General features: G+C 34.9%; 1 long non-coding RNA gene across 1 annotated transcript; it reads right to left on the bottom strand.

Annotated features, from left to right (window-relative positions):
* Nucleotides 1-43,680: 43,680 nt before the first annotated feature.
* Nucleotides 43,681-64,679, bottom strand: LOC110309926 (uncharacterized). The gene is made up of 3 exons (XR_002379766.1): nt 64,596-64,679; nt 48,127-48,191; nt 43,681-44,056 (listed from the first exon to the last, which is right to left on the bottom strand). It is a non-coding gene; the product is annotated as an uncharacterized LOC110309926 (long non-coding RNA).
* Nucleotides 64,680-72,089: the final 7,410 nt, after the last annotated feature.

The following is a 72,089-nucleotide window of genomic DNA, read 5'->3' as shown; positions in this document are numbered from 1 at the left end:
TTCATTTCCTCTTCTGAGTTCAAAAATAAATATAATCAGGTACTTGGGAGTATCTTCCCTTGGTTAATATAAATTATCCATAAAGGTTTTGGCAGCCAATGTTTGCATGGAACAGTGAGAGATATGATATTTTTAATATTATATAGCATTACCTTAAAACAGTGTCTCAGTCATATACAACTTCAATTTGTTACCCTTAAAATACTTTTTCTTTGCTACTTTTAATTTAATCTAGTTGAATTACTTCAATTAATGCAACTTCTACTGGATTGTTGATATAATCAATTGACAAGACACCATAATCAGATAGAATTAACAATTAATTTGTAAGCAGATTCTGCATGTTACCTTAGTGTAAACTAATAAAATTACTCAGGTTTTATGTTGAGGAGCATGTCCCTTGGGAGTAACTGGAATACTTATTTGTCTATAAAAAAATGTAAAACTTTTATTTTATTTTGCTTTGTTAATGTGAAGATTCCATTTTTCACTAATTGAAATTTTCTTATAAATTCACAGTGGAACAATAAGGTTCCTTTATTAGCCAATCAAGTAAAATACTTGGGGAATAACTTTCAAAGAATTTAACATTCAAGAACTATAAAATGAAACCATGCTAACACTGTAAGTGAGCACAATGCTGGTTACTTAGAGACCTTTGTTTTTTACTAGATAAATTGTGTCTTTCAGCACTGAGTATAAAAAAATATATATTTACGGCATCATGTTTTTATTTAGTATTAGATTTGCTGTTGAGTAAAATTTTCAATATATATCTACAAATTCTTGATTTTTTTATCATCAATATTTAAATGTTATCTGGCATATAAGTTCAATTTGTGGGCTTTATTAGTCACAATCTTAAAATTATCTTCAGAGAGATAGATAGATACATACATATAAATTTTAAATTATATAATTATGTATCCACAGTTTACATGTTTATTAGTCAAATTTTTAAATCTTAATTTCTTTCTCACTCATTTCTTTTCAAAATTTTAAAATAAAATATATTTCTTGTCTAAAATTAGTCCATACTTGCATATATATATTGGCCATATATTTTGCAAAGCTGAATGTGTATTCATTGTAATAATATGACTTATGTATAAACATACTTAGAGACCTATGTTTCTTATTTTTTTTTCTAAATAAATTGTGTCTTTCTGCAATGAGTATAAAAAAATTATTCAATTTTCCACATAATGTATTCTAATATAAATTTTCCCCACTCCTCCAGGTCCTTACCACTTCCTGACCTATCCACCTTTAATATCTTTCTAAAACAAACAAACAAACAAACAAATAATAACATCAACCAAACTGAAAACTAATAAAAATCAAAGCAAGCTGTGGAGAGCCGTGCAGCGAACAATCGACATTATAAGATGGCCCTGGCCTCCGCTGTGCCTAAATAGTAAACAAGCCTTGTACGCAGGTGCGAGAGTGAACTCACGCCTAGTCATTGCCCATCTCGGGGTGTAGTAATGGGGTGATTGGCGAGCAACGAATCAGGAGCTGAAACGCCATGGGTGAGGGCTATATAAGCAATGCCATTTTCCGGGGTCTGGGTCTTCCCTCTTGAAGAAGCAATAAAGCTTTTGCTGCAGAAGAATCCAGTTGTCCGAGTGTGTTCTTGCCAGCGAGAACGATAGCTCAGGACAGCAAGCCAAGAACAACAACAAAAAAATTCCTCCGAATAAAATTACAACAAAAATTAACAAAACTCCCTACAAAAGTAAAATAACATAAACCAAGCAAAAACACAAAAACAGAACAAAGCAAAAGCCTGTGCCCAGTGCCTACTCTGCATGCAGTTGCTATGGCTAGGAATGCCCCTTTGGAGATTTTCTTTTTTCCTTTTCCAGCCAGCATTCATTGCAAATCACTTCTTAGTTAGGGGCTAGAAATTTTGGCAACTCCCCTGTCTTGGTGCTCCAATTCATCTGTTCTAAACTTCTGCAGGCCGTATGTATGATGGCTCCACAGCCTCTGGGATTTCATTATCTGGAAGATGCTGTTTCCTTGGAGTCATCAACTTTCTCTGACTGTGTAATCATTCTAGTCCTCCTTCCACATAGATCCCTGAATCTTGAATGGAGAAGCTTGAGAAAGAAAACCCATTCATGTCTGAATGCTTCTGTCTGTCACATTCTGTACATTGTCAATCTGTGGTCAGTTTTCTAGAAGTCAATTTACTGCTATGTCAAGTTATTTTAAAAATAAAGTCATCTGCTTAACTTTATTTGGACAAATGAAGAGTCCAAAATTCAGAGGGTAAAGTTAACTTTTCCAAGCTCATATAAATTTTAAACACTTCTTCTTATCAATAATTTATGTCATCTTGTCTGGAAGACACAGATTAAAAATATGGCTAAATAAAATTACAGGGTATGTAAAACAATGTTGCCTTAAAAGTTTCACATACAGTCAGGCAGTGGTGGAGCATGCCTTTAATCCCAGCATTTGGGAGGCAGAGGCAGGAGGATTTCTGAGTTTGAGGCCAGCCTGGTCTACAGAGTGAGCTCCAGGACAGCCAGGACTACACAGAGAAACCCTGTCGCAGAAAAAATTTAAAAATTTTAAAAATTAAAAAAAAAATGTCATATAAACATTCTCCTAAAATTTCCAAAATCATTATTTATTTATTCATTTACACTTGGAATGTTGCCTCCCTGTCCTGGTACCCCTTCTCTGAATCTCTCTCCCTATGCCCCTCTTACCTTTTCCTCTGAGGGAGTTGGACCCCCACCCCTACTCCATCTAGATATCCCCTACCCTGGATAATCAAGTCTCTGCAGAATAAGCACATTGTTTCCCACTAAGGCCAGACAAGGCAGCCAGCCCTGTTGGGGTTTCCACAGTCTGGCTGTTTCTTAGAGAGAACCTCAACTCCAGTTGCTGGAGGACCCACATAGAGACTGAGCTGTATGTCTGCTACATATATACTTCGGGCCTTGGTTTGTGCTGTTTGGTTAAAAAGGCTGCACACTCCTATTATTTATCATTCTTTTGGTTTTGAGATTATAATTTTTTTTAATATTTTTTATTACATATTTTCCTCAATTACATTTCCAATGCTATCCCAAAAGTCCCCCATAGCGCCCCCCACTTCCCTACCCACCCATTCCTATTCTTTTGGCCCTGGCATTCCCCTATATTGGGGCATATAAAGTTTGCAAGTCCAATGGGCCTCTCTTTCCAGTGATGGCCGAATAGACCATCTTTTGATACATATGCAGCTAGAGACAAGAGCTCCGGGGTACTGGTTAGTTCATAATGTTGTTCCAACTATAGGGTTGCAGATCCCTTTAGCTCCTTGGGTACTTTCTCTAGCTTCTCCATTGGGAGCCCTGTGATACATCCAATAGCTGACTGTGAGCATCCACTCCTGTGTTTGCTAGGCCCCTGCATAGTCTCACAAGAGACAGCTATCTTTGGGTCCTTTCAGCAAAATCTTGCTAGTGTATGCAATAATTTAAGACACTAGAAATAATAAAACCTGATTTTCACTGTAGATGGAACTTTTATAAGAGGTATTTACCACCTAGAGAAAATTTCATTTTTTTTCAATTTCCATACAGATTAAATGCTTTATACAAGTTTTTTTTAAATCATTTTATTTAACTTGTAATTAAAACTTCTATAATATATCATATTAGATTTCAGGTCTTCATTTCTTAAGTGGTGATTAATTTCAGTTTATAAGGCTATTCCCATTTTAAGGAATTTTCTCATCCGCAAGACATTAAAACATACCATATACAGCCCAGGTATGTATAATCATTCAATGATCAATTCAATTGTTTAAAATTTCCTATACACATTTAGTTCTTTGATATTTTCTTTCTTCTGCAGTATATGTTCTGAAAACTCTGTTACATACTGATCTTAAAAAAAATCTCTGACCTAGAAACAAATTTAAGGTATCAAAGAATAAATCCTCTTGTGTACACATCATTCCTAAGATTAAAGGCTATGAGCAAAAATATATATTTCATTTATAAAGCCCTCCAGCTCTCTCTATGTGTGGTATTCTCAAAGTCTTCACTGTCTTTAAATGGCATTAAGAAAAGAAAACTAGCAGACTTGTTATACAGACCTGGGAATTTGCATAAGAAGCAAATCAGGTGCCTTTGTGGCATTGGAGTATAAAGCAGGCTCACTTTTAGCAAGATGTCTCCTTTGATCTGTTGTCACCTTTTATGTGGAAGATTGCACAGTAAGTAAGTAGGTCAGCTCTGGGGCACACATGGGAACTCTTCTTTGCTGTGTCTCACATGGATAAAAAGTTCTCCATTCTCAGTTTATATCCCCAAGTTTGAAAGTTATTTCTAACAAGATAATGAGGAAATAAAAACCAGCAACACATGTCATTTTATGACTTGCTGTAATCACCACATACATTGTCTTTAAATATAACTTAAGACAACTGATAAAGATTATTTTTCCAGCTCAGTGAAGGTGACACATGACTGTAGTTGCAGCACTCTGGAGGCAGAGACAGGCAGGTCCCCTTGAAATCAAGACCAGCCTGGTCTACAAAGTGAGTCTAGGGGGCAGGGTTGCACAGAGAAACCCTGTCTCAAAAGCAAAAGGAAACAAAACAAAACCAAAAAGCTAACAAACAAACAAACAAACAAACACATTCTTTCTCCTCTTTTGTGCTCTCCTTATATTCATTGTTCTCGCCAAACAGTTTTGACATCATAGTGACATACAGTATCAATGAAATAAAATAAAATAAAATAAAATAAAGATCATAATAGAAGAATTAAGCACAGTAGCAAAAATCTTACATTTTTTTCCTCTTAAATATTTTGCAAGTCTGGAAGTGTTATATCAAGTATTAGGGTGGTCATTTAATCAGCATGTATATCCTGAGTATGATTACTCTTACTGTCTTCCAAGATTCCTAGAGGGACCACTCAAGCAGCCACAGAATAAATGTAGAGTTTTTCCATTCCCATTTCGATATGAGGAATTTTTGCATATTTATATTAATTTTTATTATCCTTAAGAGTATGAAAACCCAAACTAAGAACAGCATCTAATTGTAACAGAGAGACACACGTGTGTGTGTGTGTGTGTGTGTGTGTGTGTGTGTGTGTGTGTGAGAGAGAGAGAGAGAGAGAGTACTTACCAAAGTCTGAGTCATTCAAATAAAAAATAAAGCTAAAATGTATTTGAAATACAATAAAAAATTTTGAAAAATGAATTGCATCAAGTACAAAAGAAATATTTTCTATGCTTCTATGCATTTATTTCATGAGTTTAACAGCAGTAATAGTCAGTAGAGTTTTATATAATAATATCCAAACAAACTTAGAACTCCTGACTTTAGTTAAAATCATGTGCTGATAACTTGTTGTTTTGCCTCCACTGTCAGTAAAGAAAGGTATGATATAATTTTCACTCATGTAACATCTTGATTAATTTTTATATCCACAAATATAGCAATGTACTACTTTAACATAGTCAGTTTAAAAATAGCATTTATTTATTTATTTATTTATTTATTTATTTATTTATTTAGTTAGTTAGTTAGTTAGTTAGTTTTTTCAAGATAGGGTTTCTCTGTGTATCCTTGGCTGTCCTGGAACTCACTCTGTAGACCAGGCTGGCCTCAAACTCAGAAATCCACCTGCCTCTGCCTCTGCCTCCCGAGTGCTGGGATTAAAGGCATGTGCCACCATAGTAATATTTTAAAGAGTAAAATCTCTAAGTATAATTAATTTCTGTTACTTGATTTAGGACAAAATTGATTCTAAGTTATACAATCCTAAATTAAAATTTAGACATTTTTTCTCTCCTTTCAAAGTAAACTCAATTGCTTTATGTAGTCTGAAACTGATTGAAAAATGCACAAATATCTAATGATTTTGAAGGCAGGCTTATGTCATCATTTTATTTTAAAAAAATGTCATACATAAGCACAGAAGTTGCATCATTTCTGTCTTAGGTTTTCTCTTTTTCTTTCTTTCTTTCTTTCTTTCTTTCTTTCTTTCTTTCTTTTTCTTTCTTTCTTCCTTCCTTCCTTCCTTCCTTCCTTCCTTTCTTTCTTTCTTTCTTTCTTTTTTCTTCCTTCCTTCCTTCCTTCCTTCCTTCCTTTCTTTCTTTCTTTCTTTCTTTCTTTTTCTTTTTTCTTTTTTTTTCTGTGAAGAGACACCATGACTATGACATCTTTTGAAAAAAAAATCATATAGTTGGGTCTGGCTTACATTTCAGAGGTTTAGTCTATCATCTTCAGTGCAGGAAGCAATGTGGCATACAGGCAGACATGGAGCTGGAGGAGCTGAGCTTTCTACATCTTGATATGTAGGCAACTGAGAGACTGTGGCACAGTGGTCAGGCTTGAGATTCTGAGGCCTCAAAGCTCATCCCCTAATGGCACACTTCCTCTAAGAGGGCCACATTTCCTCCAACAATACCACATCTTCAAATAATACCTGTTCCTATGGCCCTATGAAGCAATTTTTAGTCAAACCACCACAATTTTTATGGCCCCTCTCCCCACTCTGACACCATCTGCATTCTCACTATTTCTCTAGTTCATAACCTTATCTATAACTCTTTCTATACACATGTATGTACATGCATACATCCTACTGACCCAGATTAGTTTTGCTCCAATGTATATGTGTATAATACTGATCACTGGAGATTATATAACATTAAAGAGTGAGCTTTACTTTCTTGGTAGCATTTGGTTTTTTATAGTTATTTTGGCTGGAGTTATCCAGCCCCTACAGTCATACCTATAAGACCATTGCTGCACCTAACACTCAGGGGAACACAGCTGAGTTTGGTAAGAAAGACTGCAAGTACCAAACAATTGGAATTCTTCCCTGTCTCTAGATAGTGTCTTCTAGACATGACAGAATGCTGTACCAAGAGGTCTCAAAAATGTAATCATATTAAGTCATCTCTAGAGGAACTTCATATTCATAACACCAATCTACACACCAATGTGGGTAGGAAAAAATTCACATGCCCTACTACTAGATGAAGAAAATTACTACTAGAGCTCATAATTTTTATACCTTACTGGTTGGACTTTGGATCCCTAAGAAAATTTATCAGTCAAAACAACTCTTGCTCTAATTTAAATGTATTTAACTTTGTGTTATTTTCATCCATTTAATCTAAATATATGGTAGGAAACAAATCTACTCACCTACACCATACTACACTAAAGTCAGTAGCTCAGAAACTCTCTGTATAAAAGAAAATTCTGCATGAAAAAAAAGAAACACAAGAATATTGAAACTGGCCTCTTTATGATTTACTTTCCACCCACTGCCTATCTTTCTCAATTTCTTGTATTAAATACTGACTGCATTAGCAACAAAGTTTTCAGTCCTTCAATAGAACTATGTAATTTAAATGTTAAGTCTCCAGTTTCTGTATGATTGGCACCTCTTAGGTGCAAAGCATATATTTATTAACTTTTAAAATTAGAAAAATCTGCTTGAGCCAATTAGTTACTGAGAAAGACATGAAATTTTCTTGGTCCTGACTCATAATTCTATACTTATTTTAGAAGTGTGCTTCTCATCTATATTTAAGAGGGCAACTGCTCTATAGGAATCTTTTACTTTTATTTTTTCCCTAAGTATGGTGAAAGATTGCTTGGAGCAATTGCTTGGAGTTTGAGTCTCACCTCTTTCCTTTCACAAATAATATTATAGGTAGGATGTACATTTTTGTACAAGTTTTATAATTTTATTTCCCCACTAAAATCACTGGTATCTAGCATATCAAATGCAGAGAAAAAAATGTTTCCTAGCCTTGGCAAAAAATGGAAGAAAAATGTAAGAATCTTTTAAATTAGGGGAAAAATATTTCAGTTATATAACACAATGGGTTTTTAATATATAAGGGTGGAAAAATGATGTCTAAAACATTGCTTATGATTTAGGATAAACAGCATTAAAACAGCATGGAAAGACCTAAAAAGAGAGTTTTACTGTTTTCTCTAAAAACAACAGAAACTAAGCATAGTGCACTTCACCAATGACCAAAAATATGGCTATTGAGGACATGTGATGAGATGAACAGGGTAAACAGAGAGTTCAATGGAATCTTTATTCTTTTTCCTTATTTTTTATTATTTGTTCTTGATGTGTATATATGAGGTACTCACATGAATGTCCAAGGATAGACATGCACGTATGAAAACTAGAGAACAATCTCACATGTCGTGCTCTCTCTTCCAACATGCTCAATCTGTTGCCCATCAATGAACATCCTTGACTATAAAATCCTCAGCTTCCATGGATTGCCCCAGATCTGCTTCTCATTTTGTGTATGAAAACGGGACTACAGAGTTTTGCTATACATTGCTTTTGGTAGATTCTGAAGATCCAGCCCACACTGTCAGAGTAGAACAAAATGTACTTTACCTACTGAGCCACCTCTCTAGAATACCAGAGTTTTCTTAAACCTTCATCCCTAGTATAGAAGTCAAATTTTAATAGGTTTATTTAGACTACAAGTATACATATAGTTTGATAGTTCTTGGAATCTGGAAGTTTATTTTATACTCAGATCATCTATAAACAATGACTTCATTTATAGATGTTCAAATTACATTATTGTGGTTTTTTTTTTACTATTTATTAGTAAAGAGAATATTTGCTAATGCAAATATTACTGACATACTAATTAGTTAACTGTTTGTTAGTGGTATCCTTTCCAATAATATAAAATGTAAAAATGTCTATCAGAGCAAAGGCAATTTATATACTAAATGCAATCCACATTTTAAAAAACATTTTTTTTACAGATCTTAGCTTTATGGAGGAACAAAAAGAAACACAGAGATATAAATAGATGATAGATAGAAAGATAGATAGATGATAGATGATAGATAGATAGATAGATAGATAGATAGATAGATAGATAGATTTTAGATCAATCCTGAATTATAGAAGTCCTAGAAGTGTCACAATCCCTGACGTCAAATTATACTGCAGAGCTACAGTAATAAAAACTGCATGATTTTGGCACAAACAAGCATGTTCCTTTATGGAATTTAATTAAAGCCCCAGATATAAATGGATACACCACTAACTAATATTTTTATAAAGAAGTCAGAAACACACACACACACACACACACACACATGACATCATCTTCAACAAATTGTGCTGGTCAAACTGGAATTCTGTATATAGAAGAATGTGAAAGGATCCATCATTAATACCTTTCACAAAATACAATGACAAGTGGTTCAAAGAGCTCAATATTAAAACCATATACACTAAACATTGTAGAGGAGGAAACAACCTTAAACTCATTAAACTTAAAGTCATTAGCATTGGAATAGCCTTTCTGTATGAGACACTGATATTTTAGGCAATAAGATAAACAATATATGGAATCTCATGAAAATGTCAAACTTTTACATGCCAAAAGACAATATCATTTGAAGAAAGCAGCTACCTACAGAAGGGGAAAATATTTTTACCAACTGCGAATCTAATAGAGATCTAGTTTCCAAGATGTATAAAAACCTTAAAAAATAGATTAAGAACATGAATAACAAGATTTCAAAATGGAGTACAGATGTAAACAGAGAACTCTCAAAAGAGGACACTCAAATAGATGACATCATCTTGAGAAAGTTCCAACATCACAAGCCATCATGGAAATGGAAATTAAAATTACATGAGATTTCATTTTACAGCAGACAGAAAAGCCAAGATCAATAAAACAATTGACAATTCAAGCTGTCACTGATGTGGCACAGGAGAAACACTCATCAATTGTTGGTGGATGGGAAATGTGTACAGCCACTATGAAAACCAATGCATCAGTTCTTCAGAAAGATGTGAATCAAACTACCTCAAGATGCAGCTATACTCTTGGGCATTCAAAATATGCTTTATTTTACAACAGACATGCTTGCTCAACCATGTTAACTGTTGCTTCATTCATAATAGCCATAAATTAGAAATAAATTAGATGTCTCTGAAAGGATTGTTTAGTAGAAAAAAGTGTTAGCTAAAAAAAATATGATTGTGACCTCTCCTCCCATCTTCATCAGACCTGCAGATCTGAAAGAATATAGGTGAGAAGCCTTTCCTCAACCTATCTAACTGGCCTGCTGGGTTCTCTGCGCAGTTCAAGCTGCTCTGAGCAGCTGGTTATCTCTGTGGACCCCCAATATTCTGCCTGTTTTCATCTCACCTTTATCAGATATACTGACCCAGAAACAGTCCAATGATAACCATCATAGGCTTGCAATATCAGGATCATCAAGGTTAGGACCCCTATCAATACCTGCTACAACGGGAACATTTAAGCACTAAAGCCACAGAGATGGATAAAGGCCTTTGAAAGAACATCATCATCATCATCATCCTCAACAACAACAACAATATCAGCAACAACAAACAGGACTATATGACACCTTCAAAGTATAAAGCAGCTATAAGGAAAACACAAACTGAGAGATCCTTGAGATGAGAAACCAAGGGAGAAGAACAGGAACAATAGATGGAAGCATCACCAACAGAATCAGGAGATGGAAGAGAGAATCTCAGGCATAGAGGATACAATAGAAGAAATTCCGACCACACTCAAAGAAAATGTTAAATATACATATATACATATAAAGCTGACACAAAACATCCAGGAAATCTGGGATACCATGACAAAACCAAACCTAAGAATAATAGAAGAAGTTGCTTCCATGAACAGAAAATATTTTCAACAAAATCATAGAAGAAAACCTTTCCAAACTAAAGAAAGAAATACTTACAAAACATACAAGTAGCTTATAGAACATCAATTAGACTGGTCTAGGAAAGACTATCCTCCCACCACATAGTAACCAAAACACAAAATCTACAGAGCAAGGAAAATTATTAAAAGTGGTAAGGGAAAAAGGCCAGGCAGCATACAAAGGCGACACCCAGCTTCTCATCACATACTCTAAAAGCTAGAAGGGCCAGGACAGGTATCTTGAAACTTCTACAAAACCACAGAAGTCAACCTAGACTACTAGACCTGGCAAAATTCTCAATCACCATAGATGGAGAAAAGCATAAATTTCAAGACAAATCTGAACCCAAATTCAAATAATAAATATCCACAAACTCAGGCATACAGAAAATACTAGAAGGAAAGCTTCAACCCAGTGGCGATATCTACATCTAAGAAAACACAGAAAATAAGTAATTCGATACCAGGCAGTGGTGGAACATGCCTTTAATTCCAGTTCTTTAATTTAATGCCTCTTGAGAGGCAGAGGCAGGCATATTTCTGAGTTCGAGGCTAGTCTGATCTACAGAGTAAGTTCCAGGTTACATAGAGAAACCCTGTCTCGAAAACAACAACAACAACAACAACAACACAAAAACAATTTAAATAAATAAATAAATAAAATATTAAAATATTTAATACCTGTATAAACAAGAGAAACAGATACACACAGAAACACACACACACACATGCACATACATACATGCACACACACACACTCTCTAAAATCACCAACATGAAAATAACAAACAGCACCCATCATTCTGCTGCATACAAGAAACGCACCTCATCCATAAAGATAGACGTTAGCTCAGAGAAAATTTCTGGTAAAAATTTTTATAAACAAACAGACCAAAGAAGCAAGCTTGAGTAGCCATTCTAATATATAATAAAATAGACTTTTTACCAAAATTAATCAAAAAAGACAGGGAAGGCACTTCATATTTATCAAAGTAAAAAGTCTACCAAGATGATATCTCAGTTCTGAACAACTGTCTCCAACTACAAATGTACCCATGGTTCTAATGAAACATTGCTAAATTTTAAATTGTCCTTTAAACATTAATAGTGGGAGAATTTAATACCCTACTCTCACAAATTGACTAGTCATTTTGAAAATAACTAAACAGCGAAATAATGAAACAAACATTCATAATGAATCAGATTGACCTAAAAGACACCTACAGAATATTTAATGCAAACACAAAAGAATATATGTTTTTCTCAGCACCACATGGATCCTTCTCCAAAACTAACCATATAGTCAGTCACAAAGCAAGCCTCAACAGATAGAAAAAATTGAAATAAAGCCTTGTAAGATGACACACTCATGGATAGAAAAAATTGAAATAAAGCCTTGTAAGATGACACACTCATGGATGCTAATCAACTCTCTACTTTTAAAGATTTTCCAGAAGTATATCAGGCAGTTAATATTTCCCGTTAATTTCTGGAAAATCAAGAGTTTGCAATTGGTACCTATGGATCTGAACCTTTGTGAGCATCTCGTTGTTGTTGTTGTTGTTGTTGTTGTTGTTGTTGTTGTTATTGTTGTTATTGTTCACTGATTTTATAACCCAAATAAGTAAGTGAATCCCCTCTTTGCATTTTTATCTGAGAGTAATCTGCAGATCCCAACATGGCAGAATTCTTTGTATTTTCTTTAACATTTTTTCCAATGCAACTTTGTCAAAATCAGCCAACAAAGTGCTGTCCATATAATTATAAATAATTGAGGAAATTGCCTACAAATTATTTTTAATGGTTACTGCATAAAATATTGACATAAAATTGGAATATTTAACATTCCTTTTGGAAGTAGTTTCCAATGGTATCTTTTTATTGGTTCAGATTAAGTACTGAGAAAACAAAACTTTCCCTATCCTGGTCATGAAAGGGTGTTGTGAAAAAGCAGTCATTCTAGTCAATCATTGTTATAGGTCAAGACTTCAGTAACAAAGAAGGTAAGGCGCACCCAGCTCTAAAGAACACATTGTTTAAAATACTCTGTTTACTGTTCTTAAATCTGTTATCATTCTCTATATTCCTGATTTCTTTTTTAGAAATACTCACCAAAATCTACTAGAGAATTCCTACAGCTGATAATTACCTTAAGCAAAGTGGCTGGATACAAAATTAACTAAAACAAACAAAGAAAGAAAAAACCAGTAGTCCTTTATAATAATGATAAATGATAATAAAGTGGGCCTAGAAAGAAACTAGGGAAACTATACCCTTTACAATAGCCATAAATAATATAACATTTCTTGCTGTAAATCTAACAAAATGATTGAAAGGCCTATATGATGTATTTTTGAAGAAAATATCAGAAAATAAAGATTTCTTAAGCTCCTGGATTGGTAGAATTAACAGTAAAAAAATGGCCAAGTTACCAAAAACAATGTACAGATTCAACGCAATTTTCATCAAAATTCCAACACAAGTCTTTAAAGACCTTGACAGAGCAATTTTCAACTTCATATGGAAAAAGGAAAACCCAGGACAGCTAAAAACAATCCTGAACAATAAAAGAACTTCTTGAGGTATCATTCGTCCTTCCCTGACCCCAAGCTATACTACAGAGCAATAGCAATAAAAACTACATGACATTCATATAGGAATAGTCAAGTTGATCATTGGAATGGAATTGAAGAGCATGAAATAAACTCACACAACCTATGGACAATAGATTTTTGACAAATAAGCCAAAACCATACAATGGAAAAAGGAAAATATCTTTCATAAATGGTGGTGATCTAACTGGATATCTACATGTAGATTCATGCAAATAGTTCCACATCTACTACCCTGCACAAAACTCAAGTCTAAGTGGATCAAAGACCTCCACATAAAAGTAGATACACTAAATTTAATTGAACAGAAAGTAGGAATGGCCTTGAACTTATTGGTACAGAAGACAACTTCCTGAGCAGAATACCAATGGTACAAGCTCCAGGATCAGCTATTGATAAACTATTCATGGGACCTCATGAAACAGAAAAGCTTCTGTTAGGCAAAGGGCATTGCCATCAAGACAAAACACCTGCCTACAGATTGGGGATGGAATATAGAGATAAACAGAATATTCTCAATAGAATATTCTGGCCAAAATTACTTAAAGAAATTTCGAAGTCCTTAGTGTCCAGGAAAATAAAAGTCAAAATGACTCTGAGATTCAATCTTACCCCTGTCAGAATGGGTAAAATCAAAATTTCAAGTGATAACACAAGCTGGAAAGGATGTGGAGCAAGAGGAACACTCCTCCATTGCTGTTGGGTGTACAAACTTTTACAAGCTCTTTGGAAATCATTTTGGAGGTTTCTTAGACAACTATGAATAGTTCTACCTCAAGACTCAGCTATATCACTCCCTGGGCATATATTCTGAGAATGCCCTACTTTTAAGTCCCACAGGGACACTTGCTCAACTATGTTCATGGTAAGTTTTATTCATAGATTTGCTTCCCATCAATGTAGCTCTGGTATACAAATCTTCATAGCTTTGCTAAGAACAGATACATAAGGCCAAGTCTAAGTGGATCAAGGAACTTCACATAAAACCAGAGACACTGAAACTTATAGAGGAGAAAGTGGGGAAAAGCCTTGACGATATGGGCACAGGGGAAAAATTCCTGAATAGAACAGTAATGGCTTGTGCTGTAAGATCGAGAATTGACAAGTGGGACCTCATGAAACTACAAAGCTTCTGCAAGGCTAAAGACACCATCAATAAGACAAAAAAAACACCAACAGATTGGGAAAGGATCTTCACCTATCCTAAATCAGATAAGGGTCTAATATCCAATATATATATAAAGAACTCAAGAAGGTGGACTCCAGAAAGTCAAATAACCCCATTAAAAAATGGGGCTCAGAACTGAACAAAGAATTCTCACCTGAGGAATACCGAATGGCAGAGAAGCACCTGAAAAAATGTTCAACATCCTTAATCATCAGGGAAATGCAAATCAAAACAACCCTGAGATTCCACCTCACACCAGTCAGAATGGCTAAGATCAAAAATTCAGGTGACAGCAGATGCTGGCGAGGATGTGGAAAAGAGGAACACTCCTCCATTGTTGGTGGGATTGCAAGCTTGTACAACCACTCTGGAAATCAGTCTGGCGGTTCCTCAGAAAATTGGACATAGTACTACCGGAGGATCCAGCAATACCTCTCCTGGGCATATATCCAGAAGATGTCCCAACCGGTAAAAAGGACACATGCTCCACTATGTTCATAGCAGCCCTATTTATAATAGCCAGAAGCTGGAAAGAACCCAGATGTCCCTCAACAGAGGAATGGATACAGAAATTATGGTACATTTACACAATAGAGTACTACTCAGCTATTAAAAAGAATGAATTTATGAAATTCCTAGCCAAATGGATGGACCTGGAGGGCATCATCTTGAGTGAAGTAACACAATCACAAAAGAACTCACACAATATGTATTCACTGATAAGTGGATATTAGCCCAAAACTTAGGATACCCAAGATATAAGATACAATTTGCTAAACGCATGAAACTCAAGAAGAATGAAGACCAAAGTGTGGACACTTTGCACCTTCTTAGAATTGGGAACAAAACACCCAGGGAAGGAGTTACAGAGACAAAGTTCGTAGCTGTGATGAAAGGATGGACCATTTAGAGACTGCTGTATCCAGGGATCCATCCCATAATCAGCTTCTAAACGCTGACACCATTGCATACACTAGCAAGATTTTGCTGAAAGGACCCAAATATAGCTGTCTCTTGTGAGATGATGCCAGGGCCTAGCAAACACAGGAGTGGATGTTCACAGTCAGCTATTGGATGTATCACAGGGCTCCCAATGGAGAAGCTAGAGAAAGTACCCAAGGAGCTAAAAGGGATCTGCAACCCTATTGTTGGAACAACATGATGTACTAACCAGAACCCCGGAGCTCTTGTCTCTAGCTGCATATGTATCGAAAGATGACCTAGTCGGCCATCAATGGAAAGAGAGGCCCATTGGACTTGCAAACTTTATATGCCCCAATATAGGGGAATGCCAGGGCCAAAAGAATGGGAATGGGTGAGTAGGGAAGTGGGGGGCGCTATGGGGGACTTTTGGGATAGCATTGGAAATGTAATTGAGGAAAATATGTAATAAAAATATTAAAAATTAAAAAAAAAAGAAAAAAGAAAAAAAAAAAAAAACAGATACATAGTGTTTTTCTGGAAGCTGCCTGGTAAAGGGACATGTGTTTTACTGGATTAGGTGTTTGAACGGACACATAATGTTTAGAAAGACTTAGAGTATAATCAAACAGGCAGTGGTCAATGTTCTTAACTCACTTTGCGGTCCTTTGCTCATCTTCTTGGGCTTTGCTGAGGCTCTTGAATTGATTTGCCTTCTTTCCTTACTGATTATCATTTGTCATGACTTGATACAGAGTAACTTGCCAGGGAATTTCTTACGATGTTCCTTCAGACTGCTTCTTGCTTCCACGGACTCACACCAATTTTGCTGAGCCTTGCAGTTTCTTCTGAATAGAGCCCATGTTTGCTAATTGGACTGGACTGCTGCTACTGATTCATGTTTGATGTTTTGTACTGGACTGCTGATATTCTGACAATAAAGACAAAGGTCTCCCCAAATAATCACTACTAAACAGGTCTACAAATCCTGCTTCTTACTAACCATTCTTTTCCCCTACCTCTGGTGGGTGGTGGGCTAGAAGGGAGATTGAATAGTGTAAGGACCATTACTAAAATAGATTTTTAAATATCCAAGCCTACACAGATTCAAAAGGGCAAACATGGTATGAATTCATTAATAAGAATACATTAGCTATAAAATGCAGTATACCTATACTATACTCCACAGACCCAAAGTGCTAAACAAGAAGGAAGGCACAAGGAAGGAAGCTTTAATCTCACTTAGAAGGAGTAAAAATTAGTCACAGGAGAGAGATGTGGAAGGGAACTGGATGGAAGACAGGATAGGCAGGGGAATGAGTGGGGAGGTTAGGATCATATATATGGAGAGTCGGCCAGATGGCCATGAGAATGAATGGAAATCTGCTGCTAGTGGGAGTTGGGGTGCATGTTAAGGATGTGCAAAAGATCTGGGATAGGGAAAGATCCCAAGAAGCAATCAGTATGGCTTTAACAGAGACTAACAGCAGTGGAGATATGGAACCGGACAAGGCCACCTCCTTTACCTAGGCAAGACCCTCAGTGGAGTGATAGGGATACCAACTCCCCCACCTCCCCCCGCCCCCTCCCACATACAAATTTCAACCCCAAATTTTATCCTGTCTATAAGAAATGCAGGGATGGTAGATGGAACACAGACCTATGGAATGGCCAAGAAATGGGTCCAAGTAGAGTCCCATAGCATGGGCAAGGACTAATCCCTAAACACTACTAATGATACTCTGTTGTTTGCAGAGGGAAGCCTAGTATGGCTTTCCTCTGAGAAGCCCTACCCAACAGATGACTCAGACAGATACCTAGAACCACAGACAAGCACTGGCTAGAGCTTGAGGACTTTTCTGAAAGACTTGGGAAAAGGATTGAAGGCCTTGAATGGGATAGGAATTCAACAGGAAGACCAAAACAATCAACTAGCCTGGACCCTTTGGGGCTCTTAGAGTCTGAACAACAGACCAAAAAACATACAGGGTCTGAACATAGGCACCTGCCTATATGTAGCCGATTCACAGCTTGGGCTTCATGTGGTTGCTAAACAGTTGGAGCATGGGTTATCTGTAAAGCTGTTGCCTATCTGTGGAATTTATTCCCCTAACTTAGATATCCTTTCTGGTCTCAGTTGAGAAGAAGTGCCTTACCCAGCAGAGACTTGAAGTGCCAGGGTTGGGCGATATGGGGCGCTCCATTCTCTCAGAGGGAAAGGGAAGAGAGAAAGGGGAGAAAGACTGTGGGAGGGAAGACATGGAAGGGAAATAATATTCAGGATATAAATTAATTAAATAAAAATGTTTTTATAAAAAAATATTTGAGATTATATTAAAATAACTTCATTTCACTCACTCTTTCTTTTTCATTCCTCTGAAACCTTCCATATACTCCTTTTTTTCCTGTCCTTCATTGTCCTGCACATTTTTCCTTTAATTATTGTCACACACATTTCTAAATACATAAATATAATAATCTCAGTTAATGTGATCTATATAAATGTAGGGCTGACCATTTAGTATTAGACCTGAGGACCATGTTTCCTGGTACTAGTAAACATTGTGAAAGTTTCAAAAGGAGGGGTGCAACCAACATTCCTAGCCAGCTCTGATGCCTATGTAGCACAGCAAAGGTAGGAATGGCAACATAACCCTAAGTGTGTGGCAGTGGCTCATGACATTGTAGTACATATCAGGTCTCCTATTGGATAGAACATCTGCTCCCATACAGACAAAGCATCCTGAGTAATGGAAACTCAGCTAACTAGTGAAGTCATGGCTCTTGGAGGAGAGCCTACAGCTGTCAAGGTAGTAGATAACCCCACATCTATATTTAAATAGCTAGCCTTATACCTACAGTTAAGTGCAGTCCTAACCCTTCACCACCACACTTATTTTTGCAACAGACAAACTATTGGAAAGCTTGAAGTATAGAAACTAAGCTATGGGAATAGAAAGTTAAGAATTATTTTTAAAATATTAGCATGTCTGTAAAGAAGTTCTAGATTTATTAGAACTTTCGTCAAAGACTTAGAAACTTTTTGTTTATATGCTTCTCATTGTCAAAACTCAAGTCATTTTTATAAAATTACATATCACATAGAAGTGGTTCTATAAATTTTGGAGTAAATATTTTCACTAACTTGGTTTTAATTTCCTATTTTCACACTTTATATAACCTGCACAAAGCTTAAAACTTGCAAATGTTCAAGACTTTTCAATATGGGGAGTTTTTATTTCCTCTCAGTTATTTAAATAATGCTGAAGTTTCATAAAATAAGATATGCTTATAAAAAGTTATAAACAGACACTACCATATTATTTGGAAAGTTTTAAAGTATGCCTATCTTAGAAGAAAACTAGATACTTTACAAAAGGCACATGGCTTCTTTTTCTTTGGATACTGTTCATTGTATATGTGTCACTATTTCCCAACTCATTAAAATATATAGAATTAAGTAAGACATTTATATTTGCTTCAACTTTGAAGATGCATTGGATGGGCTTATATGTCAAATTTCTTTGCAACAAAGAAGACCTTTTCAGAATTTGGCTCTCTCTGTTATTTATGCAATAAATTCCATTTTTTTAACCTTCTTTCAACTTTCTATTTTGTGTTTTGTATGAGCGGCTAGGAAAAGCAAAGGGGACTTCCTGTTGATGTGTGGAAGGTATGTCAGCTACCACTTCTAAACTTCCTTTTATCATGAGGTAACCTGAGCGTATAATAGTTTTTATAGTAGGAGAACACTTGTAGTGAGTTGAAAACAAAGTAATAAGACATATTTGCTCAATATTTCTTGGAGATTATTTTAATCTATGCTAACAAAGATTGATGACATTGATGGACTTTTATTTGTGCTTAGATGATAGTTCTTGAAAGTTTTTGCTGTTAATGAAGAACAATTAAATAATTGCCAGAACTCTAATCCTTGTTTGACCCATTTTAGTATTATGTGGTTAAAGAAACTACAAACAACAACAAAAACAGTGTTATGTATGAACAAATGAACTACATTCAGGGAGTCAGAACTAGATCATTACAATCAGCAAATTAACTAGTCTAGCAAGTTTAACATTCATTTTTATGTTTTAGTTTTTCACTGGGAATATAAAAGAGTGTAAGTACTAATATCTAACCTTCATTAAGAAACTAGGAAACAAGTATGGAATAAAAAACTAAACAAAATTGTATACAAATATTCAGCCACATCATTAAGTAATTATTAAAGTAAATATTAGATGACCATTTAAATGCAGAGATAGATATGTCCTTGATTAGGTAATAATATTTTTCTAACTAAGAGAACTTTTCAACAGACACACAAAAAACTTTAAAGTAAAATTATGAAAAATATCATATAGAAGCTAAAATCAAGAAAATTAGTATAATGTTACTATAAATAAAGATATTAAAATGGTGACTGGTAGAAATATATTAGGATGTTTAATAATGATATAATATTGATGTCTCAGTCAGACAATTCATGCTATGGTGTTATCTAGCAAAAGACAATATAAAAATGTAAAGAAATATTGAAACAAAGTTATAAAAAACAGTGAATCATATTTTAGCACAAACTGATATACATCAGTGGGTTTATCTATGTATCCATCATAAGTTAACATACAATAAAATCATAGTAGACAAAAATAGTACAAAAATGTAATTTAAATTAGCATACCTATAAGAAGCCTAGTAGGGAAGTGGGGCAGGGGGAGGGTATGGGGGACTTTTGGGATAGCATTAGAAATGTAATTGAGGAAAATACGTAATAATAAAAAAAGAAATGCTCCAATCAACAACATAGTAAACACATAATTAAGTCACATTTGGCAAAAATTTTATGGTGATGGTGCAGCTCTTTATTGTCAACACTTTGGAGGCAGAGGTAGTCAGTTCTCTGAGTTTGAGGTAGACTTGATCTACAGAGTGAGTTCCAGGAAAGCCAGAGCTAAACACAAAAATCCTTTCAAAAAAGAAAACAGATAGATGGATGGATTGATGGGTGGATGGACGGATACACAGATAAATGGACAAATGGATGCTAGATTGGTAGATAGATATGGTAGATTGGTAGATAGAGACATACATACATACATATAGTTTATATATGTAAAGCCTCACTGTAAAAATATTATATTTTCTCTGATAAAGACAAATGAATTAGAAATTAGTCAGAGTATGTAAAAAGCTTAGGAGATGCAAGACTGATTGCCATTAGTATTTCTATACTGAGCCTTCCTGCTCAGGTATCTGTACATATGGAAATTAATGACATAAGAGAACACTTCTATTCCCCTGGCTGAAACTCATGTAAAAGCATATTGCCTATTGTTGTTCTACAAGTAGATTCTGTTTTTGCTATCAGTAGAAGCATTTTCTCGTTTTTCAATACGTAATCACTTTCATATATGATTATTTCATGATAAGAAACTTCTAGAACTAAAAAGATACCTTACAAGAATAATGAAAAACTTGCTTTGATTTTAATTATTAATTTAACTGCAATTATTTCCTCTGAAAGTAATAATCACTTCTACTTGCAATTATAAATTAAAGCTACGGATATTTAATTTTATAAACTTTACTATATTTATATATAATATGTTTATTGTATTACATGTCAGTAGTACTTTCTGTATGGTCTATAATTAATGGAGAAATTTGGAGTATTCACATAACGTTATAATCTTGATCCCTGTGGTAAGATCATTAAACTCACAAATGTTTTTTAATCACAAAACCATTCCATCAGCTCACTCCCCACTACATTGTTGAGAAAGACCAATTGTGTATTTCAATATCTCAGCAATTATGAAAGTCTCATTTCATTGCATAATTTCTAGCATGATGTTCCTCAATTCAATGTGAGCTTGAATGAAATGGAAATTTCCTCTTAATTCTCATGAAATGCTGTGCTTAATTCTCATGAAATGCTGTGCTTAATTATCATAGAAATGTAGGAAATTACTCTCATGGAAGGAACTAGCAGAGCCTAAGCATGCCGGGGCTTTGGCCATCCCAATTGAACAGCTTCAATCTGACCACAGTGATCCATGATTATTGCCACACACCAATCCAAACCCTTGTGGGCGAGATAACCATGACTTTTTTGATGGAAGAGATAATTCAGGATATGTTCAATCAGTCCTAGGATGACCTCTTTAACAGCTTAATGATAAATATGATTAGTAATTTTTTTTTAAAAAAATATTTGGTTTGAAAGCTACACGCTTCTTATCTTTTTATAGTTTTAAGATGTAAATTTCACATTAAGATAGCTATAATTTTAGAAATATATCTAAATCAAAATGCTCTTGCTAAAAATGATTTTGTGAAAAAAGAGATATAAACAAGGGGGAGAAGAGAAAATCTTCAAGTCTGTGTGCTAGAAATCTAAAGGTACATTTCATAAGAGACAGTGCTGAATACCAGCATGACTAAATACTTACATACATACATACATACATACATACATACATACATACATACATACAGGTAGTTCTGAAGAGAAAAGGAGAGGTGGAAAAGGAGAGGAAGGAAGGGATATGAATAGAAACATCACACAGAGACTTAGGATATTTTAACTTATTTTAGTAATATTTGAGTAAGTTACAAAAGTCCTAGTGTTATTGGATAGTTGCAGTTAGAGGCTAGGATTGTCACATTCAGTTTTCATTATTTTTATAACTGATGAACTACTTAATAAAAACAAGATTACAATGCTAAGTAAGACATGCCAATAAAACTGAAATGTGACCAGCGATTATGTAAGACCTAGCGGCTTGAACCTTAATGGATGATAAGAAGGCAAATTGGTATAAGCTTTTACTACATAAGATGATTACATCTTTTATGGGTAATATTTGTTTAAAAAAATACTCTGTTTAGAAATCTTTGATTAACAGAGAAAATCCAAGTTTTCATAGTTCTTCAACTTCACAGCCAAAGCTTTATTTTTATTTTTTTTGCAATGATATCTATGAATTAAGTATAAAGGTAAGTTTTCTTTCTTTGTACTATTATGCATATGTTTTATACATAAAATCTTTGTCTTAGCCCTTAAAATAGCCAGTAGTAGATAATGTAAATAGGACAAAAATATGTTACTTCTCTGAAGACTGGGAAGGTCAAGACCAAGCACCACATTTTTGGCTACAGGGAGAGCCTTGTCTTCTACTTTGACAAAGGAGTCTGTAGTTTTCATTCTGCTATATGCCGATAGCTAGCTTCTCCAGCACATGCTATTTGCTACAGATACTCCCCAGTGTGGTCTCTGGCATTTGTGTCAGGATTAGGTGGCTATATGGTAGAGGTCCATTTCTGAGTTGTCTATTTCAGAAGTAGACATACCTGTTATTTTGGGTTAGTTCTAGGTGATTTTGTTTGTATGGTTCTGCTGAGTTTCTTGAGTCCAGATATGTGCTATATCCAGAGCTGTTCATTTCTGAAGGAGATTATAGAGGCACTTTCTGATCCTTTGTATTGACAGAAGAAGATATAGGTTTTATTTCTTTTAATTTTGTGAAAAATTCCATTGTAATTTTGATGAAGAGTGAATTGACACTGTAGTTTCTTATGGTAATGAAACAGGATACTCTCTTGAGGAAAAATTATATTAGACCACATCCCTTACCCAGTACATGGAGGAAATATACATGGTAAGTAATAAATATATCAAATGGCTTGCTGGGAGTTTTCACTCCATAATAATTTAAAGAGTAATTTAAGAGACAACTTAAGGAAAACGTTTCAACAACTCAGTGGCAGAACCATATATTATGGAATGACAAGTGGAACTTATGTCATTAAAATACTCTTTTGGAGCAAAGGAATGAAGTGACAAGAAACACTAGAGAATCTTGGGGGAACCGTGTGAGCTAAATAGTTTACAAAAGCAATATCTTAAACATACAGCTAAAAAAAAATTTCTAAATGAGCCAATCAATAAATGAGTAAATGAAGCAAATACTTGTCAAAATAAGAAATACTATGGTCTGTATTTGTCCCTGAGGTGGGTTTCCACATGAAACTCAAGAATAAGGAAGACCAAAGTGTGGATACTCCATTCCTCCTTGGAATGGGGAACAAAGTACGCATAGAGAGTTACAGAGACAAAGTTTGGAGCTGAGACAGAAGGAAGGACCAACCAGAGCCTCCCCATCTGGGAATCCATCCCATAAACAGCAACCAAACCCAGACACTATTGCATATGCCAACAAGATTTTGCTGACAGGACCCTGATGTAGCTGTCTCATATGAGGCTATGCCAGTGCTTGGCAAATACAGAAGTGGATGCTCACAGTCATCTATTGAATGGAACACAGGGCCCCCAATGGAGGAGCTAGAGAAAGTACCCAAGGAGCTGAAGGGGTCTGTAGCCCTATAGGAGAAAAAACAATATGAACTAACCAGTACCCCCAGAGATCGTGTCTTTAACCTCATATGTAGTAGAAGATGGCCTATCTGGCCATCAATAAGATAAGAGGCCCTTGGTCTTGTGAGGATTATATGCCCCAGTACAGGGGAATGTCAGGGCCAGGAAACAGGAGTGAGTGGATTGGGGAGCAGCGTGGGGGGGGTGTGGGGGGGGGGGACTTTTGAAATATCATTTGACATGTAAATGAAGAAAATATCTAATAAAAAAGAGAAATACTACATTATACATACTTAAAAATATGCAACATCCTATCCAACAGGAAAATCCAAATCTTAAAAGAGGTAGAATACATTCCACCCCAATCAGAATGCCATATGAGATAACCAATATCAAATTATGATGACTTACTTACAAGAAAAGAAAATTTTGTACAGTGTTGGTCAGACTATAAACTAGGTCAGCCACTATGAAAATTGGCATGTAAGTTTTCCTAAAATATGGATTATATGTATATGGATTATCACATATCTTATGTATCACATTTTTGTTTATTATAAAGAGGCAATGTAAGGGAACAATACAATAGGCATACTCATTACAACAAGGCTAACAAAGAACAAGTGATAAAATTCTCTCATGTGTTTCTCAACAGAAAAAAAATGAAGAAGAAAACTGTGTGTCCATATGAATGGACTTCTACTCAACTGAGGCTCAAATTTTCTTTCTGGTCACATAATCAGTGTAGCAAGGATTCAAACATGTTTCGATATGGAAAATACTGAAATATTATTGTCTGTTATTCTACTTCATTGAAAGTTCTGAAGTTGAAAAGTTTCTGTCCTAAAAGAGCAAGGCCGAGCAGCTAAGAAAATTGAAGAATTGGTTAGCCTTAGACTTTTGCTGAGATAAAAATCTCAACAGAAGATTTACAGGATAATTATATGAACTTTCTATACCACAGAATATTTAAGTTTATTGGATATGGTAAAAAAATCTGTAAAAATATGCAACAGAATTGACTTACAACCTATAACATGTCCATTGTAAGTGCTTATAATATATATTCATATTAGTTGGGGTTTAAGAGTCATCCCGCAAAGAGTCAAGTTATTTATATACATCAATGACTGGAAGGCATAATGCAGTAACAATATGAAGTAGCTGGCAGTAATGGAACAAAAATTACTACAGCTATGCTAGGGAGGCAAATTTCAACATATTGATAATTATAATATGCACTATAATATTATTGTAGAGGAATTTTATTTCAGTAACATGGTTGCCCTGGCAAGGAATCAAATCCAAAGTCATAATCTAGCCAGAATTCAGACATACCCTGGATCATAACATGATCTGGCTGGAATACGAATATGCCCTTAGTACACATCTTAAATCCCAAGCAAGGAAAAACTAGTTTCTAGAAGGAAGTAGCCATGTTTGAAAGTGATTCCAAATTGAAGGCCAGACAAAGTGACAAATCAGAGAAAGATTTGACAGAATGAGTCAAGGATAGGATATGTCCAACTCTTGGGAGAACAGTACGGGAAAGGGGGGTTACTGAAGAACAGTGCAGGAAGACAGAGTGAGTGGAGAGTCAGATCTGTTCAGTCAGTTGAATTAACTAAGTTGAGTCAGTTAATAGAGAGCCAGTGTAGTAAGTGTGGTATAATGGAGCTGAGTTCTTTTGTGAATATCTGCAGTTCTGTGCAGGTCAGGCAAGGCAGTTGAAACCAGAGAATGAGAAGGAGCCAGAAGATTAGAACAAATTGACAGAGTTAGTTTGAGGCCAAGAGGTCAAGTTAGTTTGAGAGTAATTCATTGAGAATCTGAGAAGCCAGTTTAAATCAGTCAGCTTGGAAAGGAGATTGAGCCAGAAGAGCTGAGTTGAATCAGCCAGAGAGGGTTCAGAAAAAACTAGAGTAAGCTCATTCAGTAGTAAGCCAGATAACAGTTACATCCTGTAAATAAAGTTATTTTTGTAACTTATAATATAAAATTTATAATAATTTTGAAATTCAAAATCAGTAACCTAACCATTTAGACAGTACCACCAGCATAAACATAAAAGCAAATCCATCATCTTACTTAGGGTTTTAACTAACTATAACACATGGCAATATTTAAGGAAAATATTTAAATGGGGCAAGCTTACTGTTTCAGAAGTGTATCATTTTATCATGGCAGAAAGCATGGTGGTACACAGACAGACATGGTACTGGAAAAGTAGCTGAGAGTTCTATCTCTTGCTGGGCAGACAGCCGAAAGGGTGACACTAGACTTGCTTTGAGCTTCCAATGCAAAATGGATTTAGACCAACTTCAAAAGTCCCCATAGCCTATCACAGTATCAGCATTGTTTAAGAGTCTAAAGTTCTAAGTCTTTTTAGAGATTCAGAACAGTCTCTTACTGTCATCATTTTAATGCCAAAATAAGAAAGCAGATCACATACTTACAAAATATAATGACATAGAATATGATTCCATTCTAAAATCAGAAGAAAGGGTACATCATTCAGAAACACTGAACCACAATAACAAAAAGACCAAAGCCACCTGGACAAACTCCAAACTCTGCATCAGCATGTCTGATCTCAATGTGTTCTTCAGATCTCCACCCCTTTTCAGCCTTGTTGACTATAACAGACTTCCTCTTTGCATGGTTCTACTCCTTGTTTCTTCAGCAGGTATCTCCCAGCTCTGGCATCTTCAACATCTTGGAGTTTTCAATGCAATCCAGGTTATACTTTTACAGCCTCCCATAATGGCCTCTCTTGGAACACTTGTGACACGCTCCTGGCCTCAAGATTTAGTCCTGGAAGAAAATTCCATGACCCCTTTCTTGTATCCTTGACTCTAAAGGCAGAACCACATAACCAAATCTTCCTAATTCTGGGCAAACATGTGCCATGGTTGAAACCCATTTTTCTTCACTTTCTGTTTTTGATTGTTTCTTCTACTGCCTAAGTTTAGCTGTCATGGAACTTACTATAGACTAGGTTGGCCTTGAACTCAGAGCTTAACCAGCCTCAGCTTTTCCAGCACTCAATTAATGATGTGAACTACAATGCACAACCTTAGACCTTGCAGTTTCCTTTTCTAAATTCTTTACTTTCTTTCACAAGTGGTAAAACTCATTTGGCTGGACTTTTGCTCAGAGATCAAATCTCCCTTTATTCCACTTAGCATTCAGCTTTTATTTAATCTATTTATGCTTCCTGGTGTTCATATCTTCCCAAAACTGTACATTTTCTATTTTCCCATGTTTGACTTCCTCTTTTTTATTATAAATCTGCATAAAATTGTTCACAACACAGTCTACACTAGGCTTTTTAAATCTCCTCAACAACTGCAATTAATTCAAAACTCTTTAACATCAGAGAGTCTTCAGAGAAGGACAAAAGTAGTCGTATTTTTCACCAATATATCACAGCAATAATCTCCAGGCCACATACTAATATTTTTTCATCTGAAATCACTTTGACCAAGCCCCCACAGTACAAATCACCTCAGCACTATTGTCCTCAATGCTGCTACTAAGATGCCTCATTAGGTCCGTCCAGAGTACCAAAGTGTTGCTTCAAAGAAAAGTATGTTCTGGACTATCACAGCAGTACCTCACTTCTGTATTAGGGTTTTATTGATGTGATGAGACTTCATGACCTTTGTAATTTAAATTAAGTTATTAAATACTGGAGAAATAATACTATACCTAGATGTAATATCCTACTAAATAAAACACCTGAGTTTTTGCCAAAGAGCATAGCCTGCCTTAATCATTATAGGCTATTGTCAGTGTTATTGATTACCATTTGTTATGTGAGTGTAACAACTTCCTAAGACATCACATATTTATATTGAACATGGAGAAATCAAGCTTGTATTCTACTAGAAACTATACCCCAAAGTGACTATAGTTCCTAGGTCTGGAATGTAACATAAATCCTACAGGAGAAAAAGTATGGCCATGAGAAAGAAAAATTAGTTTTATTTAATGGAGTTACACTGGGTATGTCAAGCAAACACTAGAGAGGCCTACAAACTTAGGGTTTACATTATTTAAATCAGATTAATGATTTGTCTTTGTTTGTTGGCTTTCTATTTTGTTGTTTCTAATTCTTTTCTGATCTCTTATGCTTTTACTTTAAGTAATAGAAATTTATTACTATGGTTTAGCAGGAATGGGGAATGTAGGAATTATGTTATTCAGTATTATTGAGTATGCTTTTTTCAATGTTATGAAGTATGTTTTTTATAGGGTTTCTTATTCTGTGTCCATAAATATTTAAGGGTACTCAAATTAAATATATTTTTTTCACAAAGTCCAGAGCATGTTAGAACACATTGCATCTATTTCTAATTTTTACTTTCTATAAAGACATCAGAAATGAGTTTACTATAGTTTGTATATATTTTACTTTCTATCCTAGAATTTAGATTTCAACTTGCTTTAACAGATATTTGAGGAAAACAATTTCTTAATTTCACAATGTCAGGCATTTTCTTTATGTACTGTTTAACTATCTACACCATTTACTTTGTATACTCATTAGTTATCAGTGGCACATTATTTTTTTTGTTTCTATCTTTTTTTTTATTAGTTTCTATCTTTTATCTAAGTATTTGTCCTGCTTTTTACTTTGATTTTTTTAGTAAAACATACATCATTTAACCCATGGAATTTATGTGGATATACAATCCTTGATTGAACTTGTATTGAACTAGAACCTTATTGAAAAGATGGATGTTGGTTCTTTTTCACAACGCTGGCTTGTTTTAGATAATGCAGTCCTGTACACAGGGTTCTCCCTCAGAATTATATTTGTTTCATTGACCTTTTTTGTTTATGCTTATGTCAATATGAATTATTTGAAAATTTTAACATGTACCTAAAGATCCAATAGAGCAATCTCAGCTGGTATGTACTGTACCAAGACTGTCTTAACTATATTTGTATTTTGTATTTCAACATTTATTTTAGAATTAAAAAATTGCTCCCAGAAACACCTGCTATGTATGACTTTGTTCATATTTGTAGCATGTTTATATAAAAAGTGGAGTTTTCAACTCTTTGATATAGGTATTTCAAACCAATAGAGAATGTGGAGTAAATATCGAGTCCTCAGCTTTTGAAGTGCTGGAAATCTTACCATATTTTTAGTGGAAATTTTTTCTTTGTCTTTTTTAAATTTATTTTTAATTAGGCATTTTCTTCACTTACATTTCAAATGCTATCCCAAAAGTCCCCCATACCCTCCCCACCAATTCCCCTCCCCACCCACTCCCCAACCCTTCCACTCCCCTACCCATCTACTCCCACTTCTTGGCCCTGGAGTTCCCCCATACTGATGCATATAAAGTTTGCAAGGCCAAGGGTCCTCTCTTCCCAATGATGGCCGAACAGGCCATGTTCTGATACATATGCAGCTAGAGACACGAGCTCCTGGGGTGCTGGTTAGTTCATATTTTTGTTCTACCTATAGGGTTGCAGACCCCTTTAGCTCCTTGGGTACTTTCCCTAGCCTCCATTGGGGGCCCTGTGTTCCATCCAATAGCTGACTGTGAGCATCCACTTCTGTGTTTGCCACACCCCTGCCTAGCCTCACAAGAGACAGCTAAATCAGGGTTCTTTCAGCAAAATCTTGCTGGTATATGCAATGGTGTCAGCCTTTGGAGGCTGATTATGAGATGGATTCCCGGGTATGGCAGTCTCTAGATGGTCCATCTTTTTGTCTCAGCTCCAAACTTTGTCTCTGTAACTCCTTCTATGGGTGTTTTGTTCCCAATTCTAAGAAGGGGCAAAGTGTCCACACTTTGGTCTTCATTATTCTTGAGTTTCATGTGTTTTGCAAATTGTATCTTGTATCCTGGGTATTCTACTCAGCTATTAAAAAGAATGAATTCATGAAATTCCTAGGTAAAAGGATGGACCTGGAGGGCATCATCCTGAGTGAGGTAACCCAATCACAAAAGAACTTACATGATATGTACTCACTGATAAGTGGATATTAGCCCAGAAACTTAGAATACCCAAGATATAAGATATAATTTGTAATTTTTTAAAACTGATACAGGATTAGGATATTACCAAAATGTAAGTTTAAGTTGTAATTTTTGATGTGTATGCTTGTTTTCTAAAACTGAAATAATTCATACAGTGACCTTGTATACACTACACCTACTGTTTTCTAATGTTCTAACTAATTGGAAATATGACTAAAATAAGGTATTTTAATGTCCAAAGGGCAATCACAAATGATTACGAATACTTTTGTGCACATCTGAACTATTTGTTTTCAAATGTATATTATTATTTTGTGTTACTACACAAAATGAAACCAGATAGTGGAAGAGTAGGTAATTTCATACTGGCATGCATTGGTAGCCACTTTCAGTTTAATTCAAGTGGTGGGAATCTAAAACCAAGCATAGCAATGATTCAACCTTAATTGGAGACTAAAGGTCTAAAAATTTTCTGGAGAATTTCTGGGATGGCTTCACATAAAGGAATGAAAATATCTGGGATCAAATCATACAAAGAGATCTGGTAAATTATAGTAACAACAGACACTGAGAAATATGTAATAATTGGATATGCTGCTTGGCTTCTGGTTTCTTCTACCATTTTTGTTTTGTGTTTGTTTGTTTGCTTGTTTGTTTTTTCATGTAAGCCTCTAGCTGATTAGAAGATACAGTCTACATGCAGAGCTTGTTTTTCTCTCTTAAAGTTTTGGTCCATATTCTCAGAGATCTCATAAAAATGCCCGGAAGTGTGCTTCACTACTCTTCCATGCTGCTTCAACTCAATCAATATGAAAGTCAAGATTTTCAACCATACCTGTGTTATCTTTCTCCTTGAAATACCCCACATTGTACCTCATACCATGTTACCTCATCATCTCCTCTCTTCTCCTCCCCTCCCTTTCCCCTCCCCTCTCCTCTTTTCCTCTCCTTTATTTTGGTCCTCTCCTCCCCTCTCCCTCTCCCTCTCCCTCTCCCTCTCCCTCTCCTCCCCTCTCCTCTCCCTCTCCTCTCCCTCTCCTCTCCCTCTCCTCTCCCTCTCCTCTCCCTCTCCTCTCCCTCTCCTCTCCCTCTCCTCTCCCTCTCCTCTCCCTCTCCTCTCCCTCTCCTCTCCCTCTCCTCTCCCTCTCCTCTCCCTCTCCTCTCCCTCTCCTCTCCCTCTCCTCTCCCTCTCCTCTCCCTCTCCTCTCCCTCTCCTCTCCCTCTCCTCTCCCTCTCCTCTCCCTCTCCTCTCCCTCTCCCCTCCCTCTCCTCTCCCTCTCCTCTCCCTCTCCTCCCCTCCCCTCCCCTCCCCTCCCCTCCCCTCTTCTATTCTCCTCTATTCTCTTCTCCTCTATTCTCCTCTCCTCTACTTTCCTCTTCTTTTTTATCTTGCCTCCTCATCTATTTGTCATATCATCTGCATAAATATCTTTTGCCTTCCTCCCGATTTTCTCCTGTTTCCTGTAACATAGGATTTTTTTCAAGTAATCTTCAGTGGCATCTCTTAGGTTCTTATGAGCTTTTTCAACTGTCCATTGGTTAAATGCAATATGAAAGCCTTTATAACACAACATTAATCTCACCAATACATAAAATGCCAAGGAGAATTTCAAACAACAATCATGTATCACATATTATTTCATGGGCCAAGCTTGTACTTTTAATTATCATTTGCTTGTGTACAATACAGTTCCCTCCAAACTCTTAACCTCAAACTAGCAAATCTACCTGTAAATCTACTAATCATGAACTATAACTGATCAGATGGATTTTTATACTTAGAAAAAGAGATGGATTCAGAAAGACATAAAAGTATGTGTGCCTACATTGAATTTTGATATTTCTTTGGTCAGCCTCTATGATTTCAATTTTTTCAAGCAATTTCTATCTTCAGAGTGGAAAATATAAGTCTTCCCTGTACACATTACCCTTTTATGAATTTAAAATAGAGGAATGTGCACACAAAACTGTAATTTGAAAAAGAGACTGAGAAAGAGAGAGAGGGAGAGACAGACAGGTTGGAGAGGAAGAGGGAGAGAGAGAAGGTAGAGAGGGGTGGAGAGAAAGAGAGATAACAGAGAGGGAAAGGGAGAGAGAGAGAATTTAGAAAAAATGGGGGCCAATCAAATGTCAACAAGCCAAAGCACTTAACTTGCAACATTAAAATGAATATGCATTTTAAAGACTAGAAAGCAGGCAAAAATCTGAGAAATTTTTGTTGCTGTTGTTGTTTTTTGTTTTCTTATTCTCATATGGGAAGCTATTGTTATAAAGACAGCATAAACAGACTGCCTCAGAGTTTATACTTAATATGTACAGGCCATTGATTAAATACTTGTATTTTGTTGTCTCTTGTTGCTCCTAAGTTGAAAGCAAAGATAAAGAGGAACAAAATTTGTTAATGATTCATTATGTCATGCTACGTTTGGATTAACTATGGATAACAAGTATTATTTGATTTTTTTGGGGTTACAGTTATTAACCACAATTCACTTCCTATTAACATAAAATATAGCAGACCAATATTCTGGATTGGTGGCAATAGAGAATCATATTTTACTGGTCAGGTTGTGAGACAAAGTCCTGTTTTTATATGTGATATGGCTCTTATCCAACTACACATGTTATCTCTCATAATTGTAGGTGTTGGGTTTTAACAGATGCTCCACTATTCACACAAACACAGATCTCAGTCCAACAGTGATGGTTTATTGAATGTGCACACCCTAACGCTGATCAATAGTTTTAGCTCACAATTGGAGGCTGAGCCATGGTGGTGAACATATTTCTCTACCAGCTTATAAGAAAACAACAACAACAAAACCACAAAGACCTCGTAAGCAGGTGTAGGAAGTGCTGCCTGGTGGTTGGCTCTGACTCAAGCCCTTTTAGGCACAAAAATTAATACTGACATTTAAATTGGTAGATCCTGAGTATGGTTTGTGGAATTTCTGAAGATTCACAAACTTTCCATAGAACATAAGATGTCTGTGATCAACATGACCTTGATCCTAGTCAAATCATTATTATTTTTTTTTTTACTGTGGCAATGATTGACAAGCATATTATAGCAAGAATATGAAATAGCTGGCAGGCATAGAACAAAATGACTACAAATATGCTGTTATTTGAAGGCAGACCTCAACAGTGCACATCCCATAAGGTTTTTTAATAATATAAATCAATAAATTCACTGTATGCAACCTGTTTTAAATTGTATTCAATCCGTTGCCTAAAGACTTTTCACCAATATGCACCCATTGGTTCCATTTTGTTTTAGACAAACGATGGACATAGTGAATAAGTCCATGAATTATCTACGTGTACCTCTAGAGCCTGTTTTACCTCTCTCAGCAATCAGCACTTCAAAGACAGTTGACCACTACATTAACCTCCTGTCAGTTTCTCTAATGAATGGAGTATTTCTTCCCTTAGAGATTTTACTTCTAATATTTCTTCTTCCAACTTATTTAATACACATCTGTCTGTTTGCCCCCAATTCATCATTGTGATTCTATGCTATTTTTCACATTTTAGAATTTATAAGTAAACAAACTCTTCAAAGAACTTTTACTTTTAAGTTAAATTGAAATTCATATTCTAGAAAAATTTAAAAGATGCTATAATGAATATATGCACTCTGATTTATTGTAAATATATATCCTAACTTCTAGCCTGAGAATTCATGACACTTTATTAGTGATGTCTAAGTGTATTTAACATAACATAGATGATCATGAAACCATATTCTCTCAAATGATGGCATTTTTTCATATTTTATATAAATTCATGATATGATTTATGTCTTAAAATGTATAAATTTATTAAACTTTCAATACTTATAATAGTCATGTTATATAGTTAAGTTGTTGACATACTATGTAATTTTTTTTTTTTTTTTTTTTTTTTTTGGTTTTTCGAGACAGGGTTTCTCTGTGTAGCCCTGGCTGTCCTGGCACTCACTTTGTAGACCAGGCTGGCCTCGAACTCAGAAATCCGCCTGCCTCTGCCTCCCGAGTGCTGGGATTAAAGGCGTGCGCCACCACGCCCGGCTTGTAATTTAATAATGAAGTAATTTATTCTGTTCACAACATGAAAGGTTTTATTAGGTAAGTGAAATAATATTTAGCAAAACAAAGGAAGTCTGTTCTGACATCGGCCTCTGCATAAGTATATATGATGTTATTTTACAGTAAATCCTGAATACTTGTTCCTTTGCTGATATCAACATTAAACAACTAACAGTATTTTCTGATATGTATTTTCTGAAATATATATATATATATATATATATATATATATATATATATATATATTTCAAATTCTCAGATACACCTGGGATTTTTCTTATCTTTCTAGTCCCTTTATAGATATTTTAATTATGCTTTATTAACCCTTAAAACATAGCACATTTCTCACTGAAATGCAAAATTGCAACACCATTGAAGATTGAATTATGGGAGGATAAGAATGATACACAAATCAATTAAAGAGGAAGAGAAAAAACAACCAAGAGATTTTCAACAAATAACTGTATAGAGGATTTTAATCTAACAACATTGGTACTCCAGGAAGTGATCACCTATGAAGACCCAGGTCTGTGCAATCATCTGGTATGTAGACTTACCACATACCTTTGATCTCTCAGGTTGGAATATTTGCAAACTCTTAGCACAGAACTCTAAGGTAAACAGTTTATAGAAAGAAGTAGCCATGTTTGAAAGTGACAATGTCTGATTGAAGGCCATACAAAATGACAAATTAGGAAGGTGTTAACAGAATGAGTCAGAGATCTGATATGCCCGACTCCCACAAGATCAGCACAGAAAAGAGAAGCTATTTAAAAATGTCTCGGGGTTCTTTCCAGCTTCTGGCTATTATAAATAAGGCTGCTGTGAACATAGTGGAGCATGTGTCTTTCTTACCAGTTGGAACATCTACTGGATATATGCCCAGGAGAGGTACTGCGGAATCCTCCAGTAGTACTATGTTCAATTTTCTGAGGAACCGCCAGACTGATTTCCAGAGTGGTTGTACAAGCTTGCAATCCAACCAACAATGGAGGAGTGTTCCTCTCTCCACATCCTTGCCAGCATCTGCTGTCACCTGATTTTTTGATCTTAGCCATTCTGACTGGTGTGAGATGGAATCTCAGGGTTGTTTTGATTTGCATTTCTCTGATGATTAGGGATGCTGAACATTTTTTCAAGTGCTTCTCAGACATTCGGTATTCCTTAGGTGTGAATTCTTTGTTTAGCTCTGAGCCCCATTTTTTAATGGGGTTATTTGATTTTCTGGAGTCCACCTTCTTGAGTTCTTTACATATATTGGATATTAGTCCCCTATCTGACTTAGGATAGGTAAAGATCCTTTCCCAATCTGTTGGTGGCCTTTTGGTCGTATTGACGGTGTCTTTTGCCTTGCAGAAGCTTTGCAGTTTCATGAGGTCCCATTTGTCAATTCTCGATCTTACAGCACAAGCCATTGCTATTTTATTCAGGATTTTTTCCCCTGTGTCCCAGACACCCCTCAACAGAGGAAAGGATACAAAAAATGTGGTACATTTACACAATGGAGTACTACTCAGCTATTAAAAGAAATGAATTTATGAAATTACTAGGCAAATGGTTGGACCTGGAGGGCATTATCCCGAGTGAGGTAACACAATCACAAAAGAACTCAAATGATATGTACTCACTGATAAGTGGATATTAGCCCAGAAACTTAGTATACCTGAGATATAAGAGACAATTTGCAAAACACATGAAACTGAAGAAGAGCAAGTGAAGACCAATGTGTGGACACTTTGTCCTTTCTTAGAATTGGAAACAATCACCCATGGAAGGAGTTACAGAGACAAAGTTTGGAGCTGAGACGAAAGGATGGACCATCTAGAGACTGCCATATCCAGGGATCCATCCCATAATTAGCTTCCAAACAATGACACCATTGCATACACTAGCAAGCGTTTGCTGAAAGGACCCTGATAATGTTAGTACAACATTATGTACTAACCAGTACCCCGGAGCTCTTGTCTCTAGCTGCATATGTATCAAAAGATGGCCTAGTCGGCCATCACTGGAAAGAGAGGCCCATTGGACTTGCAAACTTTATATGCCCCAGTACAGGGGAACCCCAGGGCCAAAAAGGGGGAGTGAGTGGGTAGGGGAGTAGGTGGGTGGGTGGGTATGGGGGACTTTTGGGATAGCATTGGAAATGTAAACAAGGAAAATACCTAATATATTAAAAAAAAAGAAGTATAAAAAGTAAATAAATAAATTCATTTATGTTGCTTTAAAGTTACATTAAGTTAGTTATGTGAAGCATATTCTGATAACAACAAAAAAAATAAATTACTATAGGCAACTACAAACATCAACACATGTATATTAGAGGTGGTCGTAAATGGCTTATGAAATAATAAAACAAAGCATTGATATACCTAGACTTTATGCATAAAAGTACTAAGGAGACCAAAATAGTACATTGATGTTAAGCAACAAATAAAAAAGTAAATTACTTGGAACTTTCATAACCGAGTATCTGTTTCTTAAATGATAGCTAATGAGACTTAATGTAAATTAATTATGATGATTTTAGAGAACCATAGGACACACACACACACACACACACACACATATATATATATATATATATATATACATATATATATATATATATTCACATACACACATATACAAACACATACATATATATATATATTCACATACACACATATACAAACACATACATATATTATATAAAGAATAATTTTCATAGCTATTTTCTTCCACTGGTGTATGTTTTTTATTTATTTATTTATTTGGTATTTTCTTCATTTACATTTCCAATGCTATCCCAAAAGTCCCCCATACCTTCCCCCCCTCACCTACCCACCGACTCCCACTTTTTGGCCCTGGTGTTTCCCTGTACTGAGGCATATAAAGTTTGGAAGACCAATGGGCCTCTCTGTCCAATGATGGCTGAATAGGCCATCTTATCAAAGAATGAGAAAGAGATTTAAGAAGGGAGTCACAAAAGGAATTTGGAGATTTCAAGTCAAATAAAGTAAGGGACAGACTCTGCTTCCTAGCAGCAAAATGTGATCACAAGGAAAACAGAGGTTTCCATGTGTACAGTCTTCTCCTGAAGTGAGAAGTGCTCTTGCTTTGTGTTAAGCATGGCTGTTGGCATGGGTTAGCAAATAAGCTACAGTGACTTCCACAAAACAACTCAGTTGTTTTAAGAATAATAACACAAATGTATTGAAACATACTAGGGCAACAATAAGTAGCATATGTAATTAAAGTTAGAAGATAACACTTAACATCAATTTATTAAAAACTCCTAGGTATTAACCTTAACAGAAGTAATAGAAGCTATGCTTTGTATTTGCTTTTTGTTAATTTGTAGTACATATACATATAGATGTATATGTATATATGTGTGTGTGTGTGTGTATGTGTGTGTGTGTGTGTATGTATGAACATTTCCCTTCAAAACAACAATGAGTTAAGAATCATAGAAAAGTATCAGATACTATCTTAGAAAAGTGAATGTGTTTTTCTTTACTTATGTGGATATATATTAAAATGGGGGTTGGGTTTTGATATGTGTGATCTGTAGTTTTGGTCGAGATTTTTCTTTTCTCATTTATTGTTTTAGAAAATAAATATTTGATATACAATGACTTAAAGAAGCATACTATTTACTTAGAGATGTTTTTTAGTAGATTTTACTAAGAAGTAACCTGTTTTCTCATGGTAAACTCATTCAAAGATTGATTTATTTTTTCAAGGTATATAAGTAAAGGTATGCCAAGAGTGTTAAAGAAATATTTTTTTCTTGAAAAGGATCAGTTAGATGAGTGACCTTTAAGAGCTTCCTTTCAATTCTGTTTTAGACCTTAATTCTGTCCTCCCACTAGAAGATTAATGCATATTTAGGGAGTTAAATGCATGAAGTTGGTCCTTTTGGCTGAGACATAAAACTAAAATGCATTCAGGTATTAGCATAAAAAGAAAAGAAAGAGCAGAAAAATCCATTAACATTAACAGGAGAATTTTTACTAACGTTTAGGCATATGCTTCGATCCCAATGGACTCATTTTAGTCAAATGTCACCACAGTTTAATCACCCTAGCACAGTGCAGAGTGGAGGAGAGTGCCTTGGATCTGAAATTACTGAACTCTTCCACAGGTTCAGAGCTCTGGGCTTCTTTGTCAGAAAGGAGAATAATAGGATAAAACTAATCAGTCACTTAAAATGTAGCTTCTATAATTGGCTCTACACAGCAAATACACGTCTTCATTTTCTTCAATGAAATGCTATAAGTACAATCTTTGTCAATTTTACAATAATCTATATACTGAGAATACTAACAATAATTTATGTTTTCATATGACATGATTATTGCTCAAAATTTCAACATGGAATCTTATTCTAAATTGCCCAACATAATTTATGATGTTTAAAATGGCAATTAATGCCTACAAATGAACTTTGGCAAACATCTATTTGAGCAAGTCAAATTCTTAAGCATAAATAAATAATTAAATAGTAGAAAATGCAAATCTTATTCAAGGAATGAGATTAGACAATAAAAGATATATAAGGCAAGAAAGTACACTATTTCCTTGACAATATCATGGATACTGAATAAAGAAAATCATGAAATCTATCAGATTTTGCCAAACCAATTATGCAATGGACAGAAGGCTTAGTAAACACCAGGGGAGAAAGTGCTTTTTTGGTGAACTATGGTTTGGTCAGTCAGTTTTCTCTATTCACAGGATGATATAGAAGGCTGCAAAATTTAATACCATTTATATACATGGTTATAGATCTATATTAGAATTCCCATCAATATTAACAAGATGAAGAATATTGTTTTACATGGATCAGTTAAATGATAAGCCTAGGAGTTCATATCAAGAAATTATCACAAAAATACACCACCTATGTCCAACAATTCAGCCTAATAACTTCTATAATTGTTCATATTCTATTTGCTTTCTAACTCCTTAGTAAATTTGTATTCTGCTCAGTTTGTCAATTACTCTTTCTTAATATCAGACATTCTCCAAATGTGGTGTTTCTTAAATTAGCCAAAAATAAGCCTACTGGTATTTATTTCCAATTTACTATAGTATAAAACCAGAAACTAAAAATATCATTTTCTATATAACAATTGAATTAAAAGCATTCATCAAAAAATTAAAAGGGAAATATCTTCATAAAGCTTATGCAAAGATGACAATTTTTAATAAAACTGAGCCACTGTTGGGGGAGTTGAAAAATCTATGATTGATCTTTATGTGAAATGTCAGAAATATATTTTTAATGACTGGAAACATATGTTGTTTATATAAAACATTTTTGTGCAAAGTTGTAGAAACCTTTCTCTTTGTTAGTTTAGGAAGATATTTTGCTGTATTCTGCTCTCATTTATTTCGCCTTCTAATATCCTGCTGCATGGTGTGCTTGTTAGTGAGGAAGGATGTCTTTGTTAAACTCTTTCAGAGTTAGGAGGGTGAATCTGCCATTAAGACCCATATGTAAAGAGGCTTCTTGTCCATATGTGGTATGTAACATTGAGGAATCTTACAATTAGAACTCAGGGGAAGGGGACACTATAGTATTATTTTTTCAAACCATCTATACCTGTATTTTGGTTCTCTACTTTTAAACCTACTTTTATTATCATTGATAATATATGGCAAATGTATGGGCATTCTTACCCTCTAAGCCTTTGTTTTTGATCAGTTTTCTTTCATTACAAGCAGATCTCTCTGAACTATTTCATAGCCATCCTAAATTTGTTAAGAAAACAGTATTATTTCACTTCCAAGACTAAAGAGGAACTGGAATCCTCTACATATAATACTGATAGATTCTTGGGCATATTTCATATACATTAATGATATAATATTCATTCAGGTAACGTACTCACAGAATCCCTAAATGAAACATTTCTCTTTAAAAATGGTTTATATTAACTGTAGAGAAATTGAGAATTATGATGAAATTGTCCTTTAGGCAGCACTTTTCCAAGTGTAGGATTGTGAAGCTCTTTTACTTTTACATAAATTGCATGTGCAGCATTAACAGTTCAGTACTTGGAACTATTATCAGTCCTGGGATAAACGCTGTGAGGAGCAACAGGTAGGAGTAGACAGAAGAAAAACTATAATCAAGATTTATTGTGATTGAGACCTGCACGTCCATAGGCTATTGCTCTTATGAAGCTGTTGTTAGTTATTGGAGCTTTCAAAACACAGTGTTTATGAATTTCCATATTCACTTTCATCCCATGATTATTGATGTTGATTACTAATGCTTCCAGGATTAACACTTTTCTGAGTTAAATAGACAAAGATGAAGTCATCACTAATGTGTCTCTTACATGTGTGAAACCTTAGTTATTTACCTTGGATTTGTTCCTCATTTCTATGCTCTAGAACATGATACACTAAATGTCTAGGATAAATCACCAAAAGAATTATTTTTATCTACACTGCAAGATTTTTTTAATACTTTCTAGATATGGCTTACAGCAATCTTTACATATTTTGATTTTTTTTGTTGTTTTGTTTTAAGCATGTAAATTTTTTATTGGACATTTTCTTTGTTTACATTTCAAATGTTATCCCCTTTCCCGTTTCTTCCCCAGAACCCCCTATACCACCCTTTACCCCTGCTTTTATGAGGGTGCTCCCTCACCCACCCACCCATTCCTGCCTCCCTGCCCTCACATTCTCCACACTGTAGCATCAAGTCTTCACTGGACCAAGGGTCTATTCTTCCACTGATGTCCGACAAAGCCCTCCTCTGCTACATATGCAGCTGGAGCCATGTGTCTCTCCATGTATACTCTTTGGTTGGTGGTTTAGTCCCTGGAAGCTCCTTGGGTCATTTATCTAGCTCCACCATTGGGGACCTTGAGCTCAGTCCACTGGTTGGCGGCGAGCATCCACCTCTGTATTTGTCAGGCTCTGGCAGAGCCTCTCAGAAGACAGCTACATCAGGTCCTGTGAGCATGCACGTCTTGGAAACCACAATAGTGTCTGCTTTTGGTGACTGTTTGTGGGATGGTATGTGCTACACCTTCCACAACATTTATATGCAAGTCAGAGCACCTCTTTGCTGAGTTTGTTCTCTTAAGTCTACTTTCCATGTTCTTCTCATTTTATTTCTGTTCCTATGATATTGTGATAAAAACACAACTTAAGGAAGTTTATTTAGTATAAAATTTTAACTTGAAGCTCATCTTTTCACTGAATTTGTGTGTGTGTGTGTGTGTGTGTGTGTCTGTGTTGGTGTGTATTCCAGTATGGTGAAGGACTAAGTGGGCCCAAGCTCAGCTTCTCAATGCTAGTGCTTTACTCTATAGTAACCTATTTTTATTTTTACACAGATTGTAGTTTACTTGTGGAAAATGTAGGCGCTAACATCCCCCTATAAGAGAATATGTTCAGCATATGTCTTTCTGGCATTAGGTTACCTCACTTGAGATTTTTTCCCCTAAATCTATTTTTTTCACAGCAAGGTTAATGATTTTATATCTAAATGCCTGTATGATGCTCCATTGTGTAAATGTATCCTACTTTCTCTATCCATTCAATCATTCGGAGACATCTAGATGCTTTCCAATATCTGACTATGATATATTTAACAGTAAATTTCACTGCATAAAGCATGATTCCAAAAGATGGCAAGTTCTGGCAAAATTTACTATATTTTAAATACTATGCTCTTTTTTTTTTCAGGTACAAAGCATCTAAAGCTTACTTCCTATCACTCTTTCCATTTGTACCTTTACATGTTCAGCCATTTTCTGAAAAAGGAACACATTGATCAAGAAATGACTTGCTACTTCAGAGGCACTGGTGACAGACTGACCCAAAACAAAGTGCTGTCCAACTGCAGGCTCTAACATGCAGAAAATACCTGACTTGAAGTATTGTTGTGAGGATTAGAGCCAATACATAATAATATACTTAGCTCAACATTCAGCTGAGAGAAAGTGCACAAGATGTGCCTTTCTTGTACAGTTGTTTGTTTTCTCTATATGCTCCTTCACCTTGAAAATTGCTCACAGCATCATTGTCATTTGAAACTAATCTAATAATACATGTATATGTTAAGAGGATCCTCTTTAACAGCTGTCTCCATTTTAAGCACAACTAATTGGGAAAGATCATGAATAATGTTGCCAGTCAGAAAGCAGTCTGTTAACAGTGCTCCACATTGCCATGGTGCCAGATTGGTTTTATGTACTCAGTGTTGAGAAGACAGCTGTGAGGATTGCTGATTTTTTTTTTTTGAGTTAGTATTTCTTTTTAAGGAAAGTTAATTTTCCCAAGGCTTAAGTACCTTTAAAGTACAGTGTTCAAAAAGCATTTACTGTACTGAATGCAAGAGCAAATACACCCTGTGTTCTTTTATGTTCTTTTCGAAAGTTTTAAAGAAATTATTCTAGAATTCGACATATTGAAAAACATTATCTTGATTATTCGTTTAGTAAAGAATCAGACTTTACTATAGTTGTTCTTAATATAATGGAAAGGATAATACTATTATAAATAATAATAGTGTTACTTTTTAACAGTTTTTGAGATTATAACATTTCTCTCTCTCTCTCTCTCTCTCTCTCTCTCTCTCTCTCTCTCTCTCTCTGTCTGTCTAAACGTATAGCTGATGTCGGATGATAACATTGCTATCTACTTTGCTCCTGTATTATATTTTTTAATAATTGGTGTTTTTACTCAATAACATTGCATTTCTCTTAGTTCAAAATATTTAAAATAAGAAAAGAGAATTTGCACATATTTGGATATGCATTTCTTAGTGTTTCAAATTTTAATTGCTATAGAGGAATTTTAATCTAGTACCTGGATTCCCTGGCAGAAGATCACATCCAAAGACTGTCTAGGTCTATGTGATCCAATTGGAATGACACATCTTTAATTCATCTGACTGAGAAACAGACTTACCACTTAGTACATACCTTATTCCCAAAGAATGAACATAAAGTAAATTTGTAGAAGAAAGCAACCATGTTTGAAAGTAACTTCTAATTTATGGGAAGATAAAATAATATATCAAATAAAGATTTGACAGGATAGAATTTGATCTACTCTCACCTGAACAACACAGGAACAAAGCTATTTAAGGGATACATACACAAGGAGAGACTTGGGTCAATGAGGAGTCAGTATAGTGAGTGCAGTACGGTAGATCTGAGTTCATTTTTGGGATCATACAGTTCAATGAGAAACAGCAGAAGCAGCTGAAGCCAGAAAATAAGAAGCCAAAAGATTATGACAAATTGCAGGAGTTAGTTTGAGGCCAAGCAGAACAATATAGAAAGAAGCTGAGAGAAACCAGATTGAGTCATTCAGCTTGGAGAGCAGTTTGTGCCAGAACAACTGACTTGAACCAGTCAGGCAGAGATCAGAAAGAACTAGAAATGATGAGCCTATTCAGCAGTAAGCCTCAGAGGTGAGAATTACATTTGGCAAGTAAAAGATACCTTTACACATTGCTGTAATAAGAACAAGTTATTTCTATATTTACTTTCATTTCTAGTTGTTTATTACTGCAACTGGTTGTAATGTATAGAATATCTGTAATCAATTTTTAAGAGTTAATTTTTTACTTTTTTAATGTTTTTATGAAAAGTGGATATAAAGGTAATTTTTAAAGAACATATATTTTACAAATAAATACCTTATAGCATTTTAATTTCCCCATTTAATCTTAAAACACACAGCATACACAATGAATAAAGATAATGACAGATAAAATGTTACTTTTATTAATAGCACAAACGGATATGCTATCAATGTTGTTTTAGTCAGATTAGAAAATTTTTGTATTCTTGTCAATTCTTTATGTGTGTTATAGACTTACATTGTCCTTTTTTTACATTTGCAAAACATATTTAAACGTTTATTAACATATATCTTCTTGAAGTAGTAAGCATGCAATGCCATATAATTTGCATACAGCATGACATTGAACAGTGACATCTATTCATGATGCAAAATAGAAATGCTATAATTGTTGAACACCAAATTAACATTCTATTCTTCTGCTTTATCTCGCTGATCAACATTCTTCTTTCTACTTCTCTGAAGTTGACCCATTATCTTTGAGATAAGAAGGTTATTCACAGGCACTTGGATTTAGCTCCAAAGGAAAGGTAGTAGGTTGTAGAACCTTTGAGACACAGTACCTAGGAGGCAAAAATTAGATCCATCGATGAAAGTTCTCTAACATTATCCCTACCTCTGTTTATCCCATCTAACTCTCTGCTACCAGGTATATCTAGCACGGGATGAAATCTTTCACACATTCCTACTGGCACAAAAGTACTCCATCATGTTTTCTCTTCTACAATGGTCTGAACCCTTGTAAAATGTGAACCAAGAGAGAAGGTCTCTCTTTTAAATGTCTTCTACGAAGTACTTAATCTTAGGTATAAGAAAAGTAACTACTGCATTCTTATGTAACTGGGGCCCTGTGTTACCTGATGATTATTTGTTTCAGTTTCAACAGTACCTTCAAGTTTTATTCACATTACAACATACTGCAAAATATATATACTTTCTATGGTCATTTGATATTTAACCATGGATGTCTTATATACATTTTCTATCATTGCAATAATATACCCTGAGAAAAGCAACTTGAGAATAAAAGGTTTATTTTGCCTCACTGTGCAAGGATTTATCAAGTAATGACTAGGAAGTCATGGTAGCAGATGCTTATTATAGCATCTAGAAACAGGAAGCAGACAGCAGTGTGTACTCATGTACAACTCCTTTTACCTTGTAATTTTGTCTATGATCACAGCTCATGGAGTGCTCCTAACCATAAGTGACAGCTCTAGGCATCTCAGTTAATCAAACTAGATAATCTCCCATATGCATGGCACATGCAGAGCTGAGCGTTTTACATCTTCATCTGAAGGCTGCTAGCAGAATACTGACTTCTAGGTGGCTAGGAGTAGGGTGTTAAAGCCTACACCCATAGTGATACACCTACTCCAACAAGGTCACACCTCCAAATAGTGCCACTTTCTGGGCCAAGCATATACAAACCATCACAGTCAGAGTCTCATCTAAAATTCAACATGATCCCTTAACTGTAAGATTATTAATTTCTTATAATGCACAGTGGCATGGACAAATATTTATATTCCAAATAAAAATACTAGGATACCAAGGGATGATAAAATGATATAAAGCCTGAAATCCAGTGTGTAAAATGTGAAATTCATTCTCTCTATGTATATTATCTGTTTCCTATAATAAAGGCCTTTAATCACCAAAGTCTGAATATTTCACCCCATCCAGCCTTCCATGTATTGTATATGTAGTCTTTCACTTGGGTCAGTGGTGAGTTTTTTGTACACATTATCTATGTTTTACTAAGGCCATTTCCTTCAGGTTTAGACAGTCTCTCAAGGGCATATGTGTAAGTGGAGGAACATGGCAGGGTATAATTCACATCTTAATTAAAAACAAAGACAGATGTCAGCAGACTCATACATGATTATTCACAAGCAAAAAGTCAGCCAAAGTTAATTCTGCATGTACTCCTCACGTTTTCTTTTCTTTTCTTTTTTTTTTTTTTTTTTTTATCTGTACATGCCAAAGTTGTCTCAGCTTTTAGCACAGAAAGACTGTGCCTATCTTCAGGGTTCTCTTAGGATTTATGGACCTTACCTGTCATCAGTACATGAATCCTAACATTCCTGCCTTGTCTTAGGTTGACACACTTTTTTGTTGTTGTTTACATCAATAAAAGGCACTTTATCAGCCATGGAACAGAAAGTTGTGCCTGTCTTAGCTTGCCATCTGAAAACACAGCTCTTAACCATCATTGGTGTGTGAATAATCTTGTATTTGTGGCCTGTCTTAGGTTGAAAAGGTTTTCTAAAGGTTCTTACCCATCACTGACAACCAACTTCTGCTAAAGAAGATAGTGGAGCTTGAACTTAAGTAACTCTGTAAAATCTTTGACAATTACTTTCCAAAGAACAGGTAACAGACATGCCATAGAAAGGACCATAAAGCCAAGTCCTGCTATGCCCAGTAAGAGAGATGTAAATGGGGACCATGAAGGATAAATGGCATGTAACTTTTTCAGATTATCATTAGCTTTTCAGTGCTAGCAGTATCAAAAGCACAGAGGCTTTGTATTTCTTAAACTTAAAAACTTGGTATGCAGGGCTAACAAATCCAAAGAAGTAGTTTTATACCACACACCTGTAAGGTGCCATTTTACTCTGGTCCAATTATACTGCTTCTCATTATACATTTTTGGAACAATACAAATCCGTTGATCTTAAGCATAACATTCCAAATGGCTTCTGACTTTGATTTCTTGTACCTCATCTCCCATGATCTGCACTACGTTATTATAATGTGTCAATTCTTTGTCCTAGCTGTCTATCCAAATCCTCTTGTGTGTCCACGGCATGACATTGGTTACATTTTCTTCAAGACGATTAACAAAACTACCTGTTCATACTTATTGTGCCAAAGCTAATGGAAATGAAGAAGCACTGTCTATAGGTGTTGTGAAAGCAATAACACCAGCAATGATGTGCCCAACCATATGTATGCTCCTTGCCAGAGTGTGATTGAATTCTTTCAATGTTTGTAAGCCTTTTCCAGAATACTAGGGTTCAGATAAATTCACAGGAATCATAATAAAGGCTGGTTGATATATTACCATTACAGATTGACCACCACAGAGTGTAGAAACATAATTGGACAAAAGGCAGTTAAAACAAGGAACATTGAACTCATTATCAAAGCCAGTAACAAACATAACATTCCCAATTATTAAAAGATTGGGTGGAGTCAGACATGATGTTACTTTTACCTTAACCGCAGAATCTGTTCCAATTTTATCTACAGCAAATATATCAAACTAACTTCCAGTATTTAAGTGTGTCTCTGAAAATGTCCAGCACCAGCTCTCCAAATAACCACTGTCATTTCCTTTTGTCTCATATTGGATTGATTTCTTGTCCAGTCCATTTTTGAGTCAGAATAACTGGTCAATTTAAAGGAAAGAGGAGGGTCAGTATAACAACTTCTCCATTTGTTTGGTTTTTTGAAGGCAGGTTCCACATTCTCTTGTTTTCTGTCCTACAAGGTCTCAAAGCCTGAGGCAAGGCAGCTTTTCTAGTCTGGAATGTAGGCATTCCCATCTTAATGCTTTGCACTATAGTCTGAGAGATATTCTTCTTCCAAGTCTGAGGGGGCCACAGAAACACATCCAGCATTGCTACTATTTCTAATAAAACAAATAGATCTGACCTGTAGCAGTGTAATTCACCAATTTGGAATACTTTTTCTGCTATTAGTTATTTTCTTTATTTACATTTCAAATTTTATCCCCTTTCCTCATTTTCCTTCCAACCCCTCTATCCCATCCACCCTCCCCATGCTCACCAACCCACCCCCTCCTGCTTCTCTGTCCTGGCTTTCCCCTACACTGGGGCATCGAGCCTTCACAGGGCCGAGGGCTCTCCTATCATTGATGTCTCACAAGGCCATCCTCTACTACATATGGGGCTTGAGTCCCTCCTTGTGTACCCTTTGGTGAATTGAAATACTTTTTACTCTCAGAACAAGGTAGCAAAGGTGGGACAGAAATACATGCCTGTTGCAGTAAATTTCCAACCCAAATAAGCCCAGGCAATGCAAACATAACTCAATTAAGATGAATACATGCTGTGTGCCTAGATTGGGCAGATCTAGCACTACACTACATTCTTCCACATCTATGAAACCCATTATATCTTGTGGTTTCTCCAGGTCAGGTGCTTCTGCTCCACTTTCCTTCTTCCTCCTTCCCCATCATCCTCTCTTTCTCCTTTTGTCCCAAAACCTTCAGCTCCACCTTTCCCTTTTTCTCTACCCAATCACTGGCTCTAGACTCTATTTATAAATTAAGATCTGAAGAAGGTTTACAGGAAATCACCTGAGTGCTGACTCATTTTTGGTTTGCAGCCCCTCACAGAAGAACACAATTAATGTCAAATGCAATTAGCCCCAGAGCTATCCACAACACATGTTCAATACAACTTTCCCATCACCATTGTCAGAGCAAATAGCAAGATTACATTCAGCATCATTCTCTGTCCCAGCATCAGTGTGTCTCAACATTCACTCAGGCAGCCACCATGCTAGTTTAGCATCCAAAAAAACAAACATGTTCTTTTCCCCATATTAATACCAGATCTGGACTGTGCCATATGGAAGTAAGTGGATCCTTTCATTTCACCTGGTCATAGGTGTGGTAAGTTGTAGGATGTCATAGACACTCAGCAGCAGAGAGTCCCTTGGCATCTAAAGTCAAAACAACATTTTGTGGTAAAGGAAAATACAACTCCCCATTTTTAATATTTTGCAATTGATATTTTAGAGCTCCTTGAGCTCATTCCATAATTCCCCATAGATGAGAACATGAGAAATTATGTATATCATAGAGATTGCAACTTATATTTTATAGACTTAACTAATATTTAATTCATATTTTAAAAGAGACAATATTTAATATAATTTTATCTAAAGTATGTAATTAATATTTAAAGCATGCAATTAATTATTATGTACAATAAGTACATAAATGTATGTGTTATATATTACATGTATATAATTTTATTTAAAGTATATAATTAATCTTTAATGCATATGATTCATATTTACTTTATATAGTATTTATTAACATCATAGTCAATGTATATAAATTATAACTCTTATAATTTATATTTAATATGGATGATTTATATTTATATACATACATGTGCAAATATGTATGTAGCTATAACAGAAATGCTTCAATGTTTATAGTTTCTAACTTGTATAATATATGTTAGTTTATATAATTTAAATGTGGGGTCAACTGCTGGATTGGATCAAAACAAGCAGGTGTATTTATCTGGAGTCCATTTGACCTATGACAAACGGGTCCAAGTCTTAGAACTCTTGATTGCCTGAAGCTTATGTAAACTTTAGTTTACAAAAGGATGTAAATTAGTATTTACCATGATATTGAAATCCATATTTTTAGAAAATTTGTTGGCAGGTGTCAGTTAGACTACAGGAGTAAACTCATGCCTTTGAGACCTAGTAAAAGCTATAGGTTTACAGCTATAAATACACAGATTGAACAGAGATGTTTTTAGCATATTGGGAAGCACATTCAAGTTTATATTCAGAAAACAACCAAAGGAAAATTAAGATTTTTAGCCTGGCAACGAATTGTAAACTGCCAGTGTTCCATTAGCTTTCAGAACTTCACTGATCAATGTTAAAACCTGAACTTTGAAATACCAATAATGTGTGTATGTGTGTTGGGGGGGATATGAAACAATTCTTATTTTTAAAAAATCATTTCTTACATGTCTATAAATTGCATTTATATAACATAAAAGAACTTTGTAGTCCTTCCAACATTTATAACTTGTATTACCGACTCTGTGCATCTTTCCTTGCATTTAGTATCTTTAAACATTTTTCATATGAATCATTTCTCATTTCTGCATCATCATCTTCAAAGTACTTTTACATCATCTAGCCTTCATCACTTGTTTTTTCCATAAATATTTTTTCTTTAGATCTTAACCTGCTGCTTTGGAACATAATTCACCTGTGCTGGAGAAGATCTTTGCTCCCTCCACAGTTACCCAGTAAAGGAGGAGCATGGAAGGGGGACGGGAGACTACTGGCTGCTGCTTAGGCACTACTTTCTTTAGCTTTTGGCAAAGTGTCCTCTCCATGCAGTATATTTCAATGATGGTCTTTCCTCCTGTGTCTCCTGCCCACATCCCCACTTTCTCAGTACTGAGGATACAGGAGGATGCTGTTGTTTTCTGAGTTAGAACTGCTAAGGATATGAATCCCAGCTTTCATGCTTGTAATACACACACTAAAAAATTGTGCCGACTAAGAGATGTCCCCAGCCCTAGAGTTTTGTTAAAAGCACAAAGAAGAATTGGTAGTCATATTCCAAGAGAAGAATTATACTTTCTGGCTGAGTACTTCTTTCCCTCTAACTTTGTCAAATAGTGAATGAAAAGTAGTGGGAGATACTAGAATACCATGGTTGGATTTATCTCTCCTTCCCTGAGTGAGTAACTTTTCACACTCTGGCAGGCTGGAAAGCAAATGACCTACATTTTATAATTCCTGAGATTTTAAGTAGCAGGAAGCATCTTGAAATGATCTTAATTGGTTGGAAATTGGATTAACTTCACTTTTGGTATATTCTTAGAAAATAAGAAATCTTCATTCTCATGTTAGATTATGGATTGAATGAGCTGGGTTTTTTAACTTCAAACATCTACTAAGTTTAGTTACTTAAAAGTTAATTTTGACTATTTGAAGACATTAACACTATTTAGCAGGGATTATAAAAATATTTTAAAATTAAAAATAAAAAGATAGATAATAAAATCATGAGCAGGGGAAATAAACTGAAAAGACATTTTTCAAAAGAAATAGATTGCTCACTGATCATTTCAAAATGCTATATAATTTTTGTCTTTGAAAAAGCAAATAAAAACTATGTTAAGATTCCAACTTGCTTCATTCAGAGTGATTATCATCAAAACACTGACATAAACAAAAGAGGCCACTAATAGGGAAGGACAGGAGGAAAAGACATAACCTAGGTAAAGCAAATCTTTACCTAGGTTATGTGTGTAAATCTTACAGAATGTCCATCAGAGTGCTGCAGAGGAAGATGTAAATCAATTTTTACTGGGACACTGTTGATAGTATACACAATAAGGACGCTAAGAAGAAGTCTATGAACAGAGACAAAGTTTGGAGCTGAGACAAAAGGATGGACCATCTAAAGACTGTCATATCCAGGGATCCATCCCATAATTAGCCCCCAAACGATGACACCATTGCATACATTAGCAAGTGTTTGCTGAAAGGACCCAGATATAGCTGTCTCTTGTGAGACTAGGCTGGGGCCTAGCAAACACATAAGTGGATGCTCACAGTCAGCTATTGGATGGATCACAGGGCCTCCAATGGAAAAGCTAGAGAAAGCATCCAAGGAGCTAAAGAGATCTACAACCCTGTAGGTGCAACAACATTATGAACTAACCAGTACCCCGGAGCTCTTGACTCTAGCTGCATATGTATCAAAAGATGGCCTAGGTGGCCATCACTGGAAAGAGAGGCCCATTGGACTTGCAAAGTTTATATGCCCCAGTACAGGGGAACACCAGGGCCAAAAAGTGGGAATGGGTGGGTAGGGGAGTTGGGGGAGGGTATGGGGGACTTTTGGGATAGCATTGGAAATGTAATTGAGGAAAATACGTAATAAAAAATTATTTTAAAAAAAAGAAGTCTATCAACAGATTAACGTAAGGGAAACATAGTATATACATACCCAGTTTAGCCACAAGGTAGAACTAATGGATTTTCCATTTATTGAAGATGGATATAATCAGAGATTCTTATTTTAAACTAATTAAGTCAAACTGAGAAAAGCAGATACTGCAGTTTTGAACACATGAAGTCTTTTGGATTAAAAAAAATCAGTATATATATATTATATATATGCATATGTACATATATATTGAATACTTTTTATTCAATAGACATCATTTGAGCTGCAATATCTGTTTTCTGTATATACATAAATATATAAAACAGGAAAATGTTACCTCTTATGATAGTTACAACGTATTCTATGAGGCCAAACTATTCTCAACTTTTCAAAATTATGAATTAGCTTTCATTTCATTTTCCATAAAATAAGGCCATGAAGCATATATTGGCTAGTTACCTTGTTGGCATCTATGTGTTCAAGATATAGTGTTAGTGTGCTTTTAGTATGACAAATCTTGTCAACTCAATGTAGTTTTGATTTTCCAACTTTTAATTTCAGGACTATATTGCAATGAAATACATTATTTATTTTCCTAGTGATAAAAAATATGGTGTATTTTATGAAGAGTACAGGAGAAAAAGTCATAAAATTGTACAAAGATTTACATGTTCTATTTCATTTCTTAACTTGGTTATTTATTTAGTTTTTTACTTTTTGTTTAAAAGAACTTTTCTCATACCACATAAAGTATTTGAAATATGTAATCATTTAATACACACTGCAAATGTTATGTAAATCATTTGTATTCACATGATTTGTTAAAATGAATTGCAAATTAGTTTTATAAGAAACAAAATATTTAAATCTCCAGGCATATTTATTAACTACTTAAAAAATCTTTGATTTTCAATATAATTACTCATATACTTATATGAAATTGTCTTCTGTTTATATCTGATGTTATAACTAATTTTTAAAAATTTAACATAGGTCCATTTATAATTACAATATACATATATAAACTCCTAAAATTTGTACTATATCATAACCTATGAAATAAAACTATTACAGATAGATAGATAAACTAATAGATGTTCAACAATCAAAAGTATGAGTAAAGAAAATTCCTAAAATTAATTGACTTTCTTTTAAACTTCTATACCAAATTATATAAACATCTAAAAATATCATTTGATGAAACATTCTTCATTAATATATTAGAATACCGGGGAGTTAATTATACCATTATTAAAATATGTTGAAAAGGCCTATTATTTATACATTAAAAATCTTTTATATAACTTTGTTAACTTAGACTGAAAAAATTACATGATAGAATCATGAATAGCTTTATTCTGTTTAAGTGCCCTTCTAATTTCAATACAATATGTATTCTGACACATTAGAAGTTTTTTATCAGTCATTAATTTTAATCCATTGATTATAATTTGTGCTGCCCATATGGGCATGGATGTTGCTTCAACCATGGAGGCTTGAACCCCTCCTCTCTAGGAGATATTAATTGTAAAAATTCTTCAGCTACAAAAGATACCTCAATGTCCATTCTCTTAGCCAGTCTAGGCTACGTATAGATATACCAGGACAGTCACAACTCCTGTGTAATTGCAAGTTTATGTTCAGAATACCATAATTCATAGCACTCCTCTTCCTCATCTAGCCTATGAAGTTCCTTGAAGATGTCAATATGTGGTGAAGAAGGTTACATAGATGGCTTACTTGTGGCTGGGCACCAATAGTCACATATTCTTAATACTTTGAACAGTTACTGATTTCTGCATTAATTATCACTCCCTGCTTAAAAGACACATCTCTAACAATGGTTGAGGGTATCAGACATCTAGTCATAAAATCATAAATATTTGAAAGCAGCTTAATGTTACTGCTTAGCAAAATAATTTCTTTCTTTGAACTTTTGGTTTCCTTAACCATGATTTTTGAACATGCTTGTATTATAATACTATTTTTCAGAAAGTAAGAGTGACTAAATGATTATCTCAGGGTCAGGCACCAGTTACTTTCATATAATTTATTGGTTAGGGAAGCCACAGTGTCTCCCAATTCTGTATATCCTATTGCTTCTTTTTTTTATGATGAAAAAACTAGATGCTAATGTCCTATTGCAGAATATTCTGTAAACTGTAGTTTCAAGAGGTTGCAGGAACCTCTCTCCTGTTTATATTTCTTTTTATTTATTTTTTATCAAATAATTATTTTATTTATGTAAATCCCAAATGTTACCTTCTCTGATGCTCCATTCACAGAGTTCTTCCTCCCATTCCCCCTCCCATTTGCCTCTGAGAGAGTGGCCCCCATATCCACTCATATTTTGGGCATGACGTCTCTATAGGAATAGGCAGACCCTTTTCCACCGAGGCCAGACAAGGCAGCCCCCCTGCGACGTAATGTGCTTGGGGCCTCAGATAAGCCTGTGTATGTTGTTTAGTTGGTGGCTCAATCTCTGGGATTTCCCACGGGTCCAGAATACTTGACATTGTTGATCTTCCTATGGTGATCTCATCCTTCCCCTAATTCTTCAATAGGGGGCCCTACCTCAGTCCAAAGCTTTGCTGTGAGTATCTCTATCTGTATGTATAGAGCTCCTCAGAGGATAACCCCACCAGGCTACTATCTGAAACCACAACATACCATCAGTAATAGTGTCAGGGATTGGGTATCAGCCCATGGGATGGATACCAAGTTGGGCTGACCATTGCTCATTCAGTCTCTGTTCCATATTTGTACCTGAATTTCTTTTAAAGAGGACTAGGGGTCATGATTGACTACTGAAGTTAGTCTTCTCAGTTTCCATATCCCCACTGTTGGTCATTTTGGCTGAGATCACCCACGTTGTATTCTAGGATCCACTCCCATCCCAGTTCTCTGAGACTTCCTAGAGGTTCCCCAACCCACAGCAGCTGCATATTTCCATTCATTCTCCTGGCTCTCTGGGCATCTCTCCTGACTCCCCTCATACCTGATCCTGCCCCCCTTTCTCCTCCCCACTCTCCTACCCAGGTTCCTTTCTCCCACACTCTGCCTCCTGTGATTATTTTTTCTCCCTTATAAGTGAGATTAAACATCCTCACATGGCCGTCTTCTTGTTTAACTTCTTAAGGTCTATGGGCTGTATTATGGGCAATCTGTACTTTTGGGGTTATATTCACCAATCACTGAGTATATACAATACATGTCTTTTGGGGTCTGGATTATCTCACTCAGGATGACACTAGATACCTATTTCCATTCATTTGCCTGAAAAATTCCTGATGTCCTCATTTTAATAGCTGAATAGTGTTCCAATGCAAAAATGAATCACATTCTCGCTACTCACTCTTCAGTTGAGGGACATCTGTGTTGCTTCTAGATTCTGGCTATTATTAATAAGGCTTCTATGAACATAGTGAAGTTTTTTTTTTTTTTAATCGTAGCTAATCTGATTGGTTGTAATATCAGGATATTTTTGATTTGCATTTCCTTGATGACTAAAAATTTTAAACATTTTTTAAAAATGCTGTTCTGCAATCAGAGATTCCTCAGTTGAGATTTCTCTGTTTAGTTCTTTATACCATTTTTTAATAGGGTAATTTTTTTTGAGTCTAACTTCTTGAGTTCTTTTAGATGTTGGATATTAGCGTTCTGTCAGATGTAAGGTAAGTAAAGATCATTTCCCAAACAATAAAAAAAATATTCTGGAGGTATCACCATCCCTAATCATAATCTATGTTAAGACCAACAAGAATAAAAATGATATGGTATTGGTACAGAGACAGACAGGTTGATCAATGGGATAGCATAGAAGGCCCAGAAATAAACTAAAATACCTATCTATTTTTGACTGGATTTTTGTTAAGGGTGTCAAAACCATACATTGGAAAAAAACATACAGTGGAAAAAAGAAAAGATCTTTAGCAAATGATGCTGGTCATATTGGCAGTGTGCATGTAGAAGAATGAAAATAGATCCATATATTTATGTCTTTGTCATCTGCTGTGAGACAGTCTTTTAAATATGATGGAAAAATCTTCACTTATAAAACCTCAACCATATAACCTTCTAAATAGGTGAAATGTGATGGAGACATCAATTCACATACCAAAGCGAATGGGAGAAATCTCTTAAGTCCTATGCCAGATGAAGATGAATTATAAACAAGTATTGAGAGACAAAAGTCAAGGTAAGATCCTATGATGGTTTGCCCAATCACATAGTTTGTCCTAAATATGTGTCAACATCTAGTGTATTAATGGGGTCCCAAGAGAAGGTCAAATTATCCAGGTCACAGGGGTACACAGCCAAGTCAACCAATGTACACTTTATTCAAAGTTTCAACTACTTTTAAAGGCAAAGAAGAGTAAAGATTTCCCATAGTTTCTAGTTCTCACCAGCTGCTGTTTCTCTAGCAATAGCTTATCTTGGTTCAAAGTGACCCAAGGCTTCTTACAGACTGAGAAATCTGTCAGCAGTCCAACTCTTAGATGAATTGTCTAATTAAACTATACACAAAGTTACTTTCTCATGGGAAAAGGATCCTGAAGGCCACTTCCTCAGACATGCAAGTTGATTGGCAAAACACCAGAATTCTCTGCTTGAGAAAGTATGCCTCCTTGGTTTCTCAGTATGCTGAGGTTGACAGAAGCATCCCAGGGTTCCTCACAGCTAACAAGTGGAATCAGTGTCCTCATGGAAGGAGTCTTTTCATGCCATTTCTCTACATCTATGTGCATATAACAGTACCAGAAGGACCCAATAAATTTGATTTTCACACACACACACATATATATGTGTGTGTGTGTATGTGTATTGTGTGCACATATGTCTATTATAATTACATATAAAAAAGAAGCATTACATTTGATGAGTGAGGAAAAAAGAGAATGAGAGGGAGAGAAGGGGTTGAACTGAGGCAAACATCCTAACTTCAGTCACAATAGACATGTTTCTGATTTTATTGTATTTTGAGGTATTACTTTATTTTTATTAGGTGTGCATATGCATGTACATTATGCTCAGGATTAATGCACACCAAAGCCACATAATGACATTGGATCCACTGGAACTTGAGTTCTGGTTACTTGTGAGCTTCAGTGTAGGTTTTGGAAACTTGACCTGGATTTTTGGAAGAGCAACCAGTGCCTTTAACCTCTTACAAATCTCTCAGCTCAATTTTGTTATTTTTAAGTTGATATTTTATTTGCCATACTTTAGTTTTTGGAACTTAATAACTATGAAAAATTATTATTGTTGGTCAATTAATATCACGAGAAGTAGAAGTATTTAAAAATTCCACATTAAATATTACTATAAATTAGAATTTTAATTATAAATGTAATACTTAAATATCTTTCCAAAGAATATACTTTCTCTGTAGAAAATGGTTTAATTATAATAATGTTCCAACCTTTCTTACTTTCAGAGAGAAGAAATAGTTTCTCTACAAAGATATTTTGTTATGACATTTTCACCTCTGTTTTTACCATGGTAATTGCTTTTCACCTAATACCATAATTTACACTGAATACTCTGTCATTTCCTATAATGCAATTATGGCATACTTTATCTATGGTAATTTTTTTCATATGCTACCTCTAGCCTTTGTAACTATAGTGATTATGATATATATATATATGCGATATGATGTATATATATATATAATATTTTCTTGGAGTTATGGTGATGTTACTTCTAGTTAATAGTGATTATGCTTCCTTTCATAAACTTTTTCATATTATATAAAAATAGTTTTGTAATTCTTATGAATATGCAAAAATCAGTCTATCTCATTAAAGAACGTTTGATTGTGACATGTATTATATAAACGTTATTACTGTGTAATCACAACTTTTGTGTAGAAACATAATTTCCTACATATTAATTTATTATAGAGTTTGATGTACTGAATATATGCTAAAATTAGCTCAATCTTTACAATTATACTTCTATATATGTTTCAGGGCTGGCCATTTGGTATTAGACAACAACTTGGTATGCTTTTTCCTGTGAAAGATTAGTTCTTTTGCTATCAGTACTCTTTACTCATGTGTGGCTTTTTTGTTTGCTTGTTTAGGGTGGGAGCTTGAATAGGTATAATAAAAATTAATAAGACAAGCCATGAATTTTAAAGAGAGGTAGGAGATATATGGTAGCGTTTGGTGTTCGAAAGGAAGGGGAACATGATAGGTATCTATCAGGAAAATGCAAATAAAATTACTCTGAGATTTCATCTAATTCCTGTCAGACTGGCCAAGATCAATAGCACAAGCGACAGTCAGGCTGGTGAGGATGTGGAGCAAGTGTATCACTCACCCATTACTGATGAGAATGCAAACGTTGCGGGAGTGCATACAGCCATGTGAATCAATATGGCGGTTCCAACAGAAATAGAGGAGTTTATTTACCAGAAGAGCCAGCTAGACCACGTTTTGGCATATACCTAAAGGACGCTTCATTCTACCACAAGAACATGTTTTCAACCTTATTCACTAGAACTATGCTCATAAGAGCTAAAAATTGGAAACAAGCTAGTTGTTTACCTCAATGGTGAAATAGGTAAAGAATATGTGATACATTTACACAATGAAGTATTACAGCTGCTAAAAATAAAAATGACATCAGAAAACTTACACGTAAATGGATGGAACTAGAAAAGGAATCATTCTGAGTGAGGTAATCCAGACACAGATATATAATTATATTATTTATCCATTTATATGGGGAATTTAGCAGTCAAATCAGTATTAAACAAGGTATAATTCATAGAACCACAGAAGTTAAGTATAGACAAGTGCTTTGCTCAACCATCATTAGAGAAGTTACCTCCTGCAGTAGATAGAAACAAATCTAGGTCCTCAGATCAGGGAACTGGGCAGAGACAGAGGTGAAGAGTGTAAGAGTCTGAGAGGATAGAGGACACTGAAAGAAATATTTGCTCTAAATCAATAAAGAAAAGCTCTTATGTACTCAAAGACTGAAGCAACAAGAACAAGGCCTGCATGGATCTACACAAGATTGTGTATGCATATATGTGTGTGTGTGTATATATATGTATATGCATATATATATATGTGTGTGTGTGTGTGTGTGTGTGTGTATAACCCATATATATGTTGTAGCTTATTTTAGTATTTTTATGAGAATCCTGAGTGTATAAATGAGTGGGTTTACAATTCTTATGCCTTCTCTTGTGGCTTATTTCCTTCTGTTGGTTTGCCTTTTCTAAACTCAATGTGATGGCTTTTGTTCTATGTTATTTTACTTTATTATGTTCTGTTGTTATCTTTTAGAAGCCTATTATTTCTCAATGAGAGACAGAAAGAGAGTGGATGGCATTGGAGAGAAGGAAGAGAGGAACTGGGAAAAGTATAGGTAGGAGAAACTAATCCATATAAATTTCATGAGAAAATAAATCTATTCTTAATAAAAGAAAAGTAATCTCAAGAGTAAAAGGAATAATTCTTAAATATGTTACTTTTTCATATTGTTCATATTTGTCAGCACTTACATTACAGAGTAAACATCGACAAAACCATGTATACACAGATGGTATTTTTTTCCAAAGTGTAAATACCCCATGATCTTTTATTATTTTATATTAGTATGTTTTAATTTTAAAGTACAAAATGAAACATAAAAATATATTTTCCCCATCATAAAATAGTTTTTCAAAATTAACTATTTGTATTAAAACTAAATTTTGAATATTTTTCTTATAGGGATTTTTGCAAAATTTAAAACGGGTTACATCATTTCTTTTACAAAATGGGTAGTCTGCTATCTGTGTTCTACTTTTATTTAAAGTTAAATATCAGAAGAACAATTCTTAGTTGGTGATATGACTCAGTTGGTAAAGTACTTAGCAAGCATGAGGCCTTGAAGTCAAACCCAAGCAAGCATTCATGTAAATGGCAGGTGCTGTAGTGCCTATCTATAACTTCAGAGCAAGAAAGGTAGAGACAGTTGAATCTCAGGGGCATGGTAACCAGTCAGTCTAAGTGGGATTCAGACAAAAACTAGTTATCAATATCTGAGCCCCACAGCTACGCATGTGCACTAGCACACTCTGTAAACCTGTGTACATCCACATGCCCCACAAACACACACATTCTTTTTTTTTTACTATGTTTACTGTTGTTTTTGACTCAAAATTAGTTCTTAAATGATTGTACCAAAATTATAAATATTAGTAATGAAACTAGATTTGAATTTTAAAGATTCAATGTTATCAATATTAGAATTTAACCAAGGAATTCTACTGTCTTTTCTTGAAATTTTAGATATTCTTTTCAATTAAATTTATTTTAAGTTGGTTAAATATATATTAATGCATTTTGATAGTCAAAATCCTAAGGTGTTTTGTGGTTCATGTTTTTGATGGTGATGATATTGTTAATACGTTTTCTCAGAATACAAGTGAATGACATAGTTTGATTCTCTTTTCTGAGGAAATATATTTGAGGACCCTCAATGGAAAAAAATGAAGTGAAGAGAATTGTATTTCCAGTGCCAACTTCAGTTATTCCATATAACTCTTTCTCTTTGTTTTTCATACTCTGTTGCTGGCAATAATGGAATGCTCACAGTTCAATCTCTTTTTATGACTGAATATTTGAAGCTCTGAATCCTCCCTATTTTAATGGAAATGCCAAGTTTCCATGGAATCTATCCACTGCCTTTCAGGTGCTATCAACTATTTTTCTGTTTCCTAACTTTTGATATTCTGCTCTAAGCTGCTTTTTAATCTCCTATGAAAATGGTACAAAAATGCCTTCCAACCCTTTATCTTCTTCTCAAGGCAGTACTCCCTTAACAACAAAACATATGTTTTGACTTGGATTTACAGACAAGAATAAAAGACCATAACCAAAAGGAAAAAAAAGAGAATATAATAGTATAAAAGTGAATCTTAGCTGTGTAACTTTTATTCATATCATGCTATGCATTCTTGTGCTGTCTGAATATTAATAAATAGTATGATAAGCTTTGCAAGATTTAAAAAGTTACTTTAAATGCATGGATTTAGTTCTGTGTTATCCAGTGTGTTCACAGCATGATTCTGATACTGAGAAAAAATTCAGCATTTGTCTTTATTCAAATATCTTAAAGTATTCTCAGTACTCTGAGTTAATAGTATGCTATAATAGAGTAGAGTCGAGTAGAGTAGAGTAGAGTAGAGTAGAGTAGAGTAGAGTAGAATAGAGTAGAGTCGAGTAGAGTAGAGTAGAGTAGAGTAGATTCAAGTAGAGTAGAGTAGAGTAGAGTAGAGTAGAGTAGAATAGAGTAGAGTAGAGTAAAGTAGAGTAGAGTAGAGTAGATTCAAGTAGAGTAGAGTAGAGTAGAGTAGAGTAGAGTAGAATAGAGTAGAGTCGAGTCAAGTAGAGTAGAGTAGAGTAGAGTAGAGTCGAGTCAAGTAGAGTAGAGTAGAGTAGATTCAAGTAGAATGGAGTAGAGTAGAGTAGAGTAGAGTAGAATAGAGTAGAGTCAAGTCAAGTAGAGTAGAGTAGAGTAGAGTAGAGTAGAGTAGAGTAGAGTAGAGTAGATTCAAGTAGAGTAGAGTAGAGTAGAGTAGAGTAGAGTAGAGTAGAGTAGAGTAGGTACTAGTTTCATCGCATATGTAGAGTAAAACCCAAACCTAAGATGGATTAGGTGTCTTTAATGATATGAAAGAGGGATGACCCCCATTGGACTGGATAGCTTTTGCTCCTACTAGTTACAATCTGAGTAACAATTCCAAAACAAAGTACCTGCATTTAGGTGAACAAATCATACTTTTTCTTGGATGACTCTTCCTATTTTAATAATTTCCGCCTAGCGCCTAAAACAAAATAACCCAGGAGTACCAGAATCCTTTAGGATTTGCTTGTGGTAAAATAATAAAATAAAATTCTTTGTAGAGCTTTATTTTTATTCTCGCTTTATTTCCTATGCCTTCTGAAGTGTTTAAGCTATGCAAGATTTAGCCAAATGTACCTGATGTTTGCCTGATGAACACAATTTCCTTTAATTCAATTTAAACTCTTAGAGAATCTAATTAACAGAAACAGGTATTTAAGAGAAGTTACTTCCATGGACTGTGTAGGAAAAATGTCTGCATGTAATCCTCACAGCAATATTGAGGCAGAGTATATTCCTTGTTTACATCTGCTACTCAGAATCCTGTCAGCAGTCTGGTGTGGTCCCATGATTAGTGTTCTGAGCTTAAGATGTGCTCTATCTAAATGTGCTGCTGGCAAGTCTATTACTTGCTAATTGGGTTGCCTGTCCTGGTCTCTGAGACATATTATACTCTCATTATCTGACACCAGGCTTTCATCTTCTGCATAGAAAGAACACAAGGATCACATGAAAACTCCCCATAGCTGTTCTTCTATGACCCTTTTACAAAATCTGCATACAAAAACAGAACACATAGTTCAAACACCCCGGTATTCTCAAGGTTTTTTCTTTTTCCTTTTTCTTTTCCCCCTGACATTTTGTTTTATTGTTTTATTTTTAATGTTTCTTGCTTGCTTGCTCTCATCATCTTATCAGAAGAGCTCCTCTGCCAGATTTACTGAATGCTACATATGGTTATATTATGCTATTTATTCCATATCATATTCTTCCTTTTATGTAAGCAAACAGGTGTGTCTCTAGTTACCTAATAGTGACTGTGGGAATTTACATAATACACCAACCATGCTTTACTTATCAACTAATTTATGATTGCATATCCTAGACTTTTGTATTAAAAATCAAGTGGTATTACTTATTTGTAAATGATTCTACAGTATAATTTGTCCCACTAGAGCCATTCTTCTGCTCCAGGTGGTATCTAATGAGGCATCGTCAGCTACGAGCTGAACCATGTTGGAATGCTCAGCTTGACCTCTGCACATGGTTCTCAAATTATGTGTTATTGAGTGGCAACGTAGCTTGCATTGCTGAGCAGAGATAGTTTTTCTTCCAATAGGTACTCCATGTAGCATAAGAATTCTATGATTAAGGATGCTTTTCTACTGAATAACCACAGAAGTTAGGCAGCACGATTGCTCAAATTCTGTTACTCCACCGTAACACAGAGTGGGCAAATATTCTAGGAATAGGATAACAATTTTCACTTATGGGTAAGGAAGTAGAAATTTTGGTTTTGATCTGAACTCCCAAAACAACTTTATAAAATCAAGCTATAAAGTATAGTGAAGCACATTGGATCAGGCAGAGATCAGATTGTCCAGTCAACAAGTAGAAATAAATCTGGTTTCCAAAGGTTTTGGAGGGACTTTTTTTTTTTTTTTTGCTTCAGTGTATCTATATAAAATATTGGCTCAATAAAATATGCTTGCTTATCAGAATTATATCTAAGAGACAAAAAAAGCTAAAAATTACATTTGAAAATACATATTTTCTGATTTTTTTTCTAAGTTGGCACTTCCCTGTCATTATAAAAGGTTGTCTTTTATGGAATCTAACTGATAATCAGGTTTAATAACTTGGGTTGTTACTACTAATTTTGCACTCGGTGGGATGTTCTGTTAGCAAAATGATCCAACCTGTTTCCCATCTGTTCTTTGGAAACATTCACAGGCTTTCCTTTGCTGAAGTCCAAATCATGGGATCGATAGAATTAGAAAAGAAACTTGTAAATTTACTTTAAAACACCACTTCAGAAATGTTTTGATGTCATATTAAAATAAGAGTTTCATGTTTGTTCTATTCAATGAACATTACATTATAAAATGATGTGCAACTGTAATTAATATGGGTTTTAACCCCCCCAAACACATGGTTATTAATATAGTGAATTTAGCACTGTGAGCCACTTTGCTGTTACTACTGTCAGGACTACTTACTCTGCATCACTTAGCCCTCAGATATCCACAGGAAGAATGTGGAACCTTTTGCTAAAACAAAGTAGCTGAGTCTGGTGGCTCTCATCCATGATCTTAGTATATATGAGATCAAAGCAGAATTTCTGAGAATTTGATATCTAATTAGGATATGCAATAACTTCCAGTTAGATTGAGTTAAAGAATAAGAATGTCTCAAAACAAAACAACAAAATAGAAAAAAAAAAGGAAAATAAACAAACAAAAGAACAAAACAAAATAAGAGAAAGTAAGGTAGATACTTGGAAAGAAATCCTGAAAATAATTTCCCAAGTCTTAATTATTTATATAACAAATCAAAGAAATAAACAAACCACGCAAAATTGCTGAAGTGTCTGTAACATGTACAAGTTTGAGGGACTGATTTTTTTTTTCAGTCAGTGTAATCCTTTGGATTTGTATTGTACGTATATCTGTAGTCACCTTTTTGTTTCTCTCCTGAGAAATTACCAGGATTGTGAATATTTTACATTCTGCATCTATTCACCTGAGGAAGAAGTTCAGGCCATAGATAAATTACCTTTGTTAAATACTGAAAAGTTTTCCATGTGGTAGTGTTACATTCCTTTCATCCCAGTACTTGGGAGACGTAGACAGGCAGATATCTATTTTTAAGGTTAGCTTGGACTACAGAGTGAGTTCTAGGACAGCGAGTGCTACATGGAAATCCTGTCTCAAAACAAAACAAATGAAAATATTTAAAGTTGAAAGTCTGTGATACGTATGAGTTGTCTGATCTTTCAAAACAACCGAAGTGCTTTATAAGGTAAGTTTTTTTTTATATTAAACTATTTTCTAAAAACATGTTGGGGAAACTGGGAAAGGGGATAATATTTGAAATGTAAATAAATAAAATAACCAATAAAAACAAAAATAAAAAACTGCTTTAACTGGTTTTGGTAGGATATAAAAATAATGAAATGTGAGCTTATTTAATAACTTAGTCATTAACTTACAGTATAACATATTTTACTATATCATTTTTAGATAATTATTGTGTATGAATAAGACCTTGATGTACTCTAAGAAAAATAGGTCTGTGAAGATAATCTCCATTATTAAATTTCTCATTTGTAATTCCTTATAAAGTAACTAAAAAAAGATTACCAAAAATGATCTGGTGAATGTTAAGAAGTGAGTAGACACAATGTAATTAAGAAATGCAAGTACTGTGCATTACTAGAGCATATATTTTAGTGCCAGCTCTCACTGTGTTAAAGGACGATCTTTTGAAATAGCAATCCGATCCAAGACTACATACTAGACACTGCCACCCCCTAAAGTGATTATATATAAAATAATTTATCAAGCTATAATTATAATCAGTCCATTCAACAAAATAATCAGTAGTACCCTCAATATTATTGTCAAAATCTTTATCCCTATAGATCTAAAGACACATTAAGATGAATGAGAAAAATTATAAATTTAGATGTGGAATTGTCTTATTTAGGGTTTCTATTTCTGTAAAGAGACACCATAATCATCTTATGAAGGAAAACATTTAGGCTGGCTTACAGTTTCAGAGTTTACTCCAATTTCATCATGGCAGGAAAGGCACACAGACAAGGATGTTACTGTAGAAGATATGATAGTTCTCCATCTTGATTCACAGGCAGCAGAAAGGGACAGTGCCACTGCGTGTGGCTTGAACATGTATGACATCACAAAGCCCACCTCCTCAGTGACACACTTCTTCCAACAAGGTCATATACCTCCTAATACTGACACTTCTTATGAGGCAAGCATTCAAACATGTGAGGCTATGGGTCTTATATTTTCAAACTACCACAAAAATCATTATACTTATTCAACAAAATTCAATCAACAGAGTATGTTGTAGTATAGAATAAATTTTAATATTATTTTCTTTATAGATAACCTATATTTCTAATTTCCCTCTATTTTCAGCTTATATTAAATACTCAAAATCACTAAAATTATTAGAATTTATAATCTTGAGCTATGTAAAAATAATAGACAAGTTAAAGGATTCTTATAAGAATATTTTTAAAAATGTAATGAATAAAATAGTGTGTTGCATATGTGTGTGTATGCATGTGCATTTGTTCGTGCATGTGTGTGTGTCTCATTTATGTCTGTGCTGTATTAGTACATGTGTGCTTTGATGCATCCAACTGTGTGCAGATAGAGGGAAAAAGAGGGTACCAGTCTTTGGTTGGCCACTCCCACAAGTTCTATGTCACTATCAGCCCAGCACATCCTTCAGGGAGGAAATATTGTATGAGGAAGGTTTCATGGCTGTGTTGAGGTCCCAATCCTACTTCAGAGAGCCTTGCTGATTATAGAAGATGGCTAGCTCAGGCTCCATATACCCCATTACTAGAAGATGTTGCTATGGTCACTCTCGTAGATTCCAGGGAGTTTCCAGTGCAATAGGTTTCTCCATATCCTCCATTTTTGACCCTCAGTCCAATTCTAGTTGTCTCTCCAAGTATTCTTTTCCTCCTTCCCTTCAAACTCTTGCTTAGTCCTGTTCCCACAATCCCTAAGTGTTCCCTGTTCACTCCCAAAATATTCTATTTTCCCTTCACAGGGAAAACCATGTGTCCTCTTTTGAACCTTTGTTGTTACCCTCTCTGAGTATGTGATCTGTAACGTGATTATCTTTAATTTAAACAATAATTTTCACTTGTCAGTAAGTTCATATTGATTTTGTCTTTCCAAGTCTGGGTTACCTCACTCACAATGATCTTTTCTTTCCATTTCCCTGCTAATTTGAGAATGTCGTTTTTAACAGGTGATTGATGCCCCACTGTATAATTGTTTCCCATTTTCTTTTCCTGTTTTCCTAGGTTGATTCAATTTTCTGCCAATTATGACAAAAACTGCAATGACCATGGTTCAGCATGTGTCTTTCTGGTAGGATTGAGTGTCCTTTGTGTAAATGCCTGAGAATGCTATAGCTAGTTCCTGAGTTAGATAAATTTTCATTTTCTGAGTTACCTCCTAATTAAATTCTACAACAAATTAAAAGTACAAATATTAGTTTGGGCTTGTTTTAATTAAATTTTATGAGTTAAATGAGACATATACATTTCTATACCACTTCATACACATGCACTATACACATAAGCACAAATTTTCTCACACTTGTGTTATATTTTGTCTGAAATAAAGAATGCATCTTCTATGTATATGTGTGAGCTTTCTATTGAAGTACATTCTTATTTCATTAGATAGAGGACAGAATACCACTATATACTTTATTCTTCATACCAGTTAGGGATCTTTTCATAAATGCTCGGGGATTGTTCATAAAATATGTAGTTTGCTCACATATCTTTCAGGTTTCATATATATATATGTGTGTGTGTGTGTGTGTGTGTGTGTGTGTGTGTGTGTGTGTGTGTGTCTCCAGTTACATATGGGAATTTGTTAGAGTACCTTACTGGCTGTGGCAAACCTAATTAGGCAATGGCTTTCTCATAGTAGAAAAAAACAAGAATCTTAGGGTTATTCAGATTTTAAGGCTTGTGTCTTAGCTGGTCTTCAGTCTATGTCAGAATCTTGAATAGGTAGGTTATAATAGCATCTAAGGAATGCCTCAACAAAGGAATAGATTAGCTTACCTATACGCGTGAAAACAAGAAGTCCAAGAGCAAAAAGCTTACTTCTTCTATGTATTTTTGTGTGTGCAGCCACTGTAAGGTGTGTCCTAGATTTAAGGTTGGTTGTCCCACCTTAAATGAATTATCAAGTAATTATCTGAGTCATGCCCAGATGCTTGAGTTTTAGCTGATTCTGTAAGTAGGTGACAACAAAAATTAGCCATCACAAACACCTTATATTTGTACTTCTTTGATAAAAACAAATTTTTAAAATATATAGGAGAAAAATCTAATGTTTCAAGTCATATGTATGTATTGTGTGTTTACATAGTAGGTGAGTAGGCATATTATTATTCCTGTATAGAAGCTATTGGACAATTTGTATAGATATTGTTCTTTCCTTCCTTAATATAGACTCAGGGAACTGAACTCTAATCTTTGGGCATGGATGAATGTGCTTTTAACTGCTGAGCATTCTATCTGGCATAATTATTGTCTTCTAAAGCACTGAAACACAAGAAATGGTTTTAAGGAGAAAGTCAGAATACTTCCTTGATCTTTATCATATCTTGACTATTTTGCTAAGATTGCCTGAGAGATTTAAGAAATTGAAGAACCTGCATAAGAGTGGTATGAAAATTCTAAAATAAATATCAAAATGTTGCAAAAAGTGTTTTCATGTCTGTGATATGTGAATCTATTCATAAGCATGGATTAAATTTGCCTTTGGTTGTCTTATTTCAAGCCTACAGTTCTGGAATCATCATATTATTTTATCCTATGAGGTGAACAATATTTTCTTCCTGGGTCAAGACTATATCATTGGTTATTTTTTTAAAAAGAAACACATTTTATATTTAATTACTTTATAACTGAGTGACTAACCTTGCAGTTTAACACATACAGTAATGAGTTTCATGTCTCCTAAGGGGTTATACTGAGAAGTATTAAGTGGTTTAATCTTTGAGGTACACTGAGCTATCTAAGCTACATGATCTATTTTTAAGGTTTTAAAAATAATCTTCCTAACATTCAAAGTACAGGGTACTTTGTTGGGGTAGGAGTGGATAGAACAAGTTAATATCTGCCTTATACAAAGGAGTACAATTATAGTGCATACTTGGGGATGTTGAAAGTTATTTTCTGTAATCATCCCCTATGAAATTTAGATCGCATAGGCATAAGTCAATACACATCTGAATGTTCCTTATTCATATCATCAGGATACAAGCAGGCTGTAAAGTTTGCAGTTCTTTAGATTTTTCTAGTTAATGAAATCTGGTACTCATAGTCTAAAGAACTGTCAAAGAAGAATAATTCAATGTATATTACTTATTCAAAATGCAATTTATGTTTGAAAAAGAATAATTAATAGTGGACATAAGAACATCATCAAGAGTGGATATTAGCCCAGAATCTCAGAATACCCAAGATATAATTCACAAACCACATGAATCTTGAGAAGAAGGAAGACCAAAGTGTAGATACTTCGGTCCTTCTTAGAAGGGGGAACAGAATACCCATGGAAGTAGTTACAGTGACAAAGTGTGGAGCAGAGACTAACATTATGACCATCCAGAGATTACCTACCCTGACAATCTCTCCCATATATAATTACCAAATCCAGACACTATTGTGGATGCCAACAAGTGCTTGCTGACAAAAGCCTGTTACAGCGGTCTCTTGAGAGGCTCTGCCAGTGCCTGACAAAAACAAAGGTGGATGCTTGCAGCTAACCATTGCACTGAGCACAAAGTCCCCAATTGAGGAGTTAGAGGAAGGACCCAAGGAGCTGAAGGGGTTTGCAGTCTCATAGAAGGAGCAACAATATGAACTAACCAGTACTCCCAGAGCTCCCAGGGACTAAAATACCAACAAAAGAGTACACATGGTGGGACTCATGGCTCCAGCTGCATATATAGCAGAGGATGGCCTAGTAGGTCATCAATGGAGGAAAGGCACTTGGTCCTGTGAAGGCTCTGTGCCCCAGTGTAGGGGAATGCCAGGGCCAGGAATCAGGAGAGGGTGGGTTGGTGAACAAGGGAAGGAGGGATAGGGAATTTTCAAAGGGAGGAATGGGGATAATATTTGAAATGCAAATAAAGAAAATATCTAATAAAAAATTTAAAAAAGAACATCATCAATAAATAAATTCTGGAGGAGGGGATTGCTACTTGAGAGCTATCTCTCAAAGATGGAGATATTCAATGAAAAGTAAAATTCATAAGTCTTCAAACAATTCAAGAGAATTTGTATATCATCTCCTTTGTTAGTAATTTTCCAGTTATGGTTGTGAAAGGTAAAACTCATTAATTGATTCCTACTAATACTCAAATGATCTAAGCTCATTATTCCCAAGGTACAGAAGATATTTTCATTCCTGGATATGCATGAATGTTATTATTACCACATCAGTAACCATGTCTGTCTTTTCTATTGCTATTTGATCACTTCGGTCAGGAGAATTGAATACAAAAATTAAAAAGGTTTTATTCTATTTGTACGGAGTTAACTTTAAATCCCTCATCAGTTTCAGTCAAGTTCTTAAATAGTTGTCAATACATATTCTGCTAGTACAAAATTCTTGATCAAAAAAGCTAGAACTGGATCCTGAATTGTCATGTTTTCCTTTACAATTCTCTCTTCTAATAGCAGCATCATAACCAAATAAGCAAGATACTTTTTGAAAGCTGGCTCCTTTTAAAGTCAGAGTGTTTGGTTTGTTTAGTTGTTTTTCTTTTGCTGTATGTGTTTTTATCAGGAAAATAGAAGTGTATAGGTTGAAATAGGTTAGAGTCAAATATTGAACTGATATTTCAGTAAAAACACAGTCCTAAGGAACAGAATAAGAAGTCAAAAAAAAAAATCCAACATTACATTCAAATGACTGTTTATAAAGAAGCCACGAACACACATGGAAAAGAGCATTCTCTTAAGAATATGATGTGAAAAAAAATCTACATATACGTAGAACTTTGCTTAACAATCATTGAAATATTTATTATAAATGGAATAACTAATTCAATGTCATACCCAGAATTTAAAAGTTTTAAAAAGCATAAGAAAATTGTTCATTATAGTAACATAGGAATAAATTTTTGTTCAGGATTTTAGCATAGGATCAATGTTTAGTTATGACATTAAAACCATAAACAGAAAAGAACCTAGTAAACTAAAACTAAGGAAGACTGCATAATATTAAGACATTACTGTATAATAGAAAATAAAAGTGAAGTAGACAATAACTCAGAAAATGGAGTGATCAGTCTATAAAATATCACCTTAGACAAAGATAATTGCTGTTCAAGTCTGATTTCCTGAGCTCATTCCCTAGACTTCATAATAAATGGAGATAATTGATTACTAAATGTTGTCTTCTTACAACTGTCATGTGCTCATCATACACAGGTATAAACACAGCAGCAATAATATAAACATTTTAATAAGGGGAAGTTATGTTGAAATATAGTTATTTAACACATGATTAATATCTCGAATATATAGAAAACTAAGCAACTCATAGTATGCTGGATTTTGTTCTCTTTTTCTCTATTCATTTTTATGTGGAATGTGTGTATATAAACACATATAAAAATAGGTAAATATCATGAGTACATGTATTTCCAGAGAATGGTTACAATCATCCCATATTAATTTTACATATAATAAAACTCAGCCACACTAATTGTGGGAAATTGAAGGTCAAGGGAAAAAGAGGAGTTATTAAGAAGATAAATTGCAGATTTGGTTTCTTTTGTTTTTCTGATGTGAAGCTCTGCAGGTTATAGTGTGCACTGCACTACAATAGTCTCTATAAATCTATACATGTATTCATACAGTTATACCTGAAAGACATTTTCTTGGTGCCATCCACAATTTCTGGATCTTACAAGAGTTCTCCTTCCTATTCTGTATAAATCCCTGAGCCTTGAGGAGAGTAGTTTGATAAAATACATTAAATTCACCCCATTAAGGGCTGAGTGCTCCAAAGCCTACCACTCTTTGCACACTGTGCAGCTGTGGTCTCTCCATTACCATTTATTTCAAGAGTAAGGTTCTGTGATGAGGGTTAGGCAATGATCTGATCTATTAGTATAACATTATGCCATTATTATTTTATTTTTTCTTATTTGGCAGGTTATTTTACAAATAATAGTAATAAGCTTTTCTTTCAGTCTCATGACTAATACACCCAGTCTTACAATCTAAACCAGTTTAACTGTGTCAGATATGGGTTGCAGTTCATGAAGTGAAACTATTTTTATTGATGCCTGCTAGGAAATATAATATCACTTTACTCTAATGGAGTGTCATTGAGAATATCAAACATATTCCAGAGATGACTCCATGCCCAAGAGTAGCCAGACATCACAAAAATGTACATTTTTGTTTGTTTCATTGAGGTCTTTTGCTGTTGTTCTGCTATTCTTTTTTTTTTTTTTTTTCTCAGAGAGAGAGAATATATAAGGTTGGTGGGTAAGGAAGTGGATAATACCAAGGCTCTGGGAGTTGGTAGAAGAGGAAAGGTTATGACAACCATATATTGAATAAAATTTAAATAGAAAATTAAAATGAGATGGCTGTGGTGGTGCATGCCTTTAATCCCAGCACTTGGGAGGCAAAGGCTGCCGGATTTCTGAGTTCAAGGCCAGCCTGGTCTACAGAGTGAGTTCCAGGACAGCAGGGGCTACATAGAGAAACCCTGTCTCAAAAAACCAAAAGAAAAAAAAAAGAAAGAAAAGAAAAAAGAAAATTAAAACGAAATAAAATGATAAAATATTTAAAAAATTGTTAAAGTAGTATAAATTAGTTCCATTGTTAACATCAATAGTGTACATTTTCCTTAGGAAACTACAAATGAGTTACACTTGGATTTACCCAAGTTAATACTCTTTACAACCAGCAAAAGTGAAATCAGACATAAATACTCCAGGTTTATTGAATCACTTTTCATAAAGGACAAACCAAGGAATCAACCCTGAGCTTAATCAGTAATGAATGGGTAATGCCAGTGGGAAAGAAATTTTCTGGCTCTGTCCCTGTCAGTCTTGCTTTTATAAACACATAGACACACACACACACACACACACACATACATGCACAAGTGCACAGGCATGCATGCACATAACTCCTAGATTATAACCCCTTTGATTATCACAAGGTCTTTTACTAATATCACTCTCTGGAATTCTTAGCTGATTCCCAAATGCTAACTGCAACTGCTGCTTCTACTTCAGCTTTCAGGACCAGAAAACACATGATTTTGTCCTGTTTTCATATACCATCGTAGCATGCTGCAATTGTGATAAAGTTCACATGTATCCAAAAATATCTATTTGTGCCTAGATTTTCAAACACAAACATGTTATACAGGGGAGATGATTTTTAGCCTACTCTGAAATAAGTAGGGGATAGTTTTCTTAGATAGACAGAGGAAGCA

Source organism: Mus caroli, unplaced genomic scaffold, assembly GCF_978045245.1.
Source record: "Mus caroli unplaced genomic scaffold, Mus_caroli_1 scaffold_12, whole genome shotgun sequence".
NCBI classification, from domain to species: Eukaryota; Metazoa; Chordata; class Mammalia; order Rodentia; family Muridae; genus Mus; species Mus caroli.
Note: the sequence above shows the minus strand (reverse complement) of the source record. Positions and strands in the feature narration are given on the sequence as shown.